The 71,654-nt window shown below is 39.3% G+C and overlaps 4 protein-coding genes and 1 long non-coding RNA gene across 6 annotated transcripts in view; 4 read left to right on the plus strand and 1 right to left on the minus strand.

Moving 5' to 3' along the window:
• The window catches only part of LOC147316895 (dynein axonemal heavy chain 5-like), a 17,224-nt gene extending 6,985 nt beyond the window's left edge, over positions 1 to 10,239 (plus strand). Inside the window, exons 14-27 of the mRNA XM_086313060.1 lie at positions 12 to 74; positions 377 to 615; positions 1,648 to 1,795; positions 1,915 to 2,007; positions 2,275 to 2,474; positions 2,620 to 2,773; positions 3,210 to 3,373; positions 3,597 to 3,753; positions 3,973 to 4,185; positions 5,748 to 5,972; positions 6,959 to 7,131; positions 8,346 to 8,416; positions 8,821 to 8,928; positions 9,758 to 10,239. Coding sequence (XP_086169186.1) covers positions 12 to 74; positions 377 to 615; positions 1,648 to 1,795; positions 1,915 to 2,007; positions 2,275 to 2,474; positions 2,620 to 2,773; positions 3,210 to 3,373; positions 3,597 to 3,753; positions 3,973 to 4,185; positions 5,748 to 5,972; positions 6,959 to 7,131; positions 8,346 to 8,416; positions 8,821 to 8,928; positions 9,758 to 9,987 — 2,238 coding nt within the window. The 3' untranslated portion in view covers positions 9,988 to 10,239. The remainder of the gene's footprint in view (positions 1 to 11; positions 75 to 376; positions 616 to 1,647; positions 1,796 to 1,914; positions 2,008 to 2,274; positions 2,475 to 2,619; positions 2,774 to 3,209; positions 3,374 to 3,596; positions 3,754 to 3,972; positions 4,186 to 5,747; positions 5,973 to 6,958; positions 7,132 to 8,345; positions 8,417 to 8,820; positions 8,929 to 9,757) is intronic.
• Positions 10,240 to 13,027: 2,788 nt separating this feature from the next.
• LOC147316896 (dynein axonemal heavy chain 5-like) lies at positions 13,028 to 17,015 on the plus strand. The gene is made up of 7 exons (XM_086313061.1): positions 13,028 to 13,136; positions 13,266 to 13,273; positions 13,359 to 13,508; positions 14,639 to 14,884; positions 15,040 to 15,259; positions 16,263 to 16,468; positions 16,702 to 17,015. Exons 1-7 carry the CDS (start codon positions 13,028 to 13,030, stop codon positions 16,915 to 16,917), a joined length of 1,155 nt encoding a protein of 384 aa, XP_086169187.1. The 3' UTR covers positions 16,918 to 17,015.
• Positions 17,016 to 19,548: 2,533 nt separating this feature from the next.
• LOC147316897 (uncharacterized) lies at positions 19,549 to 26,520 on the minus strand. Its single transcript, XM_086313062.1, has 2 exons — positions 20,600 to 26,520; positions 19,549 to 20,422 (listed from the first exon to the last, which is right to left on the minus strand). The coding sequence occupies exon 1, from the start codon at positions 26,518 to 26,520 to the stop codon at positions 21,148 to 21,150; it is 5,373 nt and encodes a 1,790-aa protein (XP_086169188.1). The 3' UTR covers positions 19,549 to 20,422; positions 20,600 to 21,147.
• A 23,713-nt stretch (positions 26,521 to 50,233) lies between these two features.
• Positions 50,234 to 51,199, plus strand: LOC147316898 (uncharacterized). Its single transcript, XM_086313441.1, has one exon. The coding sequence runs from the start codon at positions 50,284 to 50,286 to the stop codon at positions 50,968 to 50,970; it is 687 nt and encodes a 228-aa protein (XP_086169567.1). The 5' UTR covers positions 50,234 to 50,283; the 3' UTR covers positions 50,971 to 51,199.
• A 2,345-nt stretch (positions 51,200 to 53,544) lies between these two features.
• Positions 53,545 to 56,662, plus strand: LOC147316899 (uncharacterized). Of its 2 annotated transcripts, XR_015131752.1 has the most exons (5): positions 53,545 to 53,822; positions 54,243 to 54,306; positions 54,680 to 54,832; positions 55,205 to 55,292; positions 55,883 to 56,662. It is a non-coding gene; the product is annotated as an uncharacterized LOC147316899 (long non-coding RNA). The 2 variants fall into 2 exon arrangements; XR_015131751.1 differs by having other exon boundaries at positions 53,545 to 54,306.
• The last annotated feature ends 14,992 nt before the right edge of the window (positions 56,663 to 71,654 follow it).

Genomic DNA, 71,654 nt, shown 5'->3' on the forward strand with positions numbered 1-71,654 from the left:
CTCTGTTTAAGGATGGTCCCATGGTTGTGGGACTTGCACCCCAAGATGCCAGTGACCGGCTGATCATGTTCCAGGTTGGTTAGTGATTAATTATTTTGTCTCTCTGTCAGTTAGTAAATATTTAGATCCTGCATTGACCTGATGCCTCAGAAAAGTAGTTACTTGAAACTGATGTTAAAAGAGCTATTATATTTTTATTATTATTATTACTATTATTATACTGTTACAGTTTCTATTTCATGGTTAGCAAAAGACAGATTTTTTATTCTGTATAAATTATACTCAGATAATTGCAAATGTTTTACCTCAAATGTGTAATGTTTTAAAGTCCATCAGAGCGTAAGCTGTACCTAATCGTAGCTCTTCTCCTCTTCAGAATCGATTTGACAACCTGTTCAGGAAGTACATCACTTACACGGGAGGCGAAGAGCTCTTTGGACTTCCTGTTACCCAGCATCCTCAGCTATTGGAGATTAGGAAGCAACTGGCTCTGCTGCAGAAGTTGTACGGCCTTTACAACAATGTCATCGATACAGTTAATGGCTACTATGATATCCTCTGGGCTGACATCTGCATCGAGAAGATTAATAATGAGCTGCTCGACTTTCAGACGAGGTTTGGCAATTTATTTGTTTGTTTTTTATTCAAGCAACTGTTGAACTCTTTTAACTGTAGATGTAGTAACATGAGCTTAAAATATGTTAATGAAGAAGGAGACGTTTTCAGGAAAGAAGCTGAACTGGAAACAAACAAAACTGACTATGTGAGAAAATAACCTTCTCATACTGTGTAATCAAGCCCTCTCATTACTGCAGGAATTGGTGACATCACAAAGAGAAAAAAAAAAAAGCAGAATTAAATTAAATGATTTTCATTAGTCCATCCATAAACATCACTCTTATTTTCAGGCATTAAAGAAACTGCTTCCTCTCACTTGCTACAATATGGAAACTTGTTTCGAGATGTTATAATTTCGAAATACTAACCCAAAAGTTTTACATAACAACAAAAAAAGTTGTTTTTTTTTCCAGTGGCAGAAACAAAGCTTCCTGTTCTTCATCAACACTGCATTAATATTTCAGTCTCACAATGCAAAGCTAATCTTTGCCCTTTATGTGGTCACATTTGTCCAGCATGTGTCAAATGGACACTGAAGGGGAAAGAGGCTAATAGGCTACAGGCTAGTTTATTTTACCTAAAGAAATTAAGAACAAGTTTTAATATAGCTGGAAGGGATTACTTGACAATGAAAATCTAGATAAACATTAGAAGCAGTCAGAAGGAAAATATAGAGCTATAGTCAGAGCTGAAGAAGAGAGGATATTTGTTTCCTCTGGCAGAAATGTCAGCTATCTGTTGTGGAGGTGTTGATTTGGTTGAGTGAAGCTATGAACAGACACTGATGCATGAACTTTTGCTCTGTGCTAGTAAGGAAGGATACTCAACAAGTTGTCCAATCCAATGACTCTTGTAGCGTTAATACCAAACTTGAAGTGTGTTGTAATACTTTTCCTTTAACAAACAAAATGTCAACTATACATCTAATCTAGTTCATGTCAACTTTACTTGACTTCAGCAAAGCTAAAGTGTAGTTTAGAAAGAAGACAATAAATATGAGTTTGACTGTCACGTCCTGTGAACTACCAGGTGTCGAAAACTGCCTCGTGCTCTGAAAGAGTGGCAGGCCTTTCAGGATCTGAAGAAAACGATTGATGAATTCAGTGAGTGCTGCCCCCTGCTGGAACTCATGACTAACAAAGCAATGATGGCCCGGCACTGGAAGAGGATAACGGAGGTTAGTGAAACATGGCCACTGGTGTAGCACTGCAACTGAATGTTATTGACTGAAATCAAGTCATCACCAGAACCTAATGATAATGATAATAGCTGTAATTTGTCCTGTTTTGTATCCAGGTGACTGGCCATACCTTTGAGGTGGAAACTGATACATTCAAGCTGCGTAACATAATGGAGGCTCCTCTACTCAAGTATAAAGAAGAGATTGAGGTACAAACGAATCATTAGCTGCTAATTCAATGTGTTTTCTTTTTTATTTGATATAATAAATTCCAAATAAAATACAAGTTTGGAAAATTGTTTGGAGGAAATGAAAACATTTAAAAAGTTTAAAGAGTAATATATTGAATTAACTGATAGGTGGTCCTGTTCAGTGCAAACACCAATCCTGTTTTTTCAGTGCATATGCATCTGTTTGCCATCAGCATTTTTATTGCTAACATTTAAAAACATTTGGGGGGCGGGATTCTTGTGCAGGATATCTGCATCAGTGCTGTGAAAGAGCGTGATATTGAACAAAAGCTGAAGCAAGTGATCGCTGAGTGGGACAACAAGACTTTTACATTTGCCAGTTTTAAGACCCGTGGGGAGTTGCTGCTGAGAGGAGACAGCACATCAGAGATCATTGCCAGCATGGAGGATAGCCTAATGATCTTGGGATCCCTTATGAGCAACCGGTACGGCAGTGTTGAGTGTCATTATCATTAGTGTCGGTAGTGATGATCTTCTTCCACAGCTGTGGGAAATCTAGACATTAGACGAGCCACACACAGGTGTGCGTCCCTAAGTAAGGCGAACGTGAAGATTTACCTTCTTTTTCAGGTACAACACCCCATTTAAAGCCCAGATTCAGAAGTGGGTTCAGAATCTCTCCAACACCACTGATATTATCGAGCACTGGATGACTGTCCAGAACCTGTGGATCTATCTGGAGGCTGTGTTTGTGGGTGGAGATATCGCCAAACAGTTGCCTAAGGTGAACAACATTTCAGGATGTGATTCATATTGGTTATCAGGCTTAAACATGGACTCCAAATGCAGTTTAAAAGGCAATTTCAGTTTAAAAGGCAAACAAGTGAACTGAACTGAAATTACTCATTTGCAGTTACACAATTTACATAAAAAAATTCTATCTTTACATCATTATCAGATTTCTGGACAATATTCTGGGTGTTTAGGTGCAGTAGTGCATTAATGTGCCAGGCAATGTTTTCAGGCCACAGTGTTTTGACATTTAAAAGAAGAAGAAATAATAGTGAAATGTTGCCTTTGTAAGATTGTTTTACGAGCTTAATTCTAAAATCAGCGCCAAACAGCGTCCAAGCATTTAAAAGAAATAACCAAATACAAAATAAAATAATAAAACAGTCAAACAGTGATCATGAGATAATTGACTAACTCAATCTTTTTAGGAAGCAAAGCGTTTCTCTAACATTGATAAGTCATGGGTGAAGATCATGATGCGAGCCCATGAAATGCCCAATGTGGTACAGTCATGCGTGGGGGATGAGACCATGGGACAGCTGCTTCCACATCTCCTCGAACAGCTGGAGATCTGTCAGAAGTCTCTAACAGGGTGAGTAGAAAAAACTTAAAACACCACCATGGCCCTTATTTTTAGGTTCTAATGAACTTAACCACCAAAAGAAAGGTAGAAGATTTTAAACGATAATCAGTAGTGAGGGTAAGTGAAGTGACTGATTTCCTTTTTTATGCTGTACAGTTAACTATCTGGTTTATTGTATTGTCTGTCAGATGATACTTTGTATTGATTTTTTTAAAATTATGTGGTCAAACAGTTATCTGGAGAAGAAGCGTCTGCTGTTTCCTCGTTTCTTCTTTGTCTCTGATCCTGCCCTGCTGGAGATCCTGGGCCAGGCCTCTGACTCCCACACCATCCAGGCCCACCTTCTCAATGTCTTTGACAATATCAAGTGTGTCCAGTTTCATGAAAAGGTGGATTATGTTCTTTTTTTGTTGTTTATCTTAAACACTTAACCTTCTGAAAAATATGTGATTGTAACATGAAAGTAATAAAATATAATAGCTGCTTTAATGTCAAATTGAATGAACTAATCAGAGTAATGTAGAATTTGAAAAATATACTTTTTATAAGAAAAATAACTTCATCATTGTAGTTATAATAATCGATCTAATCAGTGTTGCCTTTCACAGATATATGACCGCATTCTGGCCGTGTCATCACGGCAGGGAGAGACTGTGGAGCTGGATCGTCCCGTCACAGCTGAAGGGAACGTGGAGGTGTGGCTCAATGCTCTGCTGAAAGAATCCCAGAGGTCTTTGCACCTTGTGATCAGACAAGCTGCTCTGGCTATCCAGGACTCTGGCTTCCAGCTAATTGACTTCCTCAACTCCTTCCCATCTCAAGTAAGTCATTGTCCAAATCCAGGAACTAATCCGCAAACGTTTTAAAACATTGATTCGACCACAACTGGCTATCCTTGTGGAGCAAGGACGGCGCTGCTCAAAAACAGAAACCTGTGTAGCCTAAAGAGGCAATCTACTATGAACATTGTAATAAACTCCAAAATAAATTCTAAAGAAAGTTGGGATGCTCCAAAATGTAAGTTAAAATAGGATGCAATGATTCGCAAGTCTTATAAACCCATATAATAAATCTAGCAAATGTTTAAAACTGAGAAAACTATTTTGAGATAAAATATTGGCTCATTTTGAATTTAATGACTACAACGACAGCCAACAAGAGTCTGGATAAATTAGTGGTAGTAAAAAAAACAGCTGGAACATTTTGCAACTAATTAGGATATCTGGCAACAGCTCAGTAATATGAGTGGATATAAACAGAGCATGTTAGATGAAAGAATTGGGCTGAGTTTCACTAATCTGCAAAAAACTAAAATTGTAGAACAATTACAGAATGATGTTCTTTAGTGTAAAATTGCAAATATGAATTTCCCGTCATCTACGTTACGTGATATCAAAAGATTTCAAGTATCTGGAGAAATCTCTGTGTGCAAGGCTGAAAATCAATATTGGATGCCTGCGAGCTTCAGACCCTCAGGCAGCACTGCATTACAAACAGACCTGATTCTGTCATGGAAATCACTGCATGGGCTCAGGAACACCTCCAGAAAATCAATGTGTGGGAGCACAGTTTGCTGTACAGGCTAAAGCTCTATGCTGCAAAGAAAAAGCCATGTGTGAACATGATCCAGAATCACCGTTATATTCTCTGGACCAGAGGTCATTTAACACTGACTGAGCCAATGTGGAAAACTTTTTATACAACATGGAGACCACATCCTCACGCAATCTGTCTTTTTCTGCTCTCTCTCATGGTATGGGGGTGCATTAGTGCCTATGAAACTGGCAGCTTCCACATCTGGATAGATACCACCATTGCTGAAAAGTATCTAAATGTTTTAGAGCAAAATATGCTCCAATCCAGTCATGTCCCTGTCTTTTTCAGGGAACAACCTGCATATTTCAGCTAAATCGCATACTTTGTAGAAGGATACTCTGGGTTTTTAACTGCCTTACATCAGTCCAGACTGTTCACCACCTGGAAACATCCTGTGTCAGAATAGAACTGGGCAATATTCCTTACCCACGTACAGTTGCTGGTCTCCCCAGTTCCCAGATGTTTACTGACTGTTGTTAAAAGTGAACAAGTATTTTTTTTTTTTCTTAAAAGGGTGTGTTTTCTATAAGTATTTGTTATTGTTTCTATGTTCTGTTGTGACTAAAATATGGGTTATTGAGATTTGCAAATCATTGCGTTCTGTTTTTATTTATATTGTACTCAGCATCCCAACTTTTGGGAATTGGGGCTGTTATTTTCTCTGTAAATCTTGGGGTGTGGTACTAAACTGCTATAGTATTCCTTCATCAAAACAATAGTTAGATTTCTAAGGTCATCGGTACATTTGACCATTTTGATGTGTTTGGTTTTTTGCACATTAATGTAGGTGGGGTTACTGGGTATTCAGATGATTTGGACAAGGGACTCAGAAGAAGCTCTGACCAATGCCCGATACGATCGTCGCATCATGTCCAAAACCAACCAGTTCTTCCTGGATCTCCTTAACACCCTGATTGACATGACCACAAGAGACTTGGAGGCTGTGGAGAGGACCAAGTATGAGACCCTCATCACTATTCATGTCCACCAGAGGGACATATTTGATGAACTGGTGAGTATGTTGATCATTCGGTGAAAAGAGGCCAGAGACATCCGAGCTGGGATCAGTTAGACTGACGCTGAACTGTGCACATGAACGCTTTGCAATTTCTGTTCAAGATTAGAATCTCCGGCTCAAAATAGCAACCACTCTGTAAACTGTGTTTGATATTCAGACTCCCAAGGGCTGCCATGTCAGAATACAAAATGTTGTTTACTGCAGCGAGTAAATTCTGTCGAAAGTAGTCAGAGGGGTTTTAATGGCAGTCAAGTAATATTTAAAGTCACGACTGTGTTTGAATCTCCACTTAAGGCAGAATAAGCATGTTGCTGAACCCCAAGGTTAATAGAAGCAGTTTGAAGAAACTTTATTTGGATGTGTTTTTTCAGTTCTTTCTAAAATCATTTGTATTTATTTAGCTCATACCATTAATTTGTCCTGCTCATGTTCCTTTGTCCTGTTTGTTTCTAAACACATTTTTGCCTCACCTTATTTCCTCTCCAATAATATATCACACTGCTACTTTTCTACCCCCACTGTATTTTTTCTCACACATATTCTGCTTTTTATCTCTTCTATTCATTACTATTCTAATTCATTTTGTACTTTTTCCCATTTGCATCATTTTAACTTGCTGGACTTTTCTCTTCCCTCCTTTTCACTCTCCCCTATCCTTTACCTTCCTTTCTTCCCATTTCACTTCATGACCTCTTCGTTCATCCTCCACTTTCTTGCTTCTCTTCTCTTTCCACCCTTTTAATGTTACCCTCCTGTCACCGAAATCCCTCCTCACACATCCCGCCCTTCCACCTTTCTTCCCCTCTTTTATCTGGCTTTCATCTCTCTTTTCAAATAATCTTCTGAGTGGTGCCCTTCAATTTCTTATTCTTCACATGCCATCTCCCTTCTCCCTTCACTTCTGTTTCCATCCCCTTGTCTCCTTCTGCCCTCTCTTTCCCTCTTTCCCTGTCTCTTATCGCTACCCTTTCTCCACCTAGTGCCGGTTGCATGTCAAAAGCTCCAGTGACTTTGAATGGCTGAAGCAGTGCCGTTTCTACTTCAATGAGGACTCAGACAAGATGATCATCAACATTACAGATGTGGGCTTTGTCTACCAGAATGAATTCTTGGGGTGTACCGAAAGGCTTGTCATTACACCTTTGACGGACAGGTAAAGCAGACATACGTCAGTAAAATGTATCATAATGGCAAAAGTCATATGCACACACACTAATAAGAAAATAAAGGAAAAAAACAGCAGTATAACTTTTCTTTTTTGCAGTTTAAACAAAGACAGTGTAACCTTGGAGTGACTGTACAGAAAACGTGACCCTGCCTTTGTAACTAAGTCAGAAATGCATGCTGCATCATGCATCAGTTATTTTAGGAACCCACTCTAGATTTATGCTGAAAACTTGACCGTGATTGTTCGTTGTAATGTCAAGTTTCATGAAATGGATTAAACTTTCTGTGGTTGACTAATGACTGGATTTGTAAAGCAAAGAAAAAAAGACAACTCGGGGACTGTGAGGATGAGAAATTAGAAAGCAGGATGAAGCAGGATGAAGCAGTCTTACACAGCGATCATCACATCTGTAACTAACAGGCGATATGAATGACAGAAAGAAAAGGAAAGAGGATCAGACAGAGTGAGGGAGACAGCAGTCCAACAACAAGAAGTGTCTTAGTAACAGACACAGAGGGTAAAATATGAGAAGAGACAAGGAGGGAAAAAAAGATGAGGAGAGACAAGGAGGAGATGTGAGAGGACAGCACTAGGGAGGGAGTTACCATCTAACATCAGACAGCAGCTCTCCAAAAAAGTGGCATGCTGGCCTTATGGCTAGAGGCGCCAAGACAGCTCTGCTTTTCCATCATTTTCTCATGCTGTCTTTCTTCTTTGTTTTGCTTGCTATCATTGTCCTACCTCCTCGCTGCCACCACATCACGTTAAAAAAGGGAAAGGTGCAAGTGGTCCTAAATTGTGGCAAAAAAGATGTTGGGATGAAAAAAGTAAATCTGGTTACGGAGTGGTCAGAATTAATCTGTATCTGCTGAAGGAGAGAAAATATGTCAGTATCCCAGCTTTACCATGATTTTTACCCCGAGGTCAGTCATTGTAATGAAGATGGAGACCAGTGACCAGAGGGCTAGGTCCTGTTGTCAGTCATCCTGATTGCTGATGTGTCCTTGAGCAAATCGCTGAATCCCCATCAGCTTCAGGGGCAGGGTTCTAAAGCTTAATCCTTGAACCTTGTGGAGAATGAGATCACGTTCATTTGTGGTCATTTTGAGTATGGATATTATTAGCTTATGAATTTATGAAATGATTCATGATTTATGAAATTAGATTGTTATTATGTTTGTGTGTCTACAATTGGACAGGTGTTACATCACTTTAGCCCAAGCTCTTGGTATGAGTATGGGTGGAGCACCTGCTGGTCCAGCTGGAACAGGTATGAAAATTAGTCACACAGTATCTATCTATTTTTTGGAAATTACATTGAATCAAAAAGAAAATGCAACATTTTATAGGAATGAAAACCTAGAACTGGTATGCAAAACTTATGATTTCGGAATGGGACAGACATGTTAAAAAGCTGTTCCAAGGTTTGCCAAGTGTTAAAGTAATTGAATTTAACCATTTTAAATATAGATAATTTACCCTTCTAGACTCTATACAACTCAGGTCATTTAAATGAAGAATCAAACAACACAGCTATCTCAGTCGGGAACGGCTTCATTACAGAGTTAGCTTTGATAGTTTCTATTATGAGATCATTTGTTGTCAGGTTTTCTATCAGCATACAAATGGTTGCATTTCAGTTTAGGCTGTGAAAATGTTGCCTTTTGTTATCAGGAAAGACCGAGACCATAAAAGACATGGGTCGCTGTTTGGGAAAGTACGTTGTGGTCTTCAACTGCTCTGACCAGATGGACTTCAGAGGCTTGGGGAGAATATTTAAAGGTGAGAATCACTAAGTAAAGTCATGCTATAAGTGTCATGATAGACTGTGTGGCAAGCAGGAAGTACGTACCAATTGCAGAACTCATGAGACAGAATCAACTTAAAGAGGCAGCGTTTATTGCTGGGAGGCTTTACATAAAGATTAAACTTCACAAAAAACAAACCAAAACCCCAAACTAGAAAACTCGAAACTAAACTGGACACTTGAGTCTAAAAACTAAGAAGCACAAACTAGGAAAACAAACCAGGACTGGGAACTAGAATTTCCTCAGGAATTCGGAGGGGAAAAAACAGACAGCATGGTGAGGGTACGACATGACACAGAGCAAGGAAAACACAGGACTGGAGCAATCAAGGAACGGGAGACAGGAGGGAAACACAGCTCGGGGAGAAATCAGAGCTAACGAGACAAGGTGAAGCAAAACCAGACACACTGGAAGCACAACAGGCACAGAGACACAGACTTGACACTGAACATAGGGACACGGGAACAAGAACTAGAAATCACAGAGCAACAAACTAGAGAGCTAGAAATACTGAGACAGAAACCAAAACACTAACAGTGATAACCATGATGAACTCAAAGATCAAAAACACAACAAAACTCAAAACACTGGGTCACCGACCCAGGACCGTGACAATAAATATATACCCAGAAAGAAGTTTAAGGGTTTGAGTTATCAGGTTATAGGCCTGTGGGGTTTTTTTTTTGCTAATAAATCATAACAATACAGATAAAAAAAAACAACAATCACACAATATGTAATGTCAGATATCTTATTTGTTTGCAGCGGACGGACCATAGCTCTGTGTTTATGTGATTTACCAGGTCTGGCTCAGTCTGGTTCGTGGGGCTGTTTTGACGAGTTCAACCGCATCGACCTCCCAGTTCTTTCTGTGGCAGCCCAGCAGATCGCGATAGTTCTCACCTGCAAGAAGGAACGTCGCAAAAATTTTGTCTTCACAGATGGAGACAATGTGGACATGAACCCAGAGTTTGGCATCTTCCTTACCATGGTTAGTGATGGAAGTAGAACAAGACTGCTAATATCTATTTGACTGGTCAGAGGAAATATCTAAAGGAGGCAGTTCTTAACATCAGTAAATGACACCTTAGTTAACAGAATGAATATTGAAGTGTATGAACTGTATCTGTTTCAGATGGTGCCTGGACATGCTGTGCATGCATGGACATCAATATTTACTCTTGGCTGTTAGATTTATCGCATAATGATTCCTTTTTTTTTAAAGCAAAATTTTTAATCTTGAAAACTGAAATGAATCACAAATAACACTAAAATGGAATTGAACTCTAACATGTAATATTTTATAAGTCAGTTTTTGAATTAAACTTTGGGCTCTGCCTGCTATTTCATGTGATTTATTTCTTAGAGTAATAGTTAAATCGCTTTATCTCCTTGCCTCATTTGCTGTCCTGAGGCAAGTCATTAAACATAACAGTGGAATAATTCCTCCCTGTGGCGAGAGGGGTCAGAGATCATTTTCCTCTTTTTTATTCTGTGTGTGTGTGTGTGTGTGTGTGTGTGTGTGTGTGTGTGTGTGTGTGTGTGTGTTAAGTAGCAGCAGGTAGCTTTTTGACTGCAGTAAGTAGTCGTTAAAGGGCATACTCTTTTTCAAGATTACACACATGCCTAAATATGAGCAATATTTTAAAGGTACATTTTTATTGAGATTTAGAAGCAGGGCTTGCTTTATCCCTTTGAAGTGACTTGATTTCTTAAAGAAACTAGTTGTTAAGATGTTGTTAATACAGCTTTATTAGGAAACCTGCCTAATTTTTTCTAATTTTGTTCGATTACACACAGTTATCCATGGCATTGCTGTTGTTACAAAAGATAAAAACATGCGTGTTTAAGGTGATTTATGATTCTGACTTGACCACCATATGTGTCGGTGCCTGAAGTTTTTGCAATGGTGATAGTTTATAATTTGGGCCTAAATAAGCAGTTTTCCAAGAACAACATCCACCCACAGGTGGGGAACGTTTTTGCTAGATGTTATTGGATTAGCCCTGGACTGAAGCTGGACTGGTTGAGGTCCCCCTGGATGTTGTAGCTGTGTAGCAAATTAAAGTGAAACGCTCTGGATTAGAGAGGTGGTGAAAAAAAAAAAGACAAGGAGGAGGTGGTGGACTTTCTAACTGTTCTGCTTTTAGCAAAGTGACATTGAAGTTGGCTTTGTGTATTTCTTCATAAGATACACACCAATGGTATAAGCGAATGGGCTAGTTTTCTTGCAGTATTATTGTGACGACAGGTCTGACTTTCGATGTTATTCAGAAGTTTAAGTTATTCAACAGAAGTTTTGAGGTTTAGTCAAGCATTTAGTGATGATGTTTGAAAATGTTCAGTTATCTTCTTCTACGTCTTGACTTTGTACACACTTTCTTTTCATCGCTGTAGCCAGGGTGATACTACAATTTTAATTATAATTTATTTGTCACTATTAACAGGATACATAACACAGGCTTTTAAGGTTTCTGTCATTAAATTACTTCTTAAATTCCTTGCTTGATCTAAGTGTCTCATCTAATTATAGACCATATTGCAACCATCTTATTTCAAAAAATTATCCACTTCCTCTGTTTTAAGATAAATAAAACGTTCCTTTTTTATAAAGCCTATAGTTAGCAATAAAAATAAACCTTAATTAAAATCAAATTGAATTGGATTAAACTGAATTTTTGCTTCCTTTATGTTTTTGTTCCAAGAAAAAAAATGGAAAACTGCCTATTTCACCTGTTATGTAAAAGTGAGCCTTTAGAAGAGTAACACTTGCCCTCAGTCTCAAATTATCGAATCTCCGATAAATTTGGAGCAAAAACAGTCTTTACTTGTTAATGTGTTAAGTGAATTTCAGTCTGGCATTAGAACGGGGCACAGTACAATTACTACTGCTTCAGAAATGATCTTGTGGATTGAACTGTAGACAGTAATTTGGGCTGCCAAAAAGGGCATCTAAGAACTAAGTCATGTTTTGCTTGGGGATCAAATACTTATTTCTCACAATGATAGGTGAATCAATTTGTAACTTTTATGTAATGTGTTTCTTCTGGATTTTTGGTTGATGTTCTGTCTTTCTAAATTGAAATGAAACAACCATTAAAAATAGAGACTGTTTTTCATTTCATTGGAAGTGAAACTTACAAATTGGCAACTTACAAATTCAGCAGGGGATCAAATAATTGGTCCCTCCACTATGTATGTGTTACCTTATGACTGACTGCTAAACTGTCTTGGGTATATCCTCAATTATTTTTTTCTAAATTTGATCCTAAAGTATGTGAGAGTTTAAAGCTATATTGATGAGCTGTATCCACTGTTATACAGTTAAAAGGTTATTGCCGTGCCATTGCCAGACTTGTTTAATTTCCCCCAGGGATCAATAAAGTATTCTGATTCTGATTCTGATTGCCATGCCACTTCTGCTAGTCTAGTTTCCTTTGTGCTTCGTTGTGATAAACATAACAATATTAGCACAATCTGTTGGCATATTTTGTGCTATCACACATGCAGATCGCATCTTGGAAGCACATGGTGTTTACAGCAGTGTCAATTCATGGCCTCCTGTTATTGCATAATCATCTAGTTAGGTCACGCATTACATGTTGTGTCTGTCTGTGCTCGTTATAAAATGAAGTGCCATAAATAAGACTTCTTCCATGCATGAGACCTCAGCTATATTGTCATGAATTGCTGTGTGAAGCAGGCAGGATAGGACAGAAATGCAGACTCACACTCAGAACAGCTTTATTGCTGGACGCCAGGAATACAAAACTTATTAAACTGGGAATACACATGAACTACACAGGCAGGCAGAGCACACAGCGGGGAAATGAGGGAGATCACGACACAGGACAGAGGGAGACGCAGACATAAATACACACCAGGGCAAACGAGGGAACAAACTACTGGAGGGGACCCAGCCGAACGTGATCTAACTAACGAGACACGGGGACACAAAACTGAACATGATGCACACCAGACAGAAGACTATCAAAGTAAACCAGGAATCACTAAGACAGAGACCAAGTCACACAACTTGACACGGGAGCTGGGAGGAAAGAAAATTCAGGGAGATGAGACGGACCAGGGAGATAACGGGAGGAGACAACGAGGGGGACACGGAAACAGTTAAGGGAGACGAGACACAGAGAGAGAGCGAGGGAGTGCACATAGTCAAACAGGGTACATTTCATCCTTCTTTTGTCTTTTTTTGTTGTTACTTATTAGCTTTCTTTTGTTGGCCACTTTGAAGATCACTTTGTGTCTAAATATGTTTGAAGTGTTCACAGTATTCTTTTATCTTTTCTGCAGATTTTGATGTGCTGTAATGCAGTTAAAGTTTTGCCCTGTTTTATATTTGTTTCCCACGTCAGAGCTTTTTGTCACAGATAAGTCTTCTTACAGATAAGTCGTAACGAGAAACAGTGGAAGGCTTGGTTTGACAAGGAGGCCCCAGAGGAGGAAGTAGTCCCAAACTCCTATGACCAGTCTCTTGACTGTTTTAGACGGCTGCTCCTCATACGCTGCTGGTGTCCTGACAGGACCATCGCACAAGTAAGGAGAGACATGTTTATGCATGGCTATAGAGGACAGATACAATGATTAAATTCAGTTTTCTTTATATAATGCCAATTCAAAACAAAAAGTTCCTTGGAACATTAATATTGTAATAACTGTTATAAGTTCCCCTGTGAACAAGCCTTTGGTGACGGTGCTCCAGAATTAATGATCGGGTCCTTGGCAGAAGCTGGTTTAGGTTCAGAAAGGGAGGCCATCTACTGCGACTGGTGAGGGGTAAAGAGGAGAGAGAAAAGGAGAACATAGAGAGACCAAGGACAAAACATAAACTACAGGAGTGAGAAGGGAAATATTAACAGTATGAATATCGCAGTGTAAACTTTAAAAGCATCAGAAGAGTCTAACCAGCCTATAGCAGCATAGGATGGCTAAGGGTCACCCAATCCATTTTCTTTAATTAGAAAGCCAAACATTGGTTGTCTGGTCTGTTTTTTGGTCATGCTTTTGCCTACTTTATAATATACAACACAACAAGTAGAACAGGCAATGTAAATCTACTTTTCTCATTTCTATCATAGTGCATTTTCAATAGTATACTGTAGACTGCAATTAAAATTAATAATTACCACTAAAGAAAGAGAAAAGGCTTAAAGTTGCTAATCTGAGAGTTAATGGCTTAAAGCTTGGGAAGCGATACCTCCTGACTTAAAAATACAGCTACATAAATGAGACACGGACCACAAAACAAGAATGTATAATCTCTTAATCTTCACTGAAAGCTGCTTGGTCAAAGCTCTTCTTGAGATAAGAAGCAGCTTGTGTAACTTGTTGTTATACAGCTTTCACCCTCCAGCCTGCTGTGCCTGAATATTTACAGTGGCTAAAAGATATTCAGTTTTACTGATGGATAACTTTCTGGCCCACTGAAGACAAGCCTGGAGTCCAATTTATTTAGTTAAACTCACAGTCCAGTCCACAGTTGCCCTAGCCTTAAGGGTAAAAAGAGTTAGCCAGTAAAGAAAATGCTTTGAAGAATTATCTCAGTTCTCAGCTTTCTAGAAAGTAAATTTATTCCAATATATACTATTGGACTACTTTGCTCAACTCTTTGCATTACAAAGCATTTAAAAAATTACATCTGCTTTGCATCATATTCTTTCCTTTAGGCCCGTAAATACATAATGGACGCAGTAGGGGAGAAATACACTGAAGGGGTGATTCTTGATTTAGAGAAGATGTGGGAGGAGTCGGACCCACGAACACCTCTCATCTGCTTCCTTTCAATGGGCTCAGATCCAACTGACTCCATTATAGCACTCGGGAAGAAGCTGAAAATCGAGACCCGTTATGTATCCATGGGTCAAGGACAAGAGGTCCACGCACGCAAGCTTCTGCAGCAAACTATGGCTAATGTGAGTGGTGAGATATTACTGCTGTTTTAGCAATACAGATGTTCTGTCTCTAAAAATGTGGTTTGGAATTTATAGAAATTATTTAGGGTTTTCTTGAACTCCTCATTTATAGTCTTCGTCATGGATGATAGGCATACTACTGTGTTTGTCCCCAGGGTGGCTGGGCCTTACTCCAGAATTGCCACCTGGGTTTGGACTTCATGGATGAGCTCATGGACACTGTGACAGAGACAGACTTTGTCAACAACAGCTTCCGCCTTTGGATGACCACTGAGGTCCACAGACACTTTCCCATCACACTTCTCCAGATGTCCATCAAGTTCACCAATGAACCACCACAGGGCCTCAAGGCAGGGCTTAAGAGGACATATGGCGGTAGGTTTGGCTCACTTAAGCTCACATTAAAGAAGTCCAGAAATACTAGCCAGTTTAATAGATCCAATTTATCTATGTGATAAAGAAAGAGGACCTAAGAGAATGAAATATATTCCAATATTGATGTGTACATTTGGAGATGCAGATATACAAAACACCTCTACTTCGTGATATCCATGATAGGAATAAGTAAGTGAATAAAAAGATGGAAATGTGGGAGAAACACCTGTTTGATGCTATATTTATTGTATTCCGGATTTTGTTTTTTACCCATGTTACCCAAGGTTAGTAAAATTTTAAACAAGTCTGAGTTATCTAGTCTGTGTTTTGGTCCAAAACAAGGGTGAAGAAAGAAAAGAATCTTTAAAATGTAGAAACCAGCTGTCTTTTCCTGGCTCAGATGACATGGTTCCTGGAGGGGAATTGAGATCGTATCTACAGCTTGAATTTTTTTTTTTTTTTTTTTATAGAAAACAAGCAGAAAAAAAAAACAAAGCAACATACTAAACACAACACCATCGCATTAATCTAGCTAAGTGTAAACAGCAGTAAATACTAAATATTCAATGTTGTTGTGCAGCACGCAGGACAGATGTGCGTCGAAGTAGCAGCCAAGAAAGGTGTAATTTGGGTCTACGAGCAGTGAACACCCGTGTGCATACCTGTGTGGATCCGCGCGCTTGCATTCCAAAGGTTTCTCCATGTAATGATCTGCTAGGGAATTCTGATTTCGATTAGTAATTGCAGTTTGGTATTATATCAGAAAGAAGGTATTATTTTGACTGACATATTCAGTTCACTATCTTTTCTCCCACATTTACGCAACAAATCCTAACTGTTCGCTAAAAAGGAAATCTGTGTGTGCATGTTTGTGCAATGCTTGGTTTTAGAAGTAACTGACTTTATTCAGTTATGGATTATTTCAATACATTTCTGTAGATGTTACACTTAGCCTCCTTTTGGGCATGCAGTACATCTTTTTGACCTGCATGTCCCTGACCAGGTATAAACCAGGACCTTTTGGATGTCAGTAACATGGCGCAGTGGAGGCCGATGCTGTATGCAGTAGCCTTTCTTCACAGCACAGTTCAGGAGAGAAGGAAATATGGCCCCCTGGGATGGAATATTCCCTATGAGTTCAACCAGGCTGATTTTAATGCCACTGTCCAGTTTGTTCAAAACCATCTTGATGACATGGATATTAAGAAGGTAGGTAGAGTAATGCTTATTATTCTGTGTGATTAGGACTCTTGACCATAAAAAAATGTTAAAAGGGTTGAGATTTAAAGAAAGGATATTGTAAATACTTATCAACAACAGCCATCTGCTGGGAGTTTTAGAGCTTTCTGACTGTGTATGTATTCAGTCTGCTCACAAATTATATTGCACATTCATGAACAATTTTTTTGTCATCCTTTATCACTGTTTTATCATCTCCTTAGGGTGTGTCCTGGAACACAGTTCGATACATGATTGGAGAGATTCAATACGGTGGTCGTGTGACCGACGACTATGACAAGCGCCTCCTCAACACCTTTGCCAAGGTGTGGTTCAGTGAGGAAATGTTTGGACCTGCATTTAGCTTCTACAAGGGCTACAGCATCCCAAAGTGCTCCAGTGTTGACCAGTATCTAACATACATTCAGGTCAGTCTCTAAAAATAAGACATTTCTTAGTGCAACGTGTCTGCCAGAACTCCCACTGTGTCAGTGACTGAAAATTCATCTGTTTCCAGACTATTTCTCTTTTTTTCTCACTCAAAGTTAAGTTCTGTGATATACAGTGTTGGGTAAGTTACTTTAAATGAGTAACTTAGTTACATTACTAGTTACTTCTATCAAAAGTAACTCAGTTACTTCAAGTTACTCGTTACTTTCAGAGTAACTAGTTACTAGGGAAAGTAACTTTGGTTTTACTCAGAATTCTCTTGTTAATGTGTTGCTTCCGTAACTGGATACCCAGCAAGATTCTTCTTCTAGCTTGCTTACTTACCACAAGTGCACTGTGCCACCTACCAATAGAAAGGAAAAAATAATGTGCACATTTCCACGAGAGAAATCCCACGCCTGATTCTATCCTAGCCTGCTTTTTACATCCAACACAAAAACTGCAGTCGTGGTGCTTTCGATTGTACTCAGAACTCGGAAATTCTGCCTTCTGAATAGGAAGATGTAGGTAACACCAGACTGCAGATGAGCTGCATACAGGGCTGGACTGGGACAAAAAAATCGTCCCGGGCATTTTGACTAGAGACCGGCCCACCATTATAGGAAAAATCATAAAGCCTTTGAATGAAAATAAATACTGTTGTGACAGTGATGTACACTGTTCTGATGGTATATATGCATCAATCTATCAATTGTTTGTTGTAAGACTCAGATAATTATTTTTTTAAAAGTGAGACATTTTAAATGAGAATAAGAAAGTATTTCCTTGTGCCCCCCTTTCCCTTTTAATTCCCTACATGGACCCCTGGCAACACCCCTGCACAGTTACCAGCTGTCAGCTGCTTAGAAAAGGATCCTGGTGTTATTTATCTCTCAGAAACAGTTCATAACTTCCCTTCAACTCATTCATGTTAACTAAAAGGTAAACCTGTTTCTCCATCACAGCTCTGATGATTCAGTAAGGACATCTCCTGGTTTCATCTTCATGTTTCCCACTCACCACATATCCAAACCGACATCATGACCAGCAGCTTTACAGCTGTGGCTCCAGCAAACATCAGCTGATACTAGAAATTAATATTAAATAAATTCTAACAACAGCTGATCAAGCTTAAAAGTGCTGCTGTTGTTTAGCGCAACATCCGCTGGTTTCCTCTTTCTGCCGCAAAGTGGGCGATAAATAAACAAGAGAGAAAAGCCGATCAGCTGATCATTGATCAGTTTCATGATTGAAGTAGAAACAGGAGAGGGAGGGTGAGAGGATGAGAGAAGAAGAGGCAGCTGTGCAGCGTAAACACAGAATAACTCCAGCTTTGTGTCTTTTTCATTGTAGCTGAAGTCCGGGACAAACTGTTCCTTTTCACCTCAATAAGAAACGCGTAATATTTTCTCGGAATACCAGACGATTCTGTTTTTTACGGGACGGTTGGCAACTCTAATAATTAACCTTATGAACAAAATAAAGTTCAACATCAGTAACATAGCACCCACCCAGCTGTATAGAAACTCCGTCATGCTAGCTAGCACGCAGTACAAAAAAGTCAGCATAACGAAAATAAACTCCACCTAAACTTGGTTCATATCTGACCCAGATGGACTGCAGGTTATAACTTCTTACCTGAAGTTCAGTTCACCTGACACTGGGACCGGCGGCCGCTTCGGGTCTCTCCTCTTGCCTCCCTTTCTCTCATCCACCTGCTGGCTTCCACCACTTGCTAATGTTATTGAATCTGTGGAAGCTCCGCGATAGCCACCACACGAAGTAACGAATAACGAGCCTATCTAAATCCCAGTAACGAGTAACGCGTTCCTGGTTTTGGCATAATAACTAGTTACCGTGCTCGTTACCACAATAATAACGTAGTTACTGTAATGCGTTACTTAATAACGCGTTAGTCCCAACACTGGTGATATATTTATTGTTTAGCGGGGTGTCATTTATTTATTTATTTATTTGTTGTTGCTTTCTTGTGATGTGCTCTTGTTACATCCAAAATGCACTCTATGTGAGATTTCACAGATTATATATATGAGTTATTAGTGTGCTTAACTTGTAGGTGTGTGTGTGTCTAGGGGCAGTTCCTGAGCTTGTTTCATTAAAGGTAGTTTCATTATGACGGATGCTTATGGCTGTCAGGCTCAGCAGGCCCATTGTATTTGTGCTGCTTCTTAAACTGAGAATGACAACACAGCCTTAGAAAACTCATGCACAAACCTATACATATGCATTCAACGGCATGCACATATAGCACATTAAATCTGTAAATGTTGGGCAATTTCAATTTTTTTTACATATTTTACTTCTGTATGCTGCCAAGACTTGATGTTAAATGAAAGTTTCCACTCGTAGCTTTTATTAAAGATGTTAAACAGAAGTCTTGCATCATCTGTTCATGAATTGAAGCCCTTTTAGTACCCAGTTATGAATTGGACAAAGTTGCATAAGGATTGTTTTTAGTATTTGGATGAAAATTATTTACATGAAGTCCAGAACCCATAGTCATCATCAAATGCCTTGCTGAAGAATTAAAAGAACACAGCAAGGGATGCAGGCCATTCTGTCTAGTATAAGCTATCTCTGTTTTTCTGTCACCATCCATTTTTCTTTCCGTATTAGCCACCATCCTGATGTTTTACCCTGTCTGAAAACAGAATCCATCACGACTGAAGAAAGTATGATACATCTGTAGCACCCAACTCAAGTAGCTCTGGATTAACCCTCGGTTAAGATGGTGATAGTACTCTGAGCGGGGCCCTGGGTACGTTACTTATTTTATTGGTAAACAGGAGAAACGATAGCTAACCAGTTTTAACCTTTGTACTTAGAAATCTTAATGTTGGCGGTGCCTCCACTTAGTGAAAATAAGGAGTTCTGTCTAATCTTCACTAAGAATAATGAATTTATCTAACATGTTAAACCTCTCTTTTACCTTTAGTAACCCTTATCACTTATAAACTCTGTAAAGCATAAATATGACACAACACAAAACTTTAAATTCAACATGTAAGATTTAGTCAAAACAAAGTATGATTTAAATAAAAATAAAAAATACAATATTCCAAGTTCTGAAGTGTTTCCTTACAATTCAATTGGATGGTTTTTTCCTCTATTCACAGTCAATGTTTTAGAAACAACACATTTATCCAAGATATTCCCCTTTTTAGTTCAGTTCAAATTTGTAACCTTTTAGAGCTCATGTACTGAAACCGTTGCAGGCCTGATCGTTGCTCGGGCTCGTTGGGCCAGAAAAAACACAAATGGCCGCTTCGCTTGATAAACAAGCAGAAAACAAAACGCACGTGCTCGTGGCTACTCACAAATCCTTCGGGCTAAGGGCGAGGACAAGCTGAGGGGCAGGCTCGGTTTGTGACCATGCGGCCTCCACTCGGCAACGTGGTCGGAATTAGCAGCATACATGGGCTGCTGAGCACACTGGAACAAACCCACGGAAATCCTATCCACAGCAGAAGGGTCCAGAGAATTCCTCTCGGTCCACTGTGCATTAGAGATTACTATTTAGTTCCATAGAGTAATCTGTAGTTTACATACTCAGCATACATAGCTAATACAGGCTCTAAAATGCTAACATGCTAACTCGCGATTAACATCATACATTTTAAGTACTTATACATTCCGTTTAAGCTCAATGCTAACTCCACATTCAGTACTCACTCATCACAGGGCAAAACAGTCCATAACAGGAACATAGACTCTGCATCCACGGCTATTGTTTGGACTATTCTCCCGTTAGCTCTGGTACACAACCTCCTCCGGTAACGTGCTGCTGCCGACTCTCACTAGCTTAGTTTTTCTTTTCTTCGCCTCACTTAGATCCCGCCTTCCTTACGTCTGATTGGACAATAGGTTTACATCAACCAATGGGATAAAACAAATACAAGATTGACAACTCAAAATGAGCTTGTAAAACAACTTGAAGCAAATACAAAGTTTTCCTTGTTTTACATTAGATAACAAACCTTTGTGTTTCTTGTAACTTTAACTCCATGAACACTTAAATTATAATTGACTTCTATTTATTGTGATTTTAAACACGTTTTTAATGCATTTGAACTCTTGTTTTGTTTTTTTAAACACATATGAAATATTTACAATAAAGTTTTTACATGACAATATTTATATCCTTTTAACCTGTAGTGTCTAAAATAGATATTTGAGACCAGGCTACACCCTCCCCGTCTAAAATATTTAGATGTCCTCATCTAACGCAGGATTTTAGACTTGGGCTCAGAGTAATGCCTTGGGTGTTTAGAGTGTTTTACATGATGGTTTTTATCTCTGGTGCTACTGAGGTTCAACTGTATAACCATGCCTTGGTGTACAATAGTCACAGGTTCCTCAGACTGCGTTCCAGGTTTGTCATAGGTCAAACGGATTACTGGTTTCACCTCTCGCTTTGACTTTCGGGTTTCAGGTCTTGCGGGAGTCCTCAACTCCACTTCGGTGTCTGCAGCCGTATCACTGGTATCTCCTTCCACATTTGATGGCTGACATTCCTCTTCATGAGAACTTTCAGAAGGTCCTTCCTCCAATTCCGGTTCACTCTCAGATGAGGGGGAATTATCAGAGGGAAGAGATTCTGTGTTAGGTCTGTCTGACCTGAATTCATGTCTCTGAATATGGTCACTGGTAATGGTGGGGTACTGGTAGACATACTCATTCTCAGATTCGGAGTCTGGCAAGACAACAGATAATCGATCTTCTTGGTCCCGTATCTGACGTCTGTTGGCATGACGTCTTCTAGTAACTGGTGTTCTTACTCTTTCAGGTGAAACTGAGTTATCTGCGATTCTGACAAGATAACCGATTGGTAGCAGATGGTCTCTGTGTAGAGTTTTGACACCTCCAGATCCTTGTTCCGGTTTTACCTTGTACACAGGTAGGTTTGGCAGCTGTGTGATGACAATGTAAGGTATTGACTTCCATCGGTCTTGCAGTTTGTGTTTACCAGTAAGGCCAACGTTTCTTATCAGAACTCTGTCTCCCTCTTGTAAAGGTTGGTCTCTTACTCTTTGGTCATAACGTGACTTGTTCCTCAAATGGTTCTTTGTTGCATTCTCGGTAGCTAGATGGTATGCTTGTTTGAGTTCTTTCCTCATTTTGTCGACGTACTGCAGGTGAGTCATCTCCGCGTCATCTTCAAGAACAGCACCAAAGCAAATGTCAATGGGTAATCTGGCATTACGTCCAAACATTAGATAGTATGGAGAATATCCAGTAGACTCATTCTTTGAGCAGTTATAGGCATGTACTAACTGGCTGATGTGCTGACTCCAGTTTTGTTTCTGTACATTTTCAAGAGTTCCAAGCATTGATAGCAAGGTTCTGTTGAAACGTTCTGGCTGAGCATCTCCTTGCGGATGATATGGTGAGGTACGTGATTTTCGGATACCTAGCATAGACAAGAGCTCTTTGATAAGGCGACTTTCAAAGTCTCGACCTTGATCTGAGTGTATCCGGGCAGGTAATCCGTAATGCACAAAGTACTTCTCCCATAATACTTTTGCAACTGTGACTGACTTTTGGTCTTTTGTAGGGAATGCCTGGGCGTACCTTGTGTAATGATCAGTCACTACTAATACATTAGCAACTCCTTTGTTATCTGGTTCAATCTGGAGAAAGTCAATACAGACTAGATCTAAAGGACCTTTGCTAGTGATTTGACTGAGTGGCGACGACCGTTGTGGGAGAGTTTTGCGAGAGACACAACGTCCACATGTTTTGATGTACTGGTCCACATCAGCATTCATGCGTGGCCAATAGAAACGGTCTTTGAGGAGTTCTGTTGTCTTCTCGACTCCTAGATGTCCACATTCATCATGTAGTGATCTCATTACACTTGTTCTGTATCGATCTGGTAAAACCAGTTGTTTGTGAACTGTGCCATTGTCCAGTTTTCTCTGTCGATATAGTATTTTGTCTCTCAGTTCAAGTTTCCTGCTCTCACGACTTAACAAAGACATGTCAGGTGGTGAATTTTTGGATGTGATAAGTTGCTTTCCAGTCTGGATGGCTTGTTTGACTGGTCCAATGACTGGGTCCAGATCTTGAGCAACTTGTAAGTCTGTAGGAGTCAATTGATCTTCCAAAGTTGCTTTTAGGCTTACTGGAAGGACATAAGTTTCTGGAATCACGGATGTAGGAACTCCCAGTTGGTCTACTAGCCTGACAGGGGACTTAGTAGCTTCATAGATAGATTCCTTTTTACAGATGGCTTTTATTGCAGACTGTGGTACATCTGTCCATTCAGTGTCATTGGTGTGTTGTCGGGACAATAGATCTGCGTCTATGTTGTGACGACCAGGACGATATTGGATGTTGAAATCGTACGTGGCTAAAGCTGCAAGCCAACGATGTCCAACAGCATTTAGCTTTGCGGTGGTCAACACGTAGGTTAGGGGATTGTTGTCGGTTCTAACCGTGAACTTAGCTCCATAAAGATAGTCATGAAATTTATCCACGACCGCCCACTTAAGTGCTAAGAACTCCAGTTGATGGACCGGATAGTTTCGTTCTGAGTCACTGATCTTTCGGCTAGCAAAAGCAACAGGCTTAAGGCCCTCAGGGTACTCTTGATTGAGCACGGCACCTAACCCGTTCAGACTAGCATCCACATGTAAGACATAAGGTTTAGTGGAGTCTGCAAATGCCAAAACAGGGGCATTGGTCAGACATTCAATGATTTTTCTGAATGCGGCTTGACAGGAGTGGTCCCATCGCTCTTTGAATGGCTCAGAAGGTTTGAGGTACGTTTTGGTTGGGTATTTGGTTTGAGCTCGCTTGTTTTTCTGAGTAGGTGGATAACCTTTGGTAAGCTCAGTTAATGGGCGGACTATGCTTGAATAATTTGCAATAAATCTGCGATAATACCCACAGAAACCAAGGAATGAGCGAAGAGTTTTCAGATCTGTTGGCTCTGGCCAGTTCCTGACAACCTCTACTTTTTCTGGATCCGTGGCTATACCATCTTTTGAGACAATATGACCAACATATTTGACTTGGGACTGACAGAACTGACATTTGTCAAGTGACAATTTCAGACCAAACTCCTCAAGGCGATCTAAGACTTTGAGGAGACGTCGCTCATGCTCTTCGAGTGTTCTACCAAAGACGATTAGGTCGTCAAGGTACACTAGGACTTGAAGAAGGTGCATATCACCCACTGCCTTCTCCATGAGCCGCTGAAAAGTGGCTGGGGCTCCTGTGATGCCTTGTGGCATTCGTTCAAATTGATAGAACCCCAGGGGGCAGATAAATGCAGTCTTTTCCTTATCTTGCTCGGACATGGCAATTTGGTAGTACCCACTCCTAAGATCGAGGACTGAGAACCATTTGCTGCCTGTAAGACAATCTAAGGCGTCATCAATACGAGGGATGGTATACTGGTCGGGGATAGTACGACTGTTCAAAGTTCTGTAGTCGATGCAGATTCTGATGGAGCCATTCTTTTTTCGCACTACAACAATAGGTGATGCGAATGGGCTTCGAGACTCTTTGATAATGCCTGCAGCTAACAACTGCTGTAGGTGTTGTCGTACATCATTAATATCGGCCGGAGCTAAACGACGTGAACGCTCTCTGAAGGGGGTAGAGTTGCTAAGGCGGATGTTATGTTCTACGTTTTTAGCTAACCCCACATCCCATTCATCAAGAGAGAAAACATTACGTCTCTGCGCTAGCCTTTGCTGTAGTCTTTTCTTCCACTCTGTAGGGACAGGAGAGTCACCAAAATCAAAGAGTACGGGAGCTACGGTACTAGCTTCAGGTTCTAAAACTTTAGGGTCAGTGACTACGTCCACTGCATGCATCTCGGCAATAACTGTGCCGACTTGGATAGAGGTAGGCTTTTCTGACTCATTCTGTAATAGAACGATGAAACTGTTCTCATCCATGTCACTTTCACGGAGAACACCTGGCTGGACCAACACGCCGGATGGGAGTTGGGGCATGGCAGGTGCTTCAACCAAAACAACATCTTGGGGTTTAGTTCTTTTCTGCTCTACTTTACACGTGGCATAACATTTTTTTCCGGGAGCAATGGTAAGTGGCCCTGGACCTTGCCATTTCACTTGCCCTATGGGATCGTCGGCTGCATGGGATCCTAGGGACTGAGTTTGGATTTTATCATAAACTGCCTGTATCCTCATGGAGCTGACTTTGTTCTCACTACCGCTATCTCTGCACAGCTGAAATAGGCGGCTGAACAGAAAAGCGTTTGTACCAACCACTACAGGGGTTTCATGACCTTGTGGGGGCTCAGGACAGACGAGAGCGAGGACATTAAGGGGACCCTTGACACCTGCTACATCCTCAGGGAACTCTATCTCTACTACTACATACCCATGGTAGGGATAGGACTCAGCTGATAGGCCCCAGATGGCTAGATTGGAAATGGGCTGTATAGGGACTGTTGGTATGTTGGCTCTATACCAATCCTCAAAGATAATGGTCACTGTTGACCCTGAATCCATAAGACCATGGCATGAGATGTTATTGACCTTAATAGGAGCTATGGATGATGGACCGATAAGACCTTCCGGTATGTTGACACTTTGAGTTGGAACATTGGTAGTATTAACTCGGGCAACACACTGATCTTGAGCGTCTGTACTTTGACTTTGTCCATGTGGGCTTCCATGCACTTGATGAATAAGCTTTTTGATTACCTTTTGAGCATTCTCCGGAGCTGTACATTTGTTTGCAAAATGGCCATTTTCTCCACATCTGTAGCAGAAATTATCTGACTCTTTACTACTCTTTGGCTTAAAGGTAGATGACTTTGGACTAAAGTCTCCTTTGGACTTAGAATAATGGCCTCTCTCTTTTGCATAATGTTGTGGCTTTACTGACATTACACTTAACTGTGTTTTCAGCTCTTTGACTTCTTTTCTTAACTGTTGCACTTCGCTGCTTGTGTCTGATTTCTCTTTTTTCTTTTCTCTGGACATCTTTTTGTGGCTTGACTCCGTAGAATGAGACTGCTTGTTGAGCTCTTTCAGCTTTTCTTTTAGCTCTTGAATTTCGGACTGAAAATCATGTTGCTGACAGCCTTTAGAGTCTGTTTCACTTGCTACTTGCACTGCATGCACATGCGGTCTCTGTGCTGGTTTTTTGAGTTTTTGTCTTGCAGCTTCACGCTCCTCTTCTTCTCGAATTTCTTTGAGTAGGCTTAAAAATGTCGGGGGATCATTCCGCTTATCTCTTAGACCTAGCTGAAGCAGCATGAAGTCTGATTCGGTGGCACCTTTAATGAGTTGCTCAAGTCTTGCTTTGTTGGCTTCATCTACTTGTAGGCCTCCCTTTTGCACTACTTTGTTCAGTAATCTTTCCAGTCTCAGCAAGAAGTTAGACAAGCACTCACCTTGTCTTTGATGCATAGTTCTGAATGTGAGATACAATTCCTCACCGGATTCTGAGGTTCCAAAGGTACTTTCCAATGCCTGTAAGTAATCCATATGGTTTGCCATGGGATTAGACATGCGCACTGCTTGAATGATCTCCAGCGCTGGCCCTTTGAGACTCTCAATAATCCTTCTGCGTTTCTCCTTATCTGAGCACTCATACTCATCAGACATGAACTTTACTTGTTCTAACCAGCTGTCTAAATTGTCTTCACCAGGTGGAGTAGGGTGGACTCCAGAGAAGATTCTAAAACGACGGTATGAATTGCTTTCATTTGGCTTGGACTGCAAAACATCACCTACCGCCCGAATGATTGACTCGGGGTTGCTGTTCCATGACGTGCTAGGATCACATAGTCTTTTAACATCCTCCAATGTTTTCCCTTCATTATGTAGAAATCTGTCCAACTTCTCTGTGAATAGGTCAGAGTTTGTTTCTTGTTCTGCAACAACTATTTTCCATTTACTTCCTTCTTTAACTGAAATCACCTCTGGTGGAACTTTGGTAGGATCGACTTCTTGACGGCATTCACATAACATGGTCAGGGTTTGATTATTGGCATCAAACATTTTTCCTCTCACTCTTACCTTGCCCAAGGTTTTTACTTGTTCGAGGGTTTCTTCTACTGTGGATATTTCCTCCTCTTCAGACACTCCAAGAACTAGAATGGCATGTGCCTGATCAAGCCCTTCACCTCTGCACCAATTTGCAAGATTTGGTTGTGAAACATTACTTTTAGTGGCCATAGTTTTAACAAGTTACTTTGTAGGGGGAAGACAAGAAATTAATTGAAATTACTTTTTAGGACCAGTGTGACTCTTAGTTACTTTAAGGTTACAGCAGATTTAGTGGTAACTTAAAATTTATATAATACAACAAAAAAGATCCCAGCGGTGCCTCCAATGTGTAGCACCCAACTCAAGTAGCTCTGGATTAACCCTCGGTTAAGATGGTGATAGTACTCTGAGCGGGGCCCTGGGTACGTTACTTATTTTATTGGTAAACAGGAGAAACGATAGCTAACCAGTTTTAACCTTTGTACTTAGAAATCTTAATGTTGGCGGTGCCTCCACTTAGTGAAAATAAGGAGTTCTGTCTAATCTTCACTAAGAATAATGAATTTATCTAACATGTTAAACCTCTCTTTTACCTTTAGTAACCCTTATCACTTATAAACTCTGTAAAGCATAAATATGACACAACACAAAACTTTAAATTCAACATGTAAGATTTAGTCAAAACAAAGTATGATTTAAATAAAAATAAAAAATACAATATTCCAAGTTCTGAAGTGTTTCCTTACAATTCAATTGGATGGTTTTTTCCTCTATTCACAGTCAATGTTTTAGAAACAACACATTTATCCAAGATATTCCCCTTTTTAGTTCAGTTCAAATTTGTAACCTTTTAGAGCTCATGTACTGAAACCGTTGCAGGCCTGATCGTTGCTCGGGCTCGTTGGGCCAGAAAAAACACAAATGGCCGCTTCGCTTGATAAACAAGCAGAAAACAAAACGCACGTGCTCGTGGCTACTCACAAATCCTTCGGGCTAAGGGCGAGGACAAGCTGAGGGGCAGGCTCGGTTTGTGACCATGCGGCCTCCACTCGGCAACGTGGTCGGAATTAGCAGCATACATGGGCTGCTGAGCACACTGGAACAAACCCACGGAAATCCTATCCACAGCAGAAGGGTCCAGAGAATTCCTCTCGGTCCACTGTGCATTAGAGATTACTATTTAGTTCCATAGAGTAATCTGTAGTTTACATACTCAGCATACATAGCTAATACAGGCTCTAAAATGCTAACATGCTAACTCGCGATTAACATCATACATTTTAAGTACTTATACATTCCGTTTAAGCTCAATGCTAACTCCACATTCAGTACTCACTCATCACAGGGCAAAACAGTCCATAACAGGAACATAGACTCTGCATCCACGGCTATTGTTTGGACTATTCTCCCGTTAGCTCTGGTACACAACCTCCTCCGGTAACGTGCTGCTGCCGACTCTCACTAGCTTAGTTTTTCTTTTCTTCGCCTCACTTAGATCCCGCCTTCCTTACGTCTGATTGGACAATAGGTTTACATCAACCAATGGGATACAACAAATACAAGATTGACAACTCAAAATGAGCTTGTAAAACAACTTGAAGCAAATACAAAGTTTTCCTTGTTTTACATTAGATAACAAACCTTTGTGTTTCTTGTAACTTTAACTCCATGAACACTTAAATTATAATTGACTTCTATTTATTGTGATTTTAAACACGTTTTTAATGCATTTGAACTCTTGTTTTGTTTTTTTAAACACATATGAAATATTTACAATAAAGTTTTTACATGACAATATTTATATCCTTTTAACCTGTAGTGTCTAAAATAGATATTTGAGACCAGGCTACACATCAATAACCACTTGCTGAAGTTGCTGAACAAGCAAAAAACAAACTTGCAGAAATGTGGTTATCTACTGGTACTGTCACACATTTTGAAGTGTTCTAGTTCAGCAGATAAAAGAATTGAGGTGAAACCTGTGAAATTGAAACATTCTCTGTTTAGAAGGGCAAATGTATATCTGCTAAATCATGCTGTAAACTGGGTTAAGAACTGTCCCAAATATAAAACAAAGCAAGACAAAACATTTGTCATCAGCTGGTTTTGTCTAACTGATCATATTTAAGTATTATACAGTACTTAAAAACAACACAACGCTGTCACGCTGATGGTAAAAACACAGGCCTTTAACACAGTGCCGCTGTGCCACTTTATTTTTTAACAAAACACTACGCTTTATGTATAAAGAACTGCCTATTCTACTACTTATTGAAGAAAAAGAATCCACAAAAGATTATTTTTACTTTCTTTTATTTGTTCCAGATAAATTATAAATTATTTTTTAAAAAGCAATGAAATGCATCAGATGTCTCCCATGCTTTCTTTTCTGCTGTAATTTTTTTTTTTTTAACATAAATTGGTCTATTGAAAATAAAATGTAGTAAGAACCACTACATTTTTTCAATAGGCCAATTTATGTTTAAGAAAACCCCAACAATCAAATGATCTCATCTGAGCAAGCACTGGGCGACGGTGGGAAGGAAAAACTCCTTTGTCTTAAAAAGAAGAAACCTTCGACAGAACCAGGCTCAGATGGTGCGGCTTCTGTCAAGACCGGTTGGGGGTTAGGTAGTTAAAAAACTACTCTAACGGTACAGCACTACAGCTTTTTGGTGGAAATGGGTGGAAGGATGGGTGTTACACCTCGTTTCATTGGAGGTCTTACAGGTGGTCGGGGTGTAGATTCAGCTTTTTTACAAATAGGTGGCAGAGGGACAGGACTAGGTCGTGGAATTATAACTAGTTGGGTGGGAATAGGTTGTCTGTGAAGGTTCTCAGTCATGGGAATAGGTTGCTTTCCACTTCTGGATATAGGTGGAACACACATCCTACGAAAAGGTGGTAGGTTGTCGGTCGAGAAAGTTTCCTTTTTCGTTGGTTGTGTGACTTGAGGAGCGGGTGTCAACTTTGTCTTTTTCGGTCTAATGGGTGGCAGTGGAGTCCGCTGTAACTGTTGTTCGTCAGATGCATCTTCCCTGCCTACGTAAATGTATTTATGTTCCTCAAAAAGGGCAATGTCTTTTTCAACTTGACTCATTGCCTCTTCGAGAAACATTTTGTAATTGTATTTTTTGTGCTGTGAAGGGGAGATAGTAAAAGGGAGGGATTGATATTCAAAGTTTAGCTCATTAAACCTCCTCTTTAGGCCCTGGAGAATGTTTTGTTTCTCCTGTTCGGCCAGTGGTTTAACTGTTTCCTGTTGTTTTGTTAACCAGGCATCATTGTCCTGCTTAGCCTTTTCTTTCTCTGCCTTTCTTCTACGCAGGTAGCCTGGAACGATTCTGTAATCGTTTTTCTGTAAATAAAAGGGGACAAGTCCAGATTTCTCAAGGAGCTGCTTGTCCCCTTTGCGTGTATCCACACAAGCAGGTTGAGCCATGACTTTCTTCATGCCTGTGTGTTCTGGTTTTTTCCTGAATGTGTGTTCAGGTTTTTCGCCTTCTGGCCTCTGTGGGCACATTTCGCGATGAGATGGCGCCTTAACTGTTCTTGGCACCATGGTCCTGTGTTCATTTTTATATTTATTTTCTAATACAATTGCTTCCCTGTATTTAGAAATATACATTTTAGGTTTGGGTGGAGGAAGAGTACTCTACTTTGGGAGAAGGTTATAAGCGCTTTCATCTGAAAACACAATTCAATCGCTAGCTTAAAATCACCTGCAAGGGAATTCTACAACTGTGTGTCGAGGCACCCCTATTTATAGATTTTTATGGCCTGGCATGTGACATCATGGTGGCCTGGCATGTGACATCATAGTGGCCTGGCATGTGACATCATGGTAGCCTGTCTTTGTTCTGTCATTTAAGCCCCACCCCCCTGGTTACTGTTGCTATTGTAACTATTATATTATGAATGCTGGTAGCTAGCATTCCACACACACACATACACTTTTTGCCAAGGTTCCAGCTGCAGTCACCAAGACATGTAAATGTATTTAGTAACCCTCTGGGGTCCAGAGTATAATTGGCCGTTTTTGACTACTTTAGATTTTACCTCTATATTTCACCTTTAAAAAAATCTTCTTCTTTTTTTTTTTTGGCACAACCTCAAATATCTGAAATTTGAGTTAATTTTTCATTTATACTATATTTGCACAATAGATCTAAATTCAGACAAAAAAAATTCAAAATCCGAGTAGAAAATACTTGTCATTTTTATTGTAAAAGCCACAAACATGTTTAAGGAATTGTTTTCATAACTTGAAATGCGAATAGAAGTTGTACATTTGTAAAAATTATGCACAAGTTTTGCAAACAACTTTATGTTCAGTATAATATATGCAGGTTTTCTTCCTGAATACTATCGTTGTTTATATTTACTGCGGGAAGAAACGGTTTTTATAAGGAAAAACACTAGAAAGCACTCAGTCCCCCTCCCAACTCCCCCAGCCTTTCCTATTGGTGAAAAAATATACCATGTGGACCAATCAAAAAATGATAGGGCAACATAGCATTTAGTTGTTTACGAAGGCGGGCAGGTGTATACATATAGTTTGAGTCTGACGGCTCTTTGTTTGCTTCTCATCTGTAAACTCTGCATACTCTCTCATGTGATTCAGTTTGTTTTGAAAAGTCTCAACAGGATCTTGAGCTTTATTGTGAAAGGTTTACGTGGAAAACAAACAAGCGTACAGCGGAACCACGCGATGGTTTTACCGTCATTGTTGCTAACGAAAACACGTAAAAACAGGCACTTGCCCGCCCATAGTGTGGTTATATTAAATATAAGAGAAAGAGAGAACTTTAAGAAATTAATATAGCCACTAAGGTGACCGTCAAAACGATGAAAAATACTGCTGTAAACAGTTTATTTTACGACATCACGAAACAAACGATAGCGTAATAGGAAACGATAGACATTTTTATATCGTCATTTGATATATATCGTTATATCGAACAGCCCTAACATACACTCTTATATTTGTACATATATTTATTCTTATAATTCTCAGATTTACCCATTCGTATATTTTGCTTGTTCTTATGTTATTGTATTTTGCACACCTCTGTTGCACACACATAAGAATTTCGCTCACATGTGCTGTACCAGTGTACCTGCACATGTTATGTGATACGGGAAATCTCCAATTTTTTTTTATTTTGTTTTTTTTGAGATTAAATAATATACCATTGTAAAGACGACACAAGAGTTCCAGAGGCTCTTCTGGGAGCCAGAGTCGACCAGAAAACGTTTCCCCGAGCTTGAGTCCTCTATGAAGAGCAGCCTTTCCTTATCGGCAGCGGTCACAGCCGCTACAGAGCGCTGGCAGGCTTGTTTCCCTGGGCCTTAAAACTGCAAAGGCGGCACGGTGCTGTCACGCTGATGGTAAAAACACAGGCCTTTAACACAGTGCCGCTGTGCCACTTTATTTTTTAACAAAACACTACGCTTTATGTATAAAGAACTGCCTATTCTACTACTTATTGAAGAAAAAGAATCCACAAAAGATTATTTTTACTTTCTTTTATTTGTTCCAGATAAATTATAAATTATTTTTTAAAAAGCAATGAAATGCATCAGATGTCTCCCATGCTTTCTTTTCTGCTGTAATTTTTTTTTTTTTGAACATAAATTGGTCTATTGAAAATAAAATGTAGTAAGAACCACTACATTTTTTCAATAGGCCAATTTATGTTTAAGAAAACCCCAACAATCAAATGATCCCATCTGAGCAAGCACTGGGCGACGGTGGGAAGGAAAAACTCCTTTGTCTTAAAAAGAAGAAACCTTCGACAGAACCAGGCTCAGATGGTGCGGCTTCTGTCAAGACCGGTTGGGGGTTAGGTAGTTAAAAAACTACTCTAACGGTACAGCACTACAGCTTTTTGGTGGAAATGGGTGGAAGGATGGGTGTTACACCTCGTTTCATTGGAGGTCTTACAGGTGGTCGGGGTGTAGATTCAGCTTTTTTACAAATAGGTGGCAGAGGGACAGGACTAGGTCGTGGAATTATAACTAGTTGGGTGGGAATAGGTTGTCTGTGAAGGTTCTCAGTCATGGGAATAGGTTGCTTTCCACTTCTGGATATAGGTGGAACACACATCCTACGAAAAGGTGGTAGGTTGTCGGTCGAGAAAGTTTCCTTTTTCGTTGGTTGTGTGACTTGAGGAGCGGGTGTCAACTTTGTCTTTTTCGGTCTAATGGGTGGCAGTGGAGTCCGCTGTAACTGTTGTTCGTCAGATGCATCTTCCCTGCCTACGTAAATGTATTTATGTTCCTCAAAAAGGGCAATGTCTTTTTCAACTTGACTCATTGCCTCTTCGAGAAACATTTTGTAATTGTATTTTTTGTGCTGTGAAGGGGAGATAGTAAAAGGGAGGGATTGATATTCAAAGTTTAGCTCATTAAACCTCCTCTTTAGGCCCTGGAGAATGTTTTGTTTCTCCTGTTCGGCCAGTGGTTTAACTGTTTCCTGTTGTTTTGTTAACCAGGCATCATTGTCCTGCTTAGCCTTTTCTTTCTCTGCCTTTCTTCTACGCAGGTAGCCTGGAACGATTCTGTAATCGTTTTTCTGTAAATAAAAGGGGACAAGTCCAGATTTCTCAAGGAGCTGCTTGTCCCCTTTGCGTGTATCCACACAAGCAGGTTGAGCCATGACTTTCTTCATGCCTGTGTGTTCTGGTTTTTTCCTGAATGTGTGTTCAGGTTTTTCGCCTTCTGGCCTCTGTGGGCACATTTCGCGATGAGATGGCGCCTTAACTGTTCTTGGCACCATGGTCCTGTGTTCATTTTTATATTTATTTTCTAATACAATTGCTTCCCTGTATTTAGAAATATACATTTTAGGTTTGGGTGGAGGAAGAGTACTCTACTTTGGGAGAAGGTTATAAGCGCTTTCATCTGAAAACACAATTCAATCGCTAGCTTAAAATCACCTGCAAGGGAATTCTACAACTGTGTGTCGAGGCACCCCTATTTATAGATTTTTATGGCCTGGCATGTGACATCATGGTGGCCTGGCATGTGACATCATAGTGGCCTGGCATGTGACATCATGGTAGCCTGTCTTTGTTCTGTCATTTAAGCCCCACCCCCCTGGTTACTGTTGCTATTGTAACTATTATATTATGAATGCTGGTAGCTAGCATTCCACACACACACATACACTTTTTGCCAAGGTTCCAGCTGCAGTCACCAAGACATGTAAATGTATTTAGTAACCCTCTGGGGTCCAGAGTATAATTGGCCGTTTTTGACTACTTTAGATTTTACCTCTATATTTCACCTTTAAAAAAATCTTCTTCTTTTTTTTTTTTGGCACAACCTCAAATATCTGAAATTTGAGTTAATTTTTCATTTATACTATATTTGCACAATAGATCTAAATTCAGACAAAAAAAATTCAAAATCCGAGTAGAAAATACTTGTCATTTTTATTGTAAAAGCCACAAACATGTTTAAGGAATTGTTTTCATAACTTGAAATGCGAATAGAAGTTGTACATTTGTAAAAATTATGCACAAGTTTTGCAAACAACTTTATGTTCAGTATAATATATGCAGGTTTTCTTCCTGAATACTATCGTTGTTTATATTTACTGCGGGAAGAAACGGTTTTTATAAGGAAAAACACTAGAAAGCACTCAGTCCCCCTCCCAACTCCCCCAGCCTTTCCTATTGGTGAAAAAATATACCATGTGGACCAATCAAAAAATGATAGGGCAACATAGCATTTAGTTGTTTACGAAGGCGGGCAGGTGTATACATATAGTTTGAGTCTGACGGCTCTTTGTTTGCTTCTCATCTGTAAACTCTGCATACTCTCTCATGTGATTCAGTTTGTTTTGAAAAGTCTCAACAGGATCTTGAGCTTTATTGTGAAAGGTTTACGTGGAAAACAAACAAGCGTACAGCGGAACCACGCGATGGTTTTACCGTCATTGTTGCTAACGAAAACACGTAAAAACAGGCACTTGCCCGCCCATAGTGTGGTTATATTAAATATAAGAGAAAGAGAGAACTTTAAGAAATTAATATAGCCACTAAGGTGACCGTCAAAACGATGAAAAATACTGCTGTAAACAGTTTATTTTACGACATCACGAAACAAACGATAGCGTAATAGGAAACGATAGACATTTTTATATCGTCATTTGATATATATCGTTATATCGAACAGCCCTAACATACACTCTTATATTTGTACATATATTTATTCTTATAATTCTCAGATTTACCCATTCGTATATTTTGCTTGTTCTTATGTTATTGTATTTTGCACACCTCTGTTGCACACACATAAGAATTTCGCTCACATGTGCTGTACCAGTGTACCTGCACATGTTATGTGATACGGGAAATCTCCAATTTTTTTTTATTTTGTTTTTTTTGAGATTAAATAATATACCATTGTAAAGACGACACAAGAGTTCCAGAGGCTCTTCTGGGAGCCAGAGTCGACCAGAAAACGTTTCCCCGAGCTTGAGTCCTCTATGAAGAGCAGCCTTTCCTTATCGGCAGCGGTCACAGCCGCTACAGAGCGCTGGCAGGCTTGTTTCCCTGGGCCTTAAAACTGCAAAGGCGGCACGGTGCTGTCACGCTGATGGTAAAAACACAGGCCTTTAACACAGTGCCGCTGTGCCACTTTATTTTTTAACAAAACACTACGCTTTATGTATAAAGAACTGCCTATTCTACTACTTATTGAAGAAAAAGAATCCACAAAAGATTATTTTTACTTTCTTTTATTTGTTCCAGATAAATTATAAATTATTTTTTAAAAAGCAATGAAATGCATCAGATGTCTCCCATGCTTTCTTTTCTGCTGTAATTTTTTTTTTTTTGAACATAAATTGGTCTATTGAAAATAAAATGTAGTAAGAACCACTACATTTTTTCAATAGGCCAATTTATGTTTAAGAAAACCCCAACAATCAAATGATCCCATCTGAGCAAGCACTGGGCGACGGTGGGAAGGAAAAACTCCTTTGTCTTAAAAAGAAGAAACCTTCGACAGAACCAGGCTCAGATGGTGCGGCTTCTGTCAAGACCGGTTGGGGGTTAGGTAGTTAAAAAACTACTCTAACGGTACAGCACTACAGCTTTTTGGTGGAAATGGGTGGAAGGATGGGTGTTACACCTCGTTTCATTGGAGGTCTTACAGGTGGTCGGGGTGTAGATTCAGCTTTTTTACAAATAGGTGGCAGAGGGACAGGACTAGGTCGTGGAATTATAACTAGTTGGGTGGGAATAGGTTGTCTGTGAAGGTTCTCAGTCATGGGAATAGGTTGCTTTCCACTTCTGGATATAGGTGGAACACACATCCTACGAAAAGGTGGTAGGTTGTCGGTCGAGAAAGTTTCCTTTTTCGTTGGTTGTGTGACTTGAGGAGCGGGTGTCAACTTTGTCTTTTTCGGTCTAATGGGTGGCAGTGGAGTCCGCTGTAACTGTTGTTCGTCAGATGCATCTTCCCTGCCTACGTAAATGTATTTATGTTCCTCAAAAAGGGCAATGTCTTTTTCAACTTGACTCATTGCCTCTTCGAGAAACATTTTGTAATTGTATTTTTTGTGCTGTGAAGGGGAGATAGTAAAAGGGAGGGATTGATATTCAAAGTTTAGCTCATTAAACCTCCTCTTTAGGCCCTGGAGAATGTTTTGTTTCTCCTGTTCGGCCAGTGGTTTAACTGTTTCCTGTTGTTTTGTTAACCAGGCATCATTGTCCTGCTTAGCCTTTTCTTTCTCTGCCTTTCTTCTACGCAGGTAGCCTGGAACGATTCTGTAATCGTTTTTCTGTAAATAAAAGGGGACAAGTCCAGATTTCTCAAGGAGCTGCTTGTCCCCTTTGCGTGTATCCACACAAGCAGGTTGAGCCATGACTTTCTTCATGCCTGTGTGTTCTGGTTTTTTCCTGAATGTGTGTTCAGGTTTTTCGCCTTCTGGCCTCTGTGGGCACATTTCGCGATGAGATGGCGCCTTAACTGTTCTTGGCACCATGGTCCTGTGTTCATTTTTATATTTATTTTCTAATACAATTGCTTCCCTGTATTTAGAAATATACATTTTAGGTTTGGGTGGAGGAAGAGTACTCTACTTTGGGAGAAGGTTATAAGCGCTTTCATCTGAAAACACAATTCAATCGCTAGCTTAAAATCACCTGCAAGGGAATTCTACAACTGTGTGTCGAGGCACCCCTATTTATAGATTTTTATGGCCTGGCATGTGACATCATGGTGGCCTGGCATGTGACATCATAGTGGCCTGGCATGTGACATCATGGTAGCCTGTCTTTGTTCTGTCATTTAAGCCCCACCCCCCTGGTTACTGTTGCTATTGTAACTATTATATTATGAATGCTGGTAGCTAGCATTCCACACACACACATACACTTTTTGCCAAGGTTCCAGCTGCAGTCACCAAGACATGTAAATGTATTTAGTAACCCTCTGGGGTCCAGAGTATAATTGGCCGTTTTTGACTACTTTAGATTTTACCTCTATATTTCACCTTTAAAAAAATCTTCTTCTTTTTTTTTTTGGCACAACCTCAAATATCTGAAATTTGAGTTAATTTTTCATTTATACTATATTTGCACAATAGATCTAAATTCAGACAAAAAAAATTCAAAATCCGAGTAGAAAATACTTGTCATTTTTACTGTAAAAGCCACAAACATGTTTAAGGAATTGTTTTCATAACTTGAAATGCGAATAGAAGTTGTACATTTGTAAAAATTATGCACAAGTTTTGCAAACAACTTTATGTTCAGTATAATATATGCAGGTTTTCTTCCTGAATACTATCGTTGTTTATATTTACTGCGGGAAGAAACGGTTTTTATAAGGAAAAACACTAGAAAGCACTCAGTCCCCCTCCCAACTCCCCCAGCCTTTCCTATTGGTGAAAAAATATACCATGTGGACCAATCAAAAAATGATAGGGCAACATAGCATTTAGTTGTTTACGAAGGCGGGCAGGTGTATACATATAGTTTGAGTCTGACGGCTCTTTGTTTGCTTCTCATCTGTAAACTCTGCATACTCTCTCATGTGATTCAGTTTGTTTTGAAAAGTCTCAACAGGATCTTGAGCTTTATTGTGAAAGGTTTACGTGGAAAACAAACAAGCGTACAGCGGAACCACGCGATGGTTTTACCGTCATTGTTGCTAACGAAAACACGTAAAAACAGGCACTTGCCCGCCCATAGTGTGGTTATATTAAATATAAGAGAAAGAGAGAACTTTAAGAAATTAATATAGCCACTAAGGTGACCGTCAAAACGATGAAAAATACTGCTGTAAACAGTTTATTTTACGACATCACGAAACAAACGATAGCGTAATAGGAAACGATAGACATTTTTATATCGTCATTTGATATATATCGTTATATCGAACAGCCCTAACATACACTCTTATATTTGTACATATATTTATTCTTATAATTCTCAGATTTACCCATTCGTATATTTTGCTTGTTCTTATGTTATTGTATTTTGCACACCTCTGTTGCACACACATAAGAATTGTAGAATTGTCATTTAACCCCCCCCCAGTAAGAATAGTTTTTTATGGTATTGAAAATCATGCCCAATAATGTTAATTTACATTAATAACATAGTGTGATGTAAATCCTTGATGCCACCAAACCCTATCAAAACAAGCTGTATCCCCAAACTGTCACCACACACACACACACACACACACACACACACACACACACACACACACAGAGAGAATCCCTGACAAAAGTTTCTTTGTGTTTGTTTGGCGTAGTGCATTGGTACTGGGGATGCACTCTCTCAGATCTGGCCTCTGTTTTTGAAGCCAGTTCATTTGTCTGTGCGGTATAAATGTGGTGCTGTTGCTTTTTCCTTCACACAGTCATACACTCTGTCCTGATGAATGTATTTATTAAGTTGTGCCCCTTCAAGTGTCTTTCCCTTTGCTGGATAACATTAGTTATTCGCTCAGAAAGTTAGGGATGACTTGAAATTAAAATTATACCGAAGGTCAGGCCATAGCATACTTAAACTGTTACACGGTGTAGTGGTATCAAAAACTCTTCACACATCAATCCTGTTGGCCTTTTTTTTTCTTTTTCTTTTTTTTAAATTTTCCAGTCTGTTTTGTGTGTTAGCCATTTCTGCTGTGTGTTTTATTTTCATCTATTAACTTTAACAAATTATTTTTTACATATTTATTTGCCAACTTTAGCTTTAATAATTCCTTTTATTTGTTATTACCTTTACCAAACTATCTCTGCTGTTTATTCATTAATCCTGTCTAACAGTTTCTATTGAGGCATTACTTTTAGATTTATTTTTAAATTTGTCGGTTACTTTCCATCACCATAATGTGGTGTTCAGAAAAAATGCAGGTCAAAGGGTTTTTTTCCGCCACCGAAGCTACGTCCATGTTTTACCCTGTCTGTTATCCTTTATCTTTAGGTAATCAGTTATACTGTTGTTCATACTCTTCGGCCAACAGTTTTAGCGTTCTCTAGTCTTGCTGCTATACTACCATTTCTCTGTAGTAAAAGTAGAAGTCGTTATAACTGTTCAGCTAATTAGAAATATTTTATCTAACTAGTCACAGCAGACGGAGGCCCCTCACTGAGCCTGGTTCTGTTGGTGGTTTCTTCCAATGTCACCAAGTTCTTGCTCAAAGGGTGTTATATGACTGTTAGGGATTTTTTCTGTATTATTGTAGGGTCTTAACCCCACAATTTAAAGCGCCTTGAGGCGACTGTTGTTGTGATTTAGCATTATATGAATAAAATTAAAATGAATTCAATTGATCTTTTTCGCAAACTGTAAGCTGACTGTTTCCCCTTTCTTCTGTCTTTAGATATTACAGGGGAACACATGGGGTCATAGTGGTATATGACGTCACGAGTGCGGAGTCCTTTGTCAATGTAAAACGATGGTTACATGAAATCAACCAGAACTGTGACGACGTGTGCCGAATATTAGGTGAGTGCGCTCCAAAGAAACACCTTGGCACACACATAAGTTTTTGAACGCTCAAAATAAGCGTCACACTTGCGGAAGCCGATATACCCGCCAAAACGCCGTGCATTTATCAAGACTTTCAACCCCAGGTAGGCTAATTATCAATCTTCGGATCCACATTATGTCAGCAGCTCCACCGTGAACTATGTTAAAAACAAACACCGCTCACGCCTCACAGATGACAGCTTACAGTCCTGCGTAAAGATGAAAGTGACTTCATACAGCTCCGATTTGCAGACGCTGTGCGCAGAGATTCAGGAGCAGAAGTCCCATTGTAAACATATCACGGCAGACCCAACGATGTTTCCATGAACACGCTTTACAGCTTCTCTTTATTGACCACTTTTCACACACGGTTGCTGTATGCATACAGCCGGTGTTAAAGCTCACAGCCCGACACATACCAACACAACAGCATAGAGAGCACAGACGTTAAGGCGCCGAGGCGTGATCGCGGGTGCCGCTCAGGTGCGTCCGCCTCCCCTGCAGCGGCGCTGCAGACCACGCCCCGCCACACACATTAACCAGGTAAAATACATATTGTCAGGGTTCCTGGGTCGGTGACCCAGTGTTTTCAGTTTTGTTCATGTTCATATATATATATATAGCATATAGTAAACAATGAATCTGTAAACGACAGCTGTTGACATTTTTTAAAAATGAATGAAAAAGCATATTTAAATAATCAACATACATGATTTAAATATAAACACACACGTGACAAGAGACAGAACGTGTAGAAGATATATGCAGAAAGAGCTTTCAGTGGTCAGCTGATAACATGATATCTAAAAAATACATAGCTCATTTTCCTGTCTGTTAGTTGGACATGCTAACCTGTTAACAAGCTCCTATATTCACCCATACAGTTTGTAGATCATTTTGCTAAAATAGGTAAAATCTCCACTCTTTCAGGGCACTAATAGGCTAAAGGCATATTACAAAAGGTCATTCATGTATTCACAGATTCTCTGTAGTTATTCTGCTGCTCATTCACCTGTAAAAACCACACCAATCATTATTTCAACAGCCTTTTTATTTTGGAACAAAAGCATTTGACGATATGACTTACAGGACGTTACCAAATTCATGAAGCTATATTTGTGAGTTTATTTATCAATATCAGTTTAATGTAAACAGACTGATGTAGTAATAGACAGTAAAATGTTGGTGCGTGTGTAATATATGAGCGTTTATGTTTCTCTACATGGGTAAAAGTACTCCATGTCGCCCTCTGGTGGTAGCAACCAACTATGAAAAGAATGGATGTTGGATCTTAACTAAATGATAAAAAGTTTTATTACTTTGTATTACTTTCTTTAGTTTGGTAAAATTTACAGTTTTAATCCCGTAAGAAAATAAATCACTATCATAGAGAGGGATATTAGTAATTCGTTTGTTAATAACACTTTGTTTGTGTTTGCTAATGTTTCGACAGGAAAATGGTTTTCTACAAAGTTGTTTCATGTACAGAGTAACACACACACACACACACACACACACACACACACACACACACACACACACGTATGACTTTGCCGGTTTCAGCTGAAACAATTTCAGTGTTTCAAACCATGTTCCAGGATTTTTCCTTCACCATTTATGAGGTTTCAAGAAGAAGATAAACGACAGATATGAATGTTTGAAAAAGTTATAGATGAAAAGATGAAAAATACTCAAAGGATAAATTCAATTGGTTTATTGTTTTATGAATAAGTTGAAAAAGAAAAAGTTAAACAAGTAAATAATGAAACAAGGTAAAATGAAGTAAGAACAAAACGTCAACAAGTAAATAATGAAACAAGGTAAAATGAAGTAAGAACAAAACGTTAACAAGTAAATAATGAAACAAGGTAAAATGAAGTAAGAACAAAACGTTAACAAGTAAATAATGAAACAAGGTAAAATGAAGTAAGAACAAAACGTTAACAAGTAAATAATGAAACAAGGTAAAATGAAGTAAGAACAAAACGTCAACAAGTAAATAATGAAACAAGGTAAAATGAAGTAAGAACAAAACGTTAACAAGTAAATAATGAAACAAGGTAAAATGAAGTAAGAACAAAACGTTAACAAGTAAATAATGAAACAAGGTAAAATGAAGTAAGAACAAAACGTTAACAAGTAAATAATGAAACAAGGTAAAATGAAGTAAGAACAATGAAGTTAAGTAAATAATGAAACAAGGTAGAGGAGAGAAAACCCCAACAATCCCCTCTGAGCACGCACTAGGCGACAGTGGGGAGGAAAAACTGCCTTTAAACGGGCAGAAACCTCCGGCAGAACCAGGCTCAGGAGGGGACAGTCAACTGCCGGGACTGGTTGGGGAGGTGAACAGAGGTGGAGCAAGACGAGGCTACACCTGCTGAGGAAGCAGTAGAGTTCCTCCTCCAGGGCCAGCGGAAGCGTTTGTTCTTCTTTTTCATGCAGTTTTCTACAAGAGCTTTTTTTTCCAGGATGAGGGTTCTCAACTCATCGATGGTTTCTTTGTTTTGTTTCTCAAGCTTCTTGCACGTTTTCTCCACCTCTTCCAACGTTGCTTGTTTTTCTTCAAGCTTTTCCCTGAGCTCTTTGGATGTTTCCTCCTGCATTATCTTGTCCTTGTGCATGTCTGCGTTTCTTTGTTGTACTTCTTTGTACATGTCTTGTAGCTCCTCATTTCTTTTGTGGATATCTTGGAGCGTACGCTGCAGGTCGTCATGTATGTTGTCTTGTTCTTGCTTTTGCGCCTGCATTTCAGTGTGTTTGCGCTTCAAGTTGTTGTATTCCAACAATATCCCCTTAGTGAGCTCGGAGTTGTTTCTCGCCATTTGCTCCATCCTTTTCTGCATGTGCGAGCATTGTTTGTTCAGTTTTTCTTTTTCCCCTTCTAGTTGCTTTTTCTCGTGAAGAAGGTCTTTATTTTGGCGCAGAGTATCATCCACCTTCTCTTTCAGCATTCTGTATTTTTCCTCCGTGACTTTGAGTTTGTGCTCCATGTCTCTTTGCTTTTTCTCCTGTTCTTCCTTCTGTTGGAGGATTTCTTCATTTTTTTTCACAGCTTCATCGAAGTTTGTTTGGAGCAGCCGATTCATTTGGTCCATATATTGGAGATCCCATTCTGTCTTCTCAACAGTAGCTTTGCTGTCTTTAAGCTGGTTGGACATCTCCTTTAGTTCCACGCTCTTTTGCTTGTTTTCCTTAATTAGGAAGACAATCTGCTCTCGGGCTTGTCCAAACTTGATTCCCCAACCCTCATTAATAATATTTATGTCGGGCTGGCGTTTTTGTCTTTCTTCCAGGTTCTTATTTTGCGCTTCCATCTGTCTACACTTCTCCTCCAGTTGAAGTTTCTCTTCTTCAATCTGTTGAATTTTATTCTGGAGATGGTAGTTTTCCTTCTTACTGTCATGTAATGCCCTTTGGACGGCTAAGAGGTCATTTGGGGAAATTGGCCGGCCACGACAGGAAGGAGAAGCGGCGTAATCTTTTTGCCTTGGTTGGTGTCTTGTTGGATACATGTTGAAGGTTGTACACGACAACTCTGAAAAGGTTTCCAAAAGTTTCTGTGGTGAACGTGTGAAGGCTGCAAACACAAATGCTGCGAAGACACGAACTAAAAAACTGCTGTGTGTCACCCCTGTTTAAGGAAAAACTTCAAAGGATCGTGTAGTGACATCATAACTCCGTGAGCCAATGAGATTGTCATGTGACATTTTGGAATGGGGATATTTTTTTTTAAACCGTTTTCAAATTTAACTTAATATTTGACTGTTTCTTAACTGACCTGTTTAGCTGATTAAGAAATGAATTGAAACGAGCATCACTAACGTTATATAACAGACAACAGAAAAAAAACATTTTTTTTTCTAAGTAATAGAGGTATAATACATTTTTTAAATTTTTTTTTTAAATTATCCTACTTTTTATAAGAGGGAACATTATTTAAAGAATATGTATTTAATTGGAAATCTCTCTATTCGTCTAAAGGCTATAACAAGAAAGGTGAGCTTCCTGCTCAAAAATGAAATGACCAAAATAAATGGAGCATTTCTCTGCAATTACAAACTCTGTGTAAACAATCTTGGTTTCAAAATAAGGCTAATGCTGGTGAGATGTCATCACAGGTGTAAATATTACTGCAGATGTTACTATGTCAAAGTTTCACAACTGTCTTATGTTTATTTATGTAGGCAAGACCTACTTTTCACTTTTTTGCTTTGCTATATGTTCTTGAGTGTATTAGTTTGCCAGCAGCACGAACATGTACTAGTGTCAATAATAATAGTACGGTGGATTAGAAAACCTGCTCACAAGTTGAATAAACACCCAGGATTGTTTCATCATTTTCATTCAAAACCAATATTTGAGTCAAAATGAGAAAGTTGTTTGTGCTGTCTGATGAAGAAGAAGCAAAATAAAGTGCAGTTTTGATGTAGATGATGTTGTATACAAACTAGAAGAGGAAGATAGTAGGATCTCTGTATCATGCTTTGTCACTTTGTACCATGTAATTCTTTCTATTTCCACCAGGGGGTGTTTTCAGAAGTGGTAGGTGGTAAAAGAAGAGGTCAGCAGGAAGATGGCGAAGAGCGACCAAAGACCAAGAAAAAGAGGCAGTCAGGCAAAGATGAAGAGTATTATATCCCTTACAGACCTAAAGACTTTGACTCTGAGAGAGGGTGAGGCATTAAACTGTTGCATCTGTTTCTTTAAAAAATGTGAATGGCTTTGTGTTTTATGCTGTTTTGTCCTGTGTTATGCGTCGACAGGTTGAGTCTCGGTGGAGAGGGCAGTGCTTTTGAACAGCAGGCCTCTTCAGCTGTCCTTGATCTCATGGGAGATGAAGGCGATCGCCTTAACCAGCAGAAGAAAATGATGAAATGGTACAAATTTCCCTATGTTTGACTCAGTATCCACCAAATGGTCATTTCAAACTATAATTTAAAGTCTTTTTTCCCCCTTCTTTTTTTAGGGACCGTAAGAGGAAGCGTTTTGTGAGAGAAACGGGAAAAGAAGACCAGAAGAAGAAGATCAAAACAGACAGCGGTCAGGTTATCAGTAACAAGAAGAACAGGAAGAACTTGTATCCTTCCAACAAAAAGCTTCTCTGTGTGCTGCTCTCAATGACCCTCTTCTCTACTCCTATGACAATATTAAGCTGTACTGTGAAGATGTTGTATCACTTGACAACATGTCGCTCTGACATGTCAGTTATGAGGAGTGAAGGAAAAAATACAAGATTGATGATACAGGATCTGGATCAGATGGAGAAACAGGCGGAGGAGGCAGGAAGCCAGCAAGCGGTAGGAAGGCATCAAAATGAATAGCACAAACATGTCTGCCTGTTAAATATAGAACATCAGCCACCATGTTTTAACTCAACTCTAAAGGTAAATACTTCAAGTCCCTCTTCCAGCCTTGCGAGCTATAACCTCCTGTTAGATTAAATAGTTAAACATTTGTCATTTTTATATTTACCATTTGTCCATTGTTTTAACTCTGTGAAAGGAATTCTTTCTTTCCTCCCATCCCCAGATTCTCGAGGTTCTGGGTGGGAGGTTGAAGTGTTTTATCACAGGAACGTCCTTTTGAAGATCTGTTTGATGTTTGGTAGAGCTTCCTACCCTTTGTATGGTTTCACTGTGTTATCTTTGGTAAACCATACATTGGGTGTGGGGGAAGACTACCCTCTTTATGACCAAGGATGTTGTTCCTGCTTTTAGGTTTTATGACCCTTTGATCAACACACACACACACACACACACACACACACACACACACACACACACACACACATTCTCACATAACACCCACACACACACACTTACATACAGTGCCTTGTCTTTGTAACCAAAGGGGGTTGCAGGGGGAGGTGTTTTGTAAACTATTGTTTGAAGTTTGTCAATAAAAGGCAGCGAGAGGAGGCCATCATCGGGGTTCATTGTCGTGCTGGACACAGATGAGGGGGCCTCCCTTGCGCAAGAAATCGATCGAACACTGTTGCCTTGTTTTTCTTTCATGGGAATAAGTCTTGGATACAGCGGGGTCTGAGTTTAGACCCAACACCTCCAACCTCTTTGTTGTGTCGTGGCCGTGGCCGACGAGGTCCAAACGTACAGAGCTCCGGTGACCACAAAGCACGCTCGGAGCTGAAAACAAAGGATCAGATCATGAAGCAGCGCAAGAAAAAGCAGAAGCACCAGTTCCTGCAGGGCGGGGGGATGAGGAAGCTCCGCTCCAAGAACAAAAAGTGGCTCGGAGAAGTTAAAAAGTCAGGTTTTGGAAGGGGTGGCCATAAGAAAGGCAAGCTGAGGAAGAAACTGTGAGGAGGACAGAGGGTTGATGGTGTGGAGGACATCAGGAGGAACTGGGTGATAAGCGTCAGAATCATCTGAGAACATCACCAAAGATTTTCCTGGCGCTTTGTGTGACTGTAGATTAAGGAGAAAATCATTTGTGAATCTTTACACTGCAGAAATGCACGTCACTTCTTCCTTGATGGCCTGCTGAACTCTGCGTTTGCCACAGAGTTATGTTTAATTATGATCCACTAACCTGGATTTACTACTTGTAAGCATGTTGGCAGTATAATAAAAGTGTTTTGGAGTACTGAAATATGTCTTATCAAAATGGTAAAATACAGATATTAAATATTGTGTGCTTAATTTGCAGTTAGTTTCAAAAATCGTCTCGCCCATCTTTTCTTAAAATAAGAGGTGCTCTATAAAAATGACATTAAATTCTGTAAACGTGCTCTATTTGCAATTATTTATCATTACTGTTGTCCAAGTGGTCTCATTTCAAAGTTGAAAGCGAGCATCGGAACGGGCAAGAAAGGCGACTTTTAATTGACTTTGAATGTGTTGTGGTTACTGATATCAGATGGGCTGGGTTGAGAAACTGGCTTAGAATTCCTCTTGCCTTCAGCATGGCCACGCCCCTCTGACTTCTGCAATCAACAAGGCATTTTTACCCAGGGAAATGTTTATTTCGCTTTTCAGTTTGGACTGTTCTCTGTAAATTCCTGAGAAAATTTGAGAAGATCAGGAGTGTCTGAAAAACGTAAAACAGCCCATCTGTCACCAACAGCAATGCTGCCTTCAAAGTCACTTAAATCACCCTTTTTTTTTCTGGCATGTGATTGGCTGATTAGATATTTGCATTCACAAGCAGCTGAATAGGTTAGTGCAGGGGTCAGCAACCTGCGGCTCTTTAGTCCTTTTAGTGCGGCTCTGCGTGGTTTGGGAAAATAAATTATTTTTTTAAGTAATTAGCTGAAGTGTATTTTATTTATGTTAGTTCTTTTTTAACTTGTGGTTCTAAATTGGAAGATTACTGTGATATTGAAATGAAATATAAATATAAAATTATATTCTATTAGTTTTTGAACGCTCAAAATAAGCGTCACACTTGCGGAAGCCGATATACCCGCCGAAACGCCGTGCATTTATCGAGACTTTCAACCCCAGGTAGGCTAATTATCAATCTTCGGATCCACATTATGTCAGCAGCTCCACCGTGAACTATGTTAAAAACAAACACCGCTCACGCCTCACAGATGACAGCTTACAGTCCTGCGTAAAGATGAAAGTGACTTCATACAGCCCCGATTTGCAGACGCTGTGCGCAGAGATTCAGGAGCAGAAGTCCCATTGTAAACATATCACGGCAGACCCAACGATGTTTCCATGAACACGCTTTACAGCTTCTCTTTATTGACCACTTTTCACACACGGTTGCTGTATGCATACAGCCGGTGTTAAAGCTCACAGCCCGACACATACCAACACAACAGCATAGAGAGCACAGACGTTAAGGCGCCGAGGCGTGATCGCGGGTGCCGCTCAGGTGCGTCCGCCTCCCCTGCAGCGGCGCTGCAGACCACGCCCCGCCACACACATTAACCAGGTAAAATACATATTTTCAGGGTTCCTGGGTCGGTGACCCAGTGTTTTCAGTTTTGTTCATGTTCATATATATATATAGCATATAGTAAACAATGAATCTGTAAACGACAGCTGTTGACATTTTTTAAAAATGAATGAAAAAGCATATTTAAATAATCAACATACATGATTTAAATATAAACACACACGTGACAAGAGACAGAACGTGTAGAAGATATAATATATCTTCTACATATTACCCATTCGTATATTATACGAATGGGTAAATCTGAGAATTATAAGAATAAATATATGTACAAATATAAGAGTGTATGTTAGGGCTGTTCGATATAACGATATATATCAAATGACGATATAAAAAATATAATATTTTTGTTGGAAGGATACAAGTTCTTCCTGTTCTTCTTGTTACTGATAACCTGACCGCTGTCTGTTTTGATCTTCTTCTTCTGGTCTTCTTTTCCCGTTTCTCTCACAAAACGCTTCCTCTTACGGTCCCTAAAAAAAGAAGGGGGAAAAAAGACTTTAAATTATAGTTTGAAATGACCATTTGGTGGATACTGAGTCAAACATAGGGAAATTTGTACCATTTCATCATTTTCTTCTGCTGGTTAAGGCGATCGCCTTCATCTCCCATGAGATCAAGGACAGCTGAAGAGGCCTGCTGTTCAAAAGCACTGCCCTCTCCAGCGAGACTCAACCTGTCGACGCATAACACAGGACAAAACAGCATAAAACACAAAGCCATTCACATTCTTTAAAGAAACAGATGCAACAGTTTAATGCCTCACCCTCTCTCAGAGTCAAAGTCTTTAGGTCTGTAAGGGATATAATACTCTTCATCTTTGCCTGACTGCCTCTTTTTCTTGGTCTTTGGTCGCTCTTCGCCATCTTCCTGCTGACCTCTTCTTTTACCACCTACCACTTCTGAAAACACCCCCTGGTGGAAATAGAAAGAATTACATGGTACAAAGTGACAAAGCATGATACAGAGATCCTACTATCTTCCTCTTCTAGTTTGTATACAACATCATCTACATCAAAACTGCACTTTATTTTGCTTCTTCTTCATCAGACAGCACAAACAACTTTCTCATTTTGACTCAAATATTGGTTTTGAATGAAAATGATGAAACAATCCTGGGTGTTTATTCAACTTGTGAGCAGGTTTTCTAATCCACCGTACTATTATTATTGACACTAGTACATGTTCGTGCTGCTGGCAAACTAATACACTCAAGAACATATAGCAAAGCAAAAAAGTGAAAAGTAGGTCTTGCCTACATAAATAAACATAAGACAGTTGTGAAACTTTGACATAGTAACATCTGCAGTAATATTTACACCTGTGATGACATCTCACCAGCATTAGCCTTATTTTGAAACCAAGATTGTTTACACAGAGTTTGTAATTGCAGAGAAATGCTCCATTTATTTTGGTCATTTCATTTTTGAGCAGGAAGCTCACCTTTCTTGTTATAGCCTTTAGACGAATAGAGAGATTTCCAATTAAATACATATTCTTTAAATAATGTTCCCTCTTATAAAAAGTAGGATAATTTAAAAAAAAAATTTAAAAAATGTATTATACCTCTATTACTTAGAAAAAAAATGTTTTTTTTCTGTTGTCTGTTATATAACGTTAGTGATGCTCGTTTCAATTCATTTCTTAATCAGCTAAACAGGTCAGTTAAGAAACAGTCAAATATTAAGTTAAATTTGAAAACGGTTTAAAAAAAAATATCCCCATTCCAAAATGTCACATGACAATCTCATTGGCTCACGGAGTTATGATGTCACTACACGATCCTTTGAAGTTTTTCCTTAAACAGGGGTGACACACAGCAGTTTTTTAGTTCGTGTCTTCGCAGCATTTGTGTTTGCAGCCTTCACACGTTCACCACAGAAACTTTTGGAAACCTTTTCAGAGTTGTCGTGTACAACCTTCAACATGTATCCAACAAGACACCAACCAAGGCAAAAAGATTACGCCGCTTCTCCTTCCTGTCGTGGCCGGCCAATTTCCCCAAATGACCTCTTAGCCGTCCAAAGGGCATTACATGACAGTAAGAAGGAAAACTACCATCTCCAGAATAAAATTCAACAGATTGAAGAAGAGAAACTTCAACTGGAGGAGAAGTGTAGACAGATGGAAGCGCAAAATAAGAACCTGGAAGAAAGACAAAAACGCCAGCCCGACATAAATATTATTAATGAGGGTTGGGGAATCAAGTTTGGACAAGCCCGAGAGCAGATTGTCTTCCTAATTAAGGAAAACAAGCAAAAGAGCGTGGAACTAAAGGAGATGTCCAACCAGCTTAAAGACAGCAAAGCTACTGTTGAGAAGACAGAATGGGATCTCCAATATATGGACCAAATGAATCGGCTGCTCCAAACAAACTTCGATGAAGCTGTGAAAAAAAAATGAAGAAATCCTCCAACAGAAGGAAGAACAGGAGAAAAAGCAAAGAGACATGGAGCACAAACTCAAAGTCACGGAGGAAAAATACAGAATGCTGAAAGAGAAGGTGGATGATACTCTGCGCCAAAATAAAGACCTTCTTCACGAGAAAAAGCAACTAGAAGGGGAAAAAGAAAAACTGAACAAACAATGCTCGCACATGCAGAAAAGGATGGAGCAAATGGCGAGAAACAACTCCGAGCTCACTAAGGGGATATTGTTGGAATACAACAACTTGAAGCGCAAACACACTGAAATGCAGGCGCAAAAGCAAGAACAAGACAACATACATGACGACCTGCAGCGTACGCTCCAAGATATCCACAAAAGAAATGAGGAGCTACAAGACATGTACAAAGAAGTACAACAAAGAAACGCAGACATGCACAAGGACAAGATAATGCAGGAGGAAACATCCAAAGAGCTCAGGGAAAAGCTTGAAGAAAAACAAGCAACGTTGGAAGAGGTGGAGAAAACGTGCAAGAAGCTTGAGAAACAAAACAAAGAAACCATCGATGAGTTGAGAACCCTCATCCTGGAAAAAAAAGCTCTTGTAGAAAACTGCATGAAAAAGAAGAACAAACGCTTCCGCTGGCCCTGGAGGAGGAACTCTACTGCTTCCTCAGCAGGTGTAGCCTCGTCTTGCTCCACCTCTGTTCACCTCCCCAACCAGTCCCGGCAGTTGACTGTCCCCTCCTGAGCCTGGTTCTGCCGGAGGTTTCTGCCCGTTTAAAGGCAGTTTTTCCTCCCCACTGTCGCCTAGTGCGTGCTCAGAGGGGATTGTTGGGGTTTTCTCTCCTCTACCTTGTTTCATTATTTACTTAACGTTTTGTTCTTACTTCATTTTACCTTGTTTCATTATTTACTTGTTAACGTTTTGTTCTTACTTCATTTTACCTTGTTTCATTATTTACTTGTTAACGTTTTGTTCTTACTTCATTTTACCTTGTTTCATTATTTACTTGTTTAACTTTTTCTTTTTCAACTTATTCATAAAACAATAAACCAATTGAATTTATCCTTTGAGTATTTTTCATCTTTTCATCTATAACTTTTTCAAACATTCATATCTGTCGTTTATCTTCTTCTTGAAACCTCATAAATGGTGAAGGAAAAATCCTGGAACATGGTTTGAAACACTGAAATTGTTTCAGCTGAAACCGGCAAAGTCATACGTGTGTGTGTGTGTGTGTGTGTGTGTTACTCTGTACATGAAACAACTTTGTAGAAAACCATTTTCCTGTCGAAACATTAGCAAACACAAACAAAGTGTTATTAACAAACGAATTACTAATATCCCTCTCTATGATAGTGATTTATTTTCTTACGGGATTAAAACTGTAAATTTTACCAAACTAAAGAAAGTAATACAAAGTAATAAAACTTTTTATCATTTAGTTAAGATCCAACATCCATTCTTTTCATAGTTGGTTGCTACCACCAGAGGGCGACATGGAGTACTTTTACCCATGTAGAGAAACATAAACGCTCATATATTACACACGCACCAACATTTTACTGTCTATTACTACATCAGTCTGTTTACATTAAACTGATATTGATAAATAAACTCACAAATATAGCTTCATGAATTTGGTAACGTCCTGTAAGTCATATCGTCAAATGCTTTTGTTCCAAAATAAAAAGGCTGTTGAAATAATGATTGGTGTGGTTTTTACAGGTGAATGAGCAGCAGAATAACTACAGAGAATCTGTGAATACATGAATGACCTTTTGTAATATGCCTTTAGCCTATTAGTGCCCTGAAAGAGTGGAGATTTTACCTATTTTAGCAAAATGATCTACAAACTGTATGGGTGAATATAGGAGCTTGTTAACAGGTTAGCATGTCCAACTAACAGACAGGAAAATGAGCTATGTATTTTTTAGATATCATGTTATCAGCTGACCACTGAAAGCTCTTTCTGCATATATCTTCTACACGTTCTGTCTCTTGTCACGTGTGTGTTTATATTTAAATCATGTATGTTGATTATTTAAATATGCTTTTTCATTCATTTTTAAAAAATGTCAACAGCTGTCGTTTACAGATTCATTGTTTACTATATGCTATATATATATATATGAACATGAACAAAACTGAAAACACTGGGTCACCGACCCAGGAACCCTGACAATATGTATTTTACCTGGTTAATGTGTGTGGCGGGGCGTGGTCTGCAGCGCCGCTGCAGGGGAGGCGGACGCACCTGAGCGGCACCCGCGATCACGCCTCGGCGCCTTAACGTCTGTGCTCTCTATGCTGTTGTGTTGGTATGTGTCGGGCTGTGAGCTTTAACACCGGCTGTATGCATACAGCAACCGTGTGTGAAAAGTGGTCAATAAAGAGAAGCTGTAAAGCGTGTTCATGGAAACATCGTTGGGTCTGCCGTGATATGTTTACAATGGGACTTCTGCTCCTGAATCTCTGCGCACAGCGTCTGCAAATCGGAGCTGTATGAAGTCACTTTCATCTTTACGCAGGACTGTAAGCTGTCATCTGTGAGGCGTGAGCGGTGTTTGTTTTTAACATAGTTCACGGTGGAGCTGCTGACATAATGTGGATCCGAAGATTGATAATTAGCCTACCTGGGGTTGAAAGTCTCAATAAATGCACGGCGTTTCGGCGGGTATATCGGCTTCCGCAAGTGTGACGCTTATTTTGAGCGTTCAAAAACTACAGTTTTTTCTGAATGCTTAAACCCTAACTGTGATTCCTGTAGCACAATCTCTAAAACTATTCAGACTTATAGCAAAACCACTCACTGAGTTTGCAAAACTAAAAGCACATAAACTGCTTTGCACTCAGTTTGCAATTTTGTAACACACACTTTGCAAAACGGTAGGCACAATTCACTGCACAACACTCAATTACCAAATTTCCAACACACTCCTAGCAAAAGTATACACATGTATGGCTATCATTAACACTAATTTGCCAACTGTCTGGCACACTTTCACATGTGAAAACTTTTTTAGATAATTAGTTCACTTTGCAATCAGCCTAAGCACTATAATACAGGTAAGCTGTGTGTGCAGAGTACAATGGAGGGAGCAGAAAGAGTGAGAAGTAGAGGAGGCCGAGGAAGAGGACGTGGAGGTGAAGAAGTAGGATGAAGAGGACGACAAGGACAAGGAGGAGCAAGAGGAAGATGAGGAGGGGGGAGAGGAAGGGTAGGAAGAGTAAGAAATAGAATTGCTGATGACAATAGTGGACCATGTAATCAACCATGTAATCAACCGTGGAATGACCCTGAGGGTACACTGAAAAAAAGGGACTGGCCATCTCTTGGATTTATGTAAGCATCTTGCATGTATTTAACACAATTACCTCATGTTTTAAAGATAAATGTAACTATATAGTGTAAAAACTACATGATATGCAGAAAGGGTGTATTAAATTGTTCATATCATGTTCAGGTGAAGTAAGTCAATAAGATAGCAACGTTAAATCTCGTGAAACCACGCGTGATTTCATCTCGCGGGCTTTGGATCGTGGTTCAAAAAAGGCATCCATCTCAGTTAAGTCGAGCAGCCAACTCTACGTTTTTGGTATGTCTTGATTTTTTGAATTAATATTTACCATATTTCAGCCAAATGTAGTTAAACGTCTAGAGTGTCGCCATGTAACATGCTAAAAAAGAGCCGTTAGCTTATTTGCTGTTTTATCTGTTATCAAAGAATTGGCGCTTTTTCATTTGAATTTGTCTTTGGCACAAGAGCCGTAATATCACATTAAACCTAATTACGAGGCACTCATAACATAATTTGGTTTTCTGTGTGAATAGATTTGTCAACTGACTCTTCAGTTACATTGTGTATTTACTGCACTGTGGTGTTAGTGAGATTTTGGACATTGAACAGCTTTAGCTAATATCATCAGCGGCATTATGCTAGCTTACATCCCTACCCCTCCTGCCCTCACCTGCTGTCCTTTTGTTTTTGTTTTTGTTTTTTTTGATGCACATTGAGAGATGACCTCTATTCTGCATTTCACCAGGAGTCAGCTGATGGATTGTGGGTTCAAGGTGTTATGGTAAGAAAGTATATTCTATTTTCGCTTAAGGTTTCTGTAACTTAATTATAATAGGTTTTGTATAATTATTAGGTGCATGCATACACAAATAGACCACCCTATTAAAACAACTGAGAAATCCAAAATCTGCCATAGGTTTAACTTATACCTGTATGTATTGTCAGAAAGGTGATTACTGGACTCACATTAATGCACACTTGAACTAAAATGAGGTTGTAACTTGTGGGTTCTTGGGTTGCAAATCAGAAACAAACATCTTTGGATTTTTTTAATCCCATAAGATCTGGAAACACAGTTTTTATTCAACAAAACATTACTGATTAACCAAGCACAGTGCCTGCTGTTATTTCAAAATTTCAAAATGTTATTTTAGATGAAATGCAGCATTCCAGTGCATCCCAACCATGCCTTTACAGTCAAGGTTTCTGACGGAGCTGAGTTTCTCTCTGACAGTCTGCTGAAAGTGTTTGCAAAGTGATCGGGGGAACAGTGCACAAAGCTAAAGGATGTAGCTGCCATGATGACAGTAAGAACTTTAAAATTCTTTAACTACAAAGTGTATATGTATTGCATTAGGTCAGTAAAAGATTTTTATGCTGCATCCATTGAAACAGTCAACTATTACCTGTGAGTACTGATTCCACTGAAAGGATGCCATTCTTTTTTGTCATGCATTTACTGGCCCACTGAGAAAAAATTATCTTTTTTTAAAAATATATGTTCTGGAAACTATATATCCATAAAGTTGATGTCAAACAGGAACTTTTGCTATTGCTTTGTAGATGCTGGTGTTGCATGTTGACTGGTTTAAAAAGTCAAGAGTTTTTGTCTGGGATCATTTTCTTCTGTGCTACTGAAAAGTTCACAAATCTCTGTTTTCTTTGTTATAATACTTTAGGATGACGTTAATGCTCGAAGGGAGTCTCATCAAAGTGCTCCGCATCTGTGTGAAAGACAATTGCAACATCTTGGTGCAGGAGTTCATGGTGAGTGTTTTATGAGTAGATTGTGGCTTTGCAACATTTAAAAATGCATTTAGTTATCCACTTGATCCTCATTGGACTGGTTAGGACCAGTAGTCCTCTTTAATAATTTGAAGTTCACATGAGGCCTGGTAGTGAACTCGGCCGCCGGCCCTTGAGGCCCCACCCCTGTATTAGGGGTCACATCAGTGTGAAAAAACTTTAAATTTGTCATTCTAGTGAACAAAGGAAAATCCCCCCAATATTTACATTAGCTTTTGTTTGAAAAAAAAAAAGACCAACTGACCAACAGCTAACCAAATTGTGGGGCTGAAAGTCTAAATTCTAACATCTTCTGAGTGACATAACCTGGATTTCTGATGGGCCGGTCTTTCTAAGAAAAACTAATGTAAAGCATTTGAAATTATTATGTTTTTCACCCTCTCTTAGAAACTCTGTTAGACCATGAATGGCAGCATGGCAGGCCACTCTTTGGCTATAGCTATTTACTATGTTGCTTGCATTGGTTTAAATTACTCTAACATTAGAACTGGTAGATTCAAAAGAGATGAGTTTAAAAAGGAATCTTAAAGAAATGTTTTGTGTTTAACCAGGACTTGACTGAGGCCACTGCACAGATTGAGAAAACCACAATGAACATCTGTCTCCAGAGGATGCACCAGGCAATGACTTTTCTGATGTTGGCATCATCATCGAGGGTATAGTAGTTCTTCAAGATCTGGATAACGTGACCTTTGCAGTAGCCATGCTGTTTGGACCTTTTTTATTCCTTCAACATGAGTTACCCATCACAACTCTGCTACACTTTTGAGGTGATTCAAAGGGTGGTAATGGAGTTGGATGCAACTCAGCTCTCAAGAAAAGCTCACAACTAAGACAAAACTGCTCCTGTAACGAAGCTCACTGTTATGCATGTGAGGTGACCAGCTCTAGGTGAGAGGACATTTAAATCTCACACTTGTTCTGCTGCATTTTTGAAGCTCAATTCCAGGAACGGATCGCAGGGTTCATTTTTATATACTCTGCAACTGCCATGAGGACGAGCTGTTTTTGTTGTTGTTGTTTGTTTTTCCTTTTGCTCTGTACAAGTTCTCTGTTTGTCTGTTTGGCAGCATTTTTCAATTTCTGTTTGTATTTTTTCTTTCTTTTACTAGTGAAGAGATGTAGCGTGAACAGTTATACAGTCTAAATATCCCATATGGGTCGTGTGAAATGGTATTTTCAGTTTCATTCAGTTGAAGTAAAGAACGTTGAATATTTCTAAGTGTGCTGTTTTGAACCAAGATGTCACAGTATGATCAGTGCTGTAATTTTTGACAGTCACTGTATCAATGTTATTTTTGCGTCTCTTGAATAAAGGTTTTGACCTGCAAGTGCTAATTTCTTTAGTTATTGGGGTAAAATGGGTAGTGTTAATAGGAAGGTGTTTGCCAATTCAGTAACCTAATTTAATGTTAATGGAAACTAACATTACCTCAAATTGTTTAGTTATAATTGTTGTTTAACTGAATCTTGACGTCAGAGGCCTTAAATAGAATGTTTTGTATTGTCCTGTAACATTTTTCAAAAGAAACAGTCTAATTTCTTTGCTGTGATTGATTCCAGAGAACACGGAAGAACTGACATTATTTAACTGTTGATTTATATAGATTCAGTGGAGGAGTAATGTCAGTTTAATTCTTTACCTACTGTCAATGCAGTGAAATTAGACATTTTGTTTTTAAAGGTTACTGGTGGATGCCAGCAACCATCTTGGAAGAGAACAATACAATCTGTTATAAGGCCTCCATTTGAAAATTGTGTATTTGATACTAGAATATAATAGCAAAATGTAATTTGAAGATAACATGTAGTATTTAAGTGACCAAGTAGTATTGGGTAAAAGTTATTGAATGGTGTTGGGATAAAGTGAAAAAATTGTGAAGGATTAAAATATTCCAAGAGCTCAAATTACTTCATCAAAACATGTTTAAGTCACATTTTATCAACACAAATTGCACAGGTTTATTGAACATGAATAAATTGTGTTAATTTAACTCAATTGTTTAAGTTGCTGCCAAAGCAAAACATCTGTGTGCAACAAATGTCCACCATTGAATTAAGTAAATCCAACAACATATTTTTTTCAGTGTAGCTGGCCAACGGGTCCAGCCTAACTCGAGCCGCTACACTGTAGCAAGTACCATAAGGACATCTTGAAATGAGAATCGGTTAGTACAGTCACTTCGCACAAAGATTTGTAGCACTGCCATATGCCAATGAGAAACACACCAATACCATTGATGTAAAAATACTGAAATTGTTACTTTACAGAATTGCTAGATGACCAGATGCTGGGGGCAGAGGAAGCATGTTCACTGCAGACCAAGTAACCCATATAGTCATTATGGCGATTGCAAATAATCCTATACTTGGAAATGAACACTTGTGTTTGTTTTGATGTGTTTCAAGTACACCAGTACTTGAAGTTTGGATCCCTCTATGCTTATGGATCTATGACAGAAGTATGAGCTCAAACTGACATAGCCTACCTTGTGCACAGAGAAAGCAAAAGCCAGATGTGTTTTGTATTCATACCATCAGTGTGCAGTTGGCGCATTGTGTGCTTAGTAGATGATGGCTTGTGTGTACTGTTTGATACGGAAACACCATTTTTACGAAGGTGTGAAGAGTTAATCTAGCTGTGTTTGCTTTTGCAAGAGAACTACAATGTTTTGATGATTGGGTGACAGGTTTTCTTATTTGTGTGAAGAGTTTTGCAAAATTAGCCAATAGTTACAAAAAATGTGCTTAGGCATTCAGAAAAAACTGTAATAAACTAAAAGACAGAAATCAGATTATAAGATCTGTGGTGTTGTTGATTTATATTATGGTACTTATCATTTGTGATATTTATTACTGTGTGCATACTTTATTAGGAGAGATGAGATTAAATGTTGTCAGACAAATATTCTCTTCCTTGCTGGTTCCATCGAAGGAGAAATGTTCAAGTAAGTATGTAACTGGGACGTAATCCAATTCCACAACACAATGTGACGGGGAATCAGCTGTGTTTTGCTGCCCAATTTATTTAGAATCTGGTGCAAACCGGCGAGCCAGTTCCTGAATCAGTCACGTGGTACGGACTGCCCGCGAGGCCTCGAACATCACTGCATACGTAATCAAAGCAAGCCTCGATACGCGCTTTACAAAACTACCACGAGATTACCCGACACACGCTTCAAAGCTTCGACACACAGGAGACATCACTACTGCACACAGCCTTCACACGACAACAGGTGCACCACACTGCTAAGTGTGTTTTGTGTTTAGAGTTTTGCTAAATGGGAGACTGAGCTTTGAATAGTGTTTAAGATTGGTGATTTTAAGCTAGCGATTGAATTGTGTTTTCAGATGAAAGCGCTTATAACCTTCTCCCAAAGTAGAGTACTCTTCCTCCACCCAAACCTAAAATGTATATTTCTAAATACAGGGAAGCAATTGTATTAGAAAATAAATATAAAAATGAACACAGGACCATGGTGCCAAGAACAGTTAAGGCGCCATCTCATCGCGAAATGTGCCCACAGAGGCCAGAAGGCGAAAAACCTGAACACACATTCAGGAAAAAACCAGAACACACAGGCATGAAGAAAGTCATGGCTCAACCTGCTTGTGTGGATACACGCAAAGGGGACAAGCAGCTCCTTGAGAAATCTGGACTTGTCCCCTTTTATTTACAGAAAAACGATTACAGAATCGTTCCAGGCTACCTGCGTAGAAGAAAGGCAGAGAAAGAAAAGGCTAAGCAGGACAATGATGCCTGGTTAACAAAACAACAGGAAACAGTTAAACCACTGGCCGAACAGGAGAAACAAAACATTCTCCAGGGCCTAAAGAGGAGGTTTAATGAGCTAAACTTTGAATATCAATCCCTCCCTTTTACTATCTCCCCTTCACAGCACAAAAAATACAATTACAAAATGTTTCTCGAAGAGGCAATGAGTCAAGTTGAAAAAGACATTGCCCTTTTTGAGGAACATAAATACATTTACGTAGGCAGGGAAGATGCATCTGACGAACAACAGTTACAGCGGACTCCACTGCCACCCATTAGACCGAAAAAGACAAAGTTGACACCCGCTCCTCAAGTCACACAACCAACGAAAAAGGAAACTTTCTCGACCGACAACCTACCACCTTTTCGTAGGATGTGTGTTCCACCTATATCCAGAAGTGGAAAGCAACCTATTCCCATGACTGAGAACCTTCACAGACAACCTATTCCCACCCAACTAGTTATAATTCCACGACCTAGTCCTGTCCCTCTGCCACCTATTTGTAAAAAAGCTGAATCTACACCCCGACCACCTGTAAGACCTCCAATGAAACGAGGTGTAACACCCATCCTTCCACCCATTTCCACCAAAAAGCTGTAGTGCTGTACCGTTAGAGTAGTTTTTTAACTACCTAACCCCCAACCGGTCTTGACAGAAGCCGCACCATCTGAGCCTGGTTCTGTCGAAGGTTTCTTCTTTTTAAGACAAAGGAGTTTTTCCTTCCCACCGTCGCCCAGTGCTTGCTCAGATGAGATCATTTGATTGTTGGGGTTTTCTTAAACATAAATTGGCCTATTGAAAAAATGTAGTGGTTCTTACTACATTTTATTTTCAATAGACCAATTTATGTTCAAAAAAAAAAAATTACAGCAGAAAAGAAAGCATGGGAGACATCTGATGCATTTCATTGCTTTTTAAAAAATAATTTATAATTTATCTGGAACAAATAAAAGAAAGTAAAAATAATCTTTTGTGGATTCTTTTTCTTCAATAAGTAGTAGAATAGGCAGTTCTTTATACATAAAGCGTAGTGTTTTGTTAAAAAATAAAGTGGCACAGCGGCACTGTGTTAAAGGCCTGTGTTTTTACCATCAGCGTGACAGCACCGTGCCGCCTTTGCAGTTTTAAGGCCCAGGGAAACAAGCCTGCCAGCGCTCTGTAGCGGCTGTGACCGCTGCCGATAAGGAAAGGCTGCTCTTCATAGAGGACTCAAGCTCGGGGAAACGTTTTCTGGTCGACTCTGGCTCCCAGAAGAGCCTCTGGAACTCTTGTGTCGTCTTTACAATGGTATATTATTTAATCTCAAAAAAAACAAAATAAAAAAAAATTGGAGATTTCCCGTATCACATAACATGTGCAGGTACACTGGTACAGCACATGTGAGCGAAATTCTTATGTGTGTGCAACAGAGGTGTGCAAAATACAATAACATAAGAACAAGCAAAATATACGAATGGGTAAATCTGAGAATTATAAGAATAAATATATGTACAAATATAAGAGTGTATGTTAGGGCTGTTCGATATAACGATATATATCAAATGACAATATAAAAATGTCTATCGTTTCCTATTACGCTATCGTTTGTTTCGTGATGTCGTAAAATAAACTGTTTACAGCAGTATTTTTCATCGTTTTGACGGTCACCTTAGTGGCTATATTAATTTCTTAAAGTTCTCTCTTTCTCTTATATTTAATATAACCACACTATGGGCGGGCAAGTGCCTGTTTTTACGTGTTTTCGTTAGCAACAATGACGGTAAAACCATCGCGTGGTTCCGCTGTACGCTTGTTTGTTTTCCACGTAAACCTTTCACAATAAAGCTCAAGATCCTGTTGAGACTTTTCAAAACAAACTGAATCACATGAGAGAGTATGCAGAGTTTACAGATGAGAAGCAAACAAAGAGCCGTCAGACTCAAACTATATGTATACACCTGCCCGCCTTCGTAAACAACTAAATGCTATGTTGCCCTATCATTTTTTGATTGGTCCACATGGTATATTTTTTCACCAATAGGAAAGGCTGGGGGAGTTGGGAGGGGGACTGAGTGCTTTCTAGTGTTTTTCCTTATAAAAACCGTTTCTTCCCGCAGTAAATATAAACAACGATAGTATTCAGGAAGAAAACCTGCATATATTATACTGAACATAAAGTTGTTTGCAAAACTTGTGCATAATTTTTACAAATGTACAACTTCTATTCGCATTTCAAGTTATGAAAACAATTCCTTAAACATGTTTGTGGCTTTTACAGTAAAAATGACAAGTATTTTCTACTCGGATTTTGAATTTTTTTTGTCTGAATTTAGATCTATTGTGCAAATATAGTATAAATGAAAAATTAACTCAAATTTCAGATATTTGAGGTTGTGCCAAAAAAAAAAAGAAGAAGATTTTTTTAAAGGTGAAATATAGAGGTAAAATCTAAAGTAGTCAAAAACGGCCAATTATACTCTGGACCCCAGAGGGTTACTAAATACATTTACATGTCTTGGTGACTGCAGCTGGAACCTTGGCAAAAAGTGTATGTGTGTGTGTGGAATGCTAGCTACCAGCATTCATAATATAATAGTTACAATAGCAACAGTAACCAGGGGGGTGGGGCTTAAATGACAGAACAAAGACAGGCTACCATGATGTCACATGCCAGGCCACCATGATGTCACATGCCAGGCCATAAAAATCTATAAATAGGGGTGCCTCGACACACAGTTGTAGAATTCCCTTGCAGGTGAATTTAAGCTAGCGATTGAATTGTGTTTTCAGATGAAAGCGCTTATAACCTTCTCCCAAAGTAGAGTACTCTTCCTCCACCCAAACCTAAAATGTATATTTCTAAATACAGGGAAGCAATTGTATTAGAAAATAAATATAAAAATGAACACAGGACCATGGTGCCAAGAACAGTTAAGGCCCCATCTCATCGCGAAATGTGCCCACAGAGGCCAGAAGGCGAAAAACCTGAACACACATTCAGGAAAAAACCAGAACACACAGGCATGAAGAAAGTCATGGCTCAACCTGCTTGTGTGGATACACGCAAAGGGGACAAGCAGCTCCTTGAGAAATCTGGACTTGTCCCCTTTTATTTACAGAAAAACGATTACAGAATCGTTCCAGGCTACCTGCGTAGAAGAAAGGCAGAGAAAGAAAAGGCTAAGCAGGACAATGATGCCTGGTTAACAAAACAACAGGAAACAGTTAAACCACTGGCCGAACAGGAGAAACAAAACATTCTCCAGGGCCTAAAGAGGAGGTTTAATGAGCTAAACTTTGAATATCAATCCCTCCCTTTTACTATCTCCCCTTCACAGCACAAAAAATACAATTACAAAATGTTTCTCGAAGAGGCAATGAGTCAAGTTGAAAAAGACATTGCCCTTTTTGAGGAACATAAATACATTTACGTAGGCAGGGAAGATGCATCTGACGAACAACAGTTACAGCGGACTCCACTGCCACCCATTAGACCGAAAAAGACAAAGTTGACACCCGCTCCTCAAGTCACACAACCAACGAAAAAGGAAACTTTCTCGACCGACAACCTACCACCTTTTCGTAGGATGTGTGTTCCACCTATATCCAGAAGTGGAAAGCAACCTATTCCCATGACTGAGAACCTTCACAGACAACCTATTCCCACCCAACTAGTTATAATTCCACGACCTAGTCCTGTCCCTCTGCCACCTATTTGTAAAAAAGCTGAATCTACACCCCGACCACCTGTAAGACCTCCAATGAAACGAGGTGTAACACCCATCCTTCCACCCATTTCCACCAAAAAGCTGTAGTGCTGTACCGTTAGAGTAGTTTTTTAACTACCTAACCCCCAACCGGTCTTGACAGAAGCCGCACCATCTGAGCCTGGTTCTGTCGAAGGTTTCTTCTTTTTAAGACAAAGGAGTTTTTCCTTCCCACCGTCGCCCAGTGCTTGCTCAGATGAGATCATTTGATTGTTGGGGTTTTCTTAAACATAAATTGGCCTATTGAAAAAATGTAGTGGTTCTTACTACATTTTATTTTCAATAGACCAATTTATGTTCAAAAAAAAAAAATTACAGCAGAAAAGAAAGCATGGGAGACATCTGATGCATTTCATTGCTTTTTAAAAAATAATTTATAATTTATCTGGAACAAATAAAAGAAAGTAAAAATAATCTTTTGTGGATTCTTTTTCTTCAATAAGTAGTAGAATAGGCAGTTCTTTATACATAAAGCGTAGTGTTTTGTTAAAAAATAAAGTGGCACAGCGGCACTGTGTTAAAGGCCTGTGTTTTTACCATCAGCGTGACAGCACCGTGCCGCCTTTGCAGTTTTAAGGCCCAGGGAAACAAGCCTGCCAGCGCTCTGTAGCGGCTGTGACCGCTGCCGATAAGGAAAGGCTGCTCTTCATAGAGGACTCAAGCTCGGGGAAACGTTTTCTGGTCGACTCTGGCTCCCAGAAGAGCCTCTGGAACTCTTGTGTCGTCTTTACAATGGTATATTATTTAATCTCAAAAAAAACAAAATAAAAAAAAATTGGAGATTTCCCGTATCACATAACATGTGCAGGTACACTGGTACAGCACATGTGAGCGAAATTCTTATGTGTGTGCAACAGAGGTGTGCAAAATACAATAACATAAGAACAAGCAAAATATACGAATGGGTAAATCTGAGAATTATAAGAATAAATATATGTACAAATATAAGAGTGTATGTTAGGGCTGTTCGATATAACGATATATATCAAATGACAATATAAAAATGTCTATCGTTTCCTATTACGCTATCGTTTGTTTCGTGATGTCGTAAAATAAACTGTTTACAGCAGTATTTTTCATCGTTTTGACGGTCACCTTAGTGGCTATATTAATTTCTTAAAGTTCTCTCTTTCTCTTATATTTAATATAACCACACTATGGGCGGGCAAGTGCCTGTTTTTACGTGTTTTCGTTAGCAACAATGACGGTAAAACCATCGCGTGGTTCCGCTGTACGCTTGTTTGTTTTCCACGTAAACCTTTCACAATAAAGCTCAAGATCCTGTTGAGACTTTTCAAAACAAACTGAATCACATGAGAGAGTATGCAGAGTTTACAGATGAGAAGCAAACAAAGAGCCGTCAGACTCAAACTATATGTATACACCTGCCCGCCTTCGTAAACAACTAAATGCTATGTTGCCCTATCATTTTTTGATTGGTCCACATGGTATATTTTTTCACCAATAGGAAAGGCTGGGGGAGTTGGGAGGGGGACTGAGTGCTTTCTAGTGTTTTTCCTTATAAAAACCGTTTCTTCCCGCAGTAAATATAAACAACGATAGTATTCAGGAAGAAAACCTGCATATATTATACTGAACATAAAGTTGTTTGCAAAACTTGTGCATAATTTTTACAAATGTACAACTTCTATTCGCATTTCAAGTTATGAAAACAATTCCTTAAACATGTTTGTGGCTTTTACAGTAAAAATGACAAGTATTTTCTACTCGGATTTTGAATTTTTTTTGTCTGAATTTAGATCTATTGTGCAAATATAGTATAAATGAAAAATTAACTCAAATTTCAGATATTTGAGGTTGTGCCAAAAAAAAAAAGAAGAAGATTTTTTTAAAGGTGAAATATAGAGGTAAAATCTAAAGTAGTCAAAAACGGCCAATTATACTCTGGACCCCAGAGGGTTACTAAATACATTTACATGTCTTGGTGACTGCAGCTGGAACCTTGGCAAAAAGTGTATGTGTGTGTGTGGAATGCTAGCTACCAGCATTCATAATATAATAGTTACAATAGCAACAGTAACCAGGGGGGTGGGGCTTAAATGACAGAACAAAGACAGGCTACCATGATGTCACATGCCAGGCCACCATGATGTCACAAGCCAGGCCACCATGATGTCACATGCCAGGCCATAAAAATCTATAAATAGGGGTGCCTCGACACACAGTTGTAGAATTCCCTTGCAGGTGAATTTAAGCTAGCGATTGAATTGTGTTTTCAGATGAAAGCGCTTATAACCTTCTCCCAAAGTAGAGTACTCTTCCTCCACCCAAACCTAAAATGTATATTTCTAAATACAGGGAAGCAATTGTATTAGAAAATAAATATAAAAATGAACACAGGACCATGGTGCCAAGAACAGTTAAGGCCCCATCTCATCGCGAAATGTGCCCACAGAGGCCAGAAGGCGAAAAACCTGAACACACATTCAGGAAAAAACCAGAACACACAGGCATGAAGAAAGTCATGGCTCAACCTGCTTGTGTGGATACACGCAAAGGGGACAAGCAGCTCCTTGAGAAATCTGGACTTGTCCCCTTTTATTTACAGAAAAACGATTACAGAATCGTTCCAGGCTACCTGCGTAGAAGAAAGGCAGAGAAAGAAAAGGCTAAGCAGGACAATGATGCCTGGTTAACAAAACAACAGGAAACAGTTAAACCACTGGCCGAACAGGAGAAACAAAACATTCTCCAGGGCCTAAAGAGGAGGTTTAATGAGCTAAACTTTGAATATCAATCCCTCCCTTTTACTATCTCCCCTTCACAGCACAAAAAATACAATTACAAAATGTTTCTCGAAGAGGCAATGAGTCAAGTTGAAAAAGACATTGCCCTTTTTGAGGAACATAAATACATTTACGTAGGCAGGGAAGATGCATCTGACGAACAACAGTTACAGCGGACTCCACTGCCACCCATTAGACCGAAAAAGACAAAGTTGACACCCGCTCCTCAAGTCACACAACCAACGAAAAAGGAAACTTTCTCGACCGACAACCTACCACCTTTTCGTAGGATGTGTGTTCCACCTATATCCAGAAGTGGAAAGCAACCTATTCCCATGACTGAGAACCTTCACAGACAACCTATTCCCACCCAACTAGTTATAATTCCACGACCTAGTCCTGTCCCTCTGCCACCTATTTGTAAAAAAGCTGAATCTACACCCCGACCACCTGTAAGACCTCCAATGAAACGAGGTGTAACACCCATCCTTCCACCCATTTCCACCAAAAAGCTGTAGTGCTGTACCGTTAGAGTAGTTTTTTAACTACCTAACCCCCAACCGGTCTTGACAGAAGCCGCACCATCTGAGCCTGGTTCTGTCGAAGGTTTCTTCTTTTTAAGACAAAGGAGTTTTTCCTTCCCACCGTCGCCCAGTGCTTGCTCAGATGAGATCATTTGATTGTTGGGGTTTTCTTAAACATAAATTGGCCTATTGAAAAAATGTAGTGGTTCTTACTACATTTTATTTTCAATAGACCAATTTATGTTCAAAAAAAAAAAATTACAGCAGAAAAGAAAGCATGGGAGACATCTGATGCATTTCATTGCTTTTTAAAAAATAATTTATAATTTATCTGGAACAAATAAAAGAAAGTAAAAATAATCTTTTGTGGATTCTTTTTCTTCAATAAGTAGTAGAATAGGCAGTTCTTTATACATAAAGCGTAGTGTTTTGTTAAAAAATAAAGTGGCACAGCGGCACTGTGTTAAAGGCCTGTGTTTTTACCATCAGCGTGACAGCACCGTGCCGCCTTTGCAGTTTTAAGGCCCAGGGAAACAAGCCTGCCAGCGCTCTGTAGCGGCTGTGACCGCTGCCGATAAGGAAAGGCTGCTCTTCATAGAGGACTCAAGCTCGGGGAAACGTTTTCTGGTCGACTCTGGCTCCCAGAAGAGCCTCTGGAACTCTTGTGTCGTCTTTACAATGGTATATTATTTAATCTCAAAAAAAACAAAATAAAAAAAAATTGGAGATTTCCCGTATCACATAACATGTGCAGGTACACTGGTACAGCACATGTGAGCGAAATTCTTATGTGTGTGCAACAGAGGTGTGCAAAATACAATAACATAAGAACAAGCAAAATATACGAATGGGTAAATCTGAGAATTATAAGAATAAATATATGTACAAATATAAGAGTGTATGTTAGGGCTGTTCGATATAACGATATATATCAAATGACAATATAAAAATGTCTATCGTTTCCTATTACGCTATCGTTTGTTTCGTGATGTCGTAAAATAAACTGTTTACAGCAGTATTTTTCATCGTTTTGACGGTCACCTTAGTGGCTATATTAATTTCTTAAAGTTCTCTCTTTCTCTTATATTTAATATAACCACACTATGGGCGGGCAAGTGCCTGTTTTTACGTGTTTTCGTTAGCAACAATGACGGTAAAACCATCGCGTGGTTCCGCTGTACGCTTGTTTGTTTTCCACGTAAACCTTTCACAATAAAGCTCAAGATCCTGTTGAGACTTTTCAAAACAAACTGAATCACATGAGAGAGTATGCAGAGTTTACAGATGAGAAGCAAACAAAGAGCCGTCAGACTCAAACTATATGTATACACCTGCCCGCCTTCGTAAACAACTAAATGCTATGTTGCCCTATCATTTTTTGATTGGTCCACATGGTATATTTTTTCACCAATAGGAAAGGCTGGGGGAGTTGGGAGGGGGACTGAGTGCTTTCTAGTGTTTTTCCTTATAAAAACCGTTTCTTCCCGCAGTAAATATAAACAACGATAGTATTCAGGAAGAAAACCTGCATATATTATACTGAACATAAAGTTGTTTGCAAAACTTGTGCATAATTTTTACAAATGTACAACTTCTATTCGCATTTCAAGTTATGAAAACAATTCCTTAAACATGTTTGTGGCTTTTACAGTAAAAATGACAAGTATTTTCTACTCGGATTTTGAATTTTTTTTGTCTGAATTTAGATCTATTGTGCAAATATAGTATAAATGAAAAATTAACTCAAATTTCAGATATTTGAGGTTGTGCCAAAAAAAAAAAGAAGAAGATTTTTTTAAAGGTGAAATATAGAGGTAAAATCTAAAGTAGTCAAAAACGGCCAATTATACTCTGGACCCCAGAGGGTTACTAAATACATTTACATGTCTTGGTGACTGCAGCTGGAACCTTGGCAAAAAGTGTATGTGTGTGTGTGGAATGCTAGCTACCAGCATTCATAATATAATAGTTACAATAGCAACAGTAACCAGGGGGGTGGGGCTTAAATGACAGAACAAAGACAGGCTACCATGATGTCACATGCCAGGCCACCATGATGTCACAAGCCAGGCCACCATGATGTCACATGCCAGGCCATAAAAATCTATAAATAGGGGTGCCTCGACACACAGTTGTAGAATTCCCTTGCAGGTGAATTTAAGCTAGCGATTGAATTGTGTTTTCAGATGAAAGCGCTTATAACCTTCTCCCAAAGTAGAGTACTCTTCCTCCACCCAAACCTAAAATGTATATTTCTAAATACAGGGAAGCAATTGTATTAGAAAATAAATATAAAAATGAACACAGGACCATGGTGCCAAGAACAGTTAAGGCCCCATCTCATCGCGAAATGTGCCCACAGAGGCCAGAAGGCGAAAAACCTGAACACACATTCAGGAAAAAACCAGAACACACAGGCATGAAGAAAGTCATGGCTCAACCTGCTTGTGTGGATACACGCAAAGGGGACAAGCAGCTCCTTGAGAAATCTGGACTTGTCCCCTTTTATTTACAGAAAAACGATTACAGAATCGTTCCAGGCTACCTGCGTAGAAGAAAGGCAGAGAAAGAAAAGGCTAAGCAGGACAATGATGCCTGGTTAACAAAACAACAGGAAACAGTTAAACCACTGGCCGAACAGGAGAAACAAAACATTCTCCAGGGCCTAAAGAGGAGGTTTAATGAGCTAAACTTTGAATATCAATCCCTCCCTTTTACTATCTCCCCTTCACAGCACAAAAAATACAATTACAAAATGTTTCTCGAAGAGGCAATGAGTCAAGTTGAAAAAGACATTGCCCTTTTTGAGGAACATAAATACATTTACGTAGGCAGGGAAGATGCATCTGACGAACAACAGTTACAGCGGACTCCACTGCCACCCATTAGACCGAAAAAGACAAAGTTGACACCCGCTCCTCAAGTCACACAACCAACGAAAAAGGAAACTTTCTCGACCGACAACCTACCACCTTTTCGTAGGATGTGTGTTCCACCTATATCCAGAAGTGGAAAGCAACCTATTCCCATGACTGAGAACCTTCACAGACAACCTATTCCCACCCAACTAGTTATAATTCCACGACCTAGTCCTGTCCCTCTGCCACCTATTTGTAAAAAAGCTGAATCTACACCCCGACCACCTGTAAGACCTCCAATGAAACGAGGTGTAACACCCATCCTTCCACCCATTTCCACCAAAAAGCTGTAGTGCTGTACCGTTAGAGTAGTTTTTTAACTACCTAACCCCCAACCGGTCTTGACAGAAGCCGCACCATCTGAGCCTGGTTCTGTCGAAGGTTTCTTCTTTTTAAGACAAAGGAGTTTTTCCTTCCCACCGTCGCCCAGTGCTTGCTCAGATGAGATCATTTGATTGTTGGGGTTTTCTTAAACATAAATTGGCCTATTGAAAAAATGTAGTGGTTCTTACTACATTTTATTTTCAATAGACCAATTTATGTTCAAAAAAAAAAAATTACAGCAGAAAAGAAAGCATGGGAGACATCTGATGCATTTCATTGCTTTTTAAAAAATAATTTATAATTTATCTGGAACAAATAAAAGAAAGTAAAAATAATCTTTTGTGGATTCTTTTTCTTCAATAAGTAGTAGAATAGGCAGTTCTTTATACATAAAGCGTAGTGTTTTGTTAAAAAATAAAGTGGCACAGCGGCACTGTGTTAAAGGCCTGTGTTTTTACCATCAGCGTGACAGCACCGTGCCGCCTTTGCAGTTTTAAGGCCCAGGGAAACAAGCCTGCCAGCGCTCTGTAGCGGCTGTGACCGCTGCCGATAAGGAAAGGCTGCTCTTCATAGAGGACTCAAGCTCGGGGAAACGTTTTCTGGTCGACTCTGGCTCCCAGAAGAGCCTCTGGAACTCTTGTGTCGTCTTTACAATGGTATATTATTTAATCTCAAAAAAAACAAAATAAAAAAAAATTGGAGATTTCCCGTATCACATAACATGTGCAGGTACACTGGTACAGCACATGTGAGCGAAATTCTTATGTGTGTGCAACAGAGGTGTGCAAAATACAATAACATAAGAACAAGCAAAATATACGAATGGGTAAATCTGAGAATTATAAGAATAAATATATGTACAAATATAAGAGTGTATGTTAGGGCTGTTCGATATAACGATATATATCAAATGACAATATAAAAATGTCTATCGTTTCCTATTACGCTATCGTTTGTTTCGTGATGTCGTAAAATAAACTGTTTACAGCAGTATTTTTCATCGTTTTGACGGTCACCTTAGTGGCTATATTAATTTCTTAAAGTTCTCTCTTTCTCTTATATTTAATATAACCACACTATGGGCGGGCAAGTGCCTGTTTTTACGTGTTTTCGTTAGCAACAATGACGGTAAAACCATCGCGTGGTTCCGCTGTACGCTTGTTTGTTTTCCACGTAAACCTTTCACAATAAAGCTCAAGATCCTGTTGAGACTTTTCAAAACAAACTGAATCACATGAGAGAGTATGCAGAGTTTACAGATGAGAAGCAAACAAAGAGCCGTCAGACTCAAACTATATGTATACACCTGCCCGCCTTCGTAAACAACTAAATGCTATGTTGCCCTATCATTTTTTGATTGGTCCACATGGTATATTTTTTCACCAATAGGAAAGGCTGGGGGAGTTGGGAGGGGGACTGAGTGCTTTCTAGTGTTTTTCCTTATAAAAACCGTTTCTTCCCGCAGTAAATATAAACAACGATAGTATTCAGGAAGAAAACCTGCATATATTATACTGAACATAAAGTTGTTTGCAAAACTTGTGCATAATTTTTACAAATGTACAACTTCTATTCGCATTTCAAGTTATGAAAACAATTCCTTAAACATGTTTGTGGCTTTTACAGTAAAAATGACAAGTAGTTTCTACTCGGATTTTGAATTTTTTTTGTCTGAATTTAGATCTATTGTGCAAATATAGTATAAATGAAAAATTAACTCAAATTTCAGATATTTGAGGTTGTGCCAAAAAAAAAAAGAAGAAGATTTTTTTAAAGGTGAAATATAGAGGTAAAATCTAAAGTAGTCAAAAACGGCCAATTATACTCTGGACCCCAGAGGGTTACTAAATACATTTACATGTCTTGGTGACTGCAGCTGGAACCTTGGCAAAAAGTGTATGTGTGTGTGTGGAATGCTAGCTACCAGCATTCATAATATAATAGTTACAATAGCAACAGTAACCAGGGGGGTGGGGCTTAAATGACAGAACAAAGACAGGCTACTATGATGTCACATGCCAGGCCACCATGATGTCACATGCCAGGCCATAAAAATCTATAAATAGGGGTGCCTCGACACACAGTTGTAGAATTCCCTTGCAGGTGAATTTAAGCTAGCGATTGAATTGTGTTTTCAGATGAAAGCGCTTATAACCTTCTCCCAAAGTAGAGTACTCTTCCTCCACCCAAACCTAAAATGTATATTTCTAAATACAGGGAAGCAATTGTATTAGAAAATAAATATAAAAATGAACACAGGACCATGGTGCCAAGAACAGTTAAGGCCC

This window comes from Aulonocara sp. 'chitande type north' Nkhata Bay, linkage group LG12 (assembly GCF_057382095.1).
Source record: "Aulonocara sp. 'chitande type north' Nkhata Bay isolate Kocher_YH1m ecotype deep benthic linkage group LG12, A_spYH_male_GT1.1, whole genome shotgun sequence".
NCBI classification, from domain to species: Eukaryota; Metazoa; Chordata; class Actinopteri; order Cichliformes; family Cichlidae; genus Aulonocara; species Aulonocara sp. 'chitande type north' Nkhata Bay.

What these genes read in the sequence shown, in the direction of transcription:
- LOC147316898 (XM_086313441.1), top strand. Translation starts at nt 50,284, where the DNA reads ATGGAGCACAAACTCAAAGTCACGGAGGAAAAATACAGAATGCTGAAA.
- LOC147316896 (XM_086313061.1), top strand. Translation starts at nt 13,028, where the DNA reads ATGAGACGGACCAGGGAGATAACGGGAGGAGACAACGAGGGGGACACG. An exon ending in CTGACAGGACCATCGCACAA is followed by an intron (nt 13,509 to 14,638) that starts GTAAGGAGAGAC and finishes TCTTTCCTTTAG; the next exon opens with GCCCGTAAATACATAATGGA. An exon ending in ATGACATGGATATTAAGAAG is followed by an intron (nt 16,469 to 16,701) that starts GTAGGTAGAGTA and finishes TCATCTCCTTAG; the next exon opens with GGTGTGTCCTGGAACACAGT.
- LOC147316897 (XM_086313062.1), bottom strand. Translation starts at nt 26,520, where the DNA reads ATGTCTGATGAGTATGAGTGCTCAGATAAGGAGAAACGCAGAAGGATT.